Source organism: Linepithema humile, chromosome 2 (genome assembly GCF_040581485.1).
Source record: "Linepithema humile isolate Giens D197 chromosome 2, Lhum_UNIL_v1.0, whole genome shotgun sequence".
NCBI classification, from domain to species: Eukaryota; Metazoa; Arthropoda; class Insecta; order Hymenoptera; family Formicidae; genus Linepithema; species Linepithema humile.
In genome coordinates this window covers 14,616,279-14,677,226 of record NC_090129.1, presented here as the reverse complement: position 1 = coordinate 14,677,226, position 60,948 = coordinate 14,616,279, and the positions used below count along the sequence as shown (strand labels likewise).

General features: G+C 35.7%; 3 protein-coding genes across 4 annotated transcripts; 1 reads left to right on the top strand and 2 right to left on the bottom strand.

The window, feature by feature from the left end:
• Positions 1-8,289: 8,289 nt before the first annotated feature.
• Positions 8,290-11,710, bottom strand: LOC136997696 (uncharacterized). Of its 2 annotated transcripts, XM_067348751.1 has the most exons (4): positions 10,344-11,710; positions 9,881-10,277; positions 9,571-9,697; positions 8,290-9,496 (listed from the first exon to the last, which is right to left on the bottom strand). In XM_067348751.1, the coding sequence occupies exons 1-4, from the start codon at positions 10,413-10,415 to the stop codon at positions 9,487-9,489; spliced, it is 606 nt and encodes a 201-aa protein (XP_067204852.1). In that variant the 5' UTR covers positions 10,416-11,710; the 3' UTR covers positions 8,290-9,486. The 2 variants fall into 2 exon arrangements, with proteins under 2 accessions (XP_067204852.1, XP_067204851.1); XM_067348750.1 differs by having other exon boundaries at positions 9,881-11,710.
• Positions 11,711-16,750: 5,040 nt separating this feature from the next.
• LOC136997874 (uncharacterized) lies at positions 16,751-22,072 on the top strand. Its single transcript, XM_067349272.1, has one exon. It carries the CDS (start codon positions 16,751-16,753, stop codon positions 22,070-22,072), a length of 5,322 nt encoding a protein of 1,773 aa, XP_067205373.1.
• Positions 22,073-34,691: 12,619 nt separating this feature from the next.
• LOC136997873 (uncharacterized) lies at positions 34,692-35,973 on the bottom strand. Its single transcript, XM_067349271.1, has 2 exons — positions 35,716-35,973; positions 34,692-35,609 (listed from the first exon to the last, which is right to left on the bottom strand). Exons 1-2 carry the CDS (start codon positions 35,971-35,973, stop codon positions 34,692-34,694), a joined length of 1,176 nt encoding a protein of 391 aa, XP_067205372.1.
• Between the last annotated feature and the right edge of the window lie 24,975 nt (positions 35,974-60,948).

Genomic DNA, 60,948 nt, shown 5'->3' with positions numbered 1-60,948 from the left:
TATTCTTTCACATCGCATGTACACACATAGTCATCAAACATACTTAATTAAATAAACACGTCTTCTGATTTATCATTAACCAAACGCATATTTTCTTTGACACACCCTCAACCGTCCGAACCTGGATTCCGACGAGCTATACCGCGCTCGAAAAGCTCACACGGTTTCAGAGATATGACATATTTTGATGTAAAATCTAAAATTTTTAAAAATATTTAGTTATCGATAATCTTACCGTAATATTTTTATGCGCAGAATAATAAAACGAATCAATACGTGTAAAAAAACCCATTGTTATTTTGAAGAAAAAGTATGTAATTTACAATGTACTTTTTTTAACAATTATGCGTTTTCTTTACTACTTCTCATTATTCTAATCATAAAAGTATTACGGTAAGATTATCCATAACTTAATATTTTCAGAGATATTTTAATTTAAATTTTATATCGAAATATGTCAGATTAAGATATAAAATAACTCGAGGAGTATTAAAAAGAACTTCTGCAAAGTATGAAAAAGAAAATTATTATATCCTTTAATCTTGTTAATATTTTATTAACAAATAAACTGCCATGTAATAGAATTTTATTAGTATTAATGAACGAAGAACATCTCATCGACGTCGACATCGATCCAGTCGCAAAACTTATAATGTAAAATAAATTAGTTAATATGTTATTAAGTTAATATAAATGTTACATTCGAAATGTAGAAAAATAATTTAAAAATAATTTAAATTTTGTCACATAATTAATTTTGTACATTTCTGTACATTTTTATGTTAACTTAATTACATATTAACTAAAATATTTCACATTATAACACAAGTATTTTGTTTATATCACACTTATGTTCTGTTAAACAGATGTTTTATTGGTAATATTACAAAATAACTAATAATAACATAAGTATTGCGTTTGATATCACAGTTACGCTAGATGAAACATAATAAGTGTCATTTCGAATGTTTTAACTAAATTATTTTATGTTTAACATGTCTTTGATTTGATATTATAGTTTTATTTCGTATATTTTGTAAAAATTTTAACAAAACTGTGATATCAAACCAAAGATATTTTATATCAGCTATCCATGGCTTTATATCAATGGGGCAGTCAAACCGAAGACATGTTACAACAAAAAATAGTTTAGTTTGAATATTCGAAATAAAACATTTGTTTCACAGAATGTAAGTGTGATACAAAATACTTGTGTTAGAATGTAAGATAATTTAGTTAATATACAACTGACTTAATATAATCTTGGTTACATCCGAAATGTGCAAAAATAATTGAAAAATAATCTCAATTCTGTCACATAATTAATTTTGTACATTTATAAAAAAGTAGGTGATATAGCACAAAAATTCATAAATGATAAGGTCTGGCCAAGTTCCAAAAAAGACACTCCAATATGTTTATATTTTAATAATTATCTAAATTTTTAATATATCACCAACATGAAAAGTAACTGATATGTTATTCAAGGTGCAAATTCAAAATAAACATACATAAAATATTTATAAAATGTATAAAATGTATAAATGTATAAATAAAACTGATCAAAATTTGATTTAAAAAAAATTTAATTAAAATAACAAAATATTTATTAAAAAATACAAAAAAACTTGGCGCTGCCAACGGGCTTCACCCATCCCCTCCCCCCTTAGCGCAACCCTTTCACGCCATTTCCCCCTTTCCTCCCCCCCCCCCGTCAAAAGGCTCCACCACTCCTCCAACCCTTTACATCTTTACACCTATAGTATTATGAAACAACGAAAATGAGTAATAATGTAATAATAGCATGATCAATTGACATCATGTAATTAATTGACATTATGTAAGTTAACATGTTGTTCGGTGTGACAGCGCCAAGTGTTTTTGTATTTTTTAATAAATATTTTGTTATTTTAATAAAATTTTTTTTAAATCAAATTTTGATCAGTTTTATTTATACATTTATACATTTTATACATTTTATAAATATTTTATGTATGTTTATTTTGAATTTGCACCTTGAATAACATATCAGTTACTTTTCATGTTGGTGATATATTAAAAATTTAGATAATTATTAAAATATAAACATATTGAAGTGTCTTTTTTGGAACTTGGCCATAAGAGTATACACAAATCGCATTATCGACAGTCAATTCCTGAAATAGACATTCCAAGATTCTCTCGACTTCTAAATGTAGCTATTTTTAATGAGGAGAATGATAATGAAGATGATAATGATGATAAAGAAATTGAGCAAAATCTTATTTCTGAGAATTTAGTTGACTCATCTGAGTCCTCTCATTCCAAAGATATTGAAATTAATAATAATATACCATTGTCAAAAACACCAAAGAGAAAACGCCGAAGCAGTAAGCATATATATTATTAAATAATTTTTTGTATTATACAACAATAATTTTTATTTTTCTGTTATATTTATAATATATTTGTAATAGCTATAAAAATAAACAATAGCTTATAATAGCTGTAAAAATAGTAATCATAACAATTATTAAAATAATGACGTTTTTTTTAATATTTATTTTAACTAATATGACTCTAACATTATTTCAAATATACAGGATGTCCCAAACCAAATGTACCAAATGTTTTTGACACATTCTTGAGATTATTTTGAGATGAAAATCGTACAGTCATATTATCTCAAGTTTGCGTATTTAGGCATTGTATATCGCATAATAGTAAAGATTGATTTCAAATGCTTCTTATTTAAAAACTATTTTAGTCTCGAGATTTTTATATTATAGGATATTATAGGATTTTGATATTATAGGAAATTATTTCAGGAATATATCAATAGCATTTGCTTTCATCTTGCATATTAAGGAAACATTATATCTTATACTATTAATATTTTATTTTATAAGCTACACACATATGTTTTTATATGTAAATAATTAATTGTACTAATTTTTTTAACGTTTTTAATAACATATTACTTTTAGCATCACCATTTGGGTCAACAAAAAGAAAGCGATGGACACAAAAGGAAATTCAATTAATATTAACAGATTTTTGTCAAGAAATAGAAAAATCACGTTTACCATCTGGAAGAGATATTGAGATTTTAAGACAAAAACATGCATGTCTACAGAATCGCACGGTGCCGCAGATAAAGACGTGGCTTCATAACATTATAAGTGGTAAAACAAAAATGCCAAAGGTTTAATTAATTTGATTAATATATTACTCCAAAATATTTTTAAATATAAACAATATTTTTTTAAAAGATTATCAATAACTGATGATAAAATTATTTAACTAAAAAATATCTAATAATAAGTAAAAATGGAAAGTTGTATAAGTAAAAACTTCCAATTTTTACTTTATTTTTAAATATTAACGTGTTCAATAAAAGAGTTCTTTTGCACAAATTTCATACATTAAAATGATAAAATTAAGTTTCTTATTTTTTTTAATTAAAAAACAATTATTAGTTATTAGTTCAAAAAGATAATAGAAGTTAAGTACATTTATTTGCAAATTCTGTGTTGAGTTATAATATATGCTATTAAACTTCTAATCTTTTTATATTAGTATGTTAAGAAATAATTCAGTTTTTTGAGAAAAGAATTCTCTGTAGCATCCGTGAAACTGTAAAGAAGCTTATAATATTAAGAAGAGATTTTTTTCTTGTCATAAGTATAAAATTGCAAAATGTATTGTATTATAGTTAGTTAATAGATTCAGAAAAATACCGGATAAGGTTTATACTTTTTTTATTAGTATGTTAAATACTATCATACAATATTATCTCTTTTCTGTCAAATCTGTGAACTAACTACTGTATGAAATAAATAATAAAATTGAAAAAAGTCTTTTTGTGATACATATTATATAAACCTATGATACAATGAGACTGTGCGCTAGCAACTAGTGAAAAAGCATCGTGTATTTTAAAATGCAGGTAAATTAACATGTTTCTTTCTCTCTCTAACTTTCTGACTAGCATGCTAATCAAGTTAAAATATTTCAATTTTATTAGCTGCTAGTGCACTATTATACTAATAGTTAGTAAAAAAAGCACCGTGTAAACCATGCTTTAAGTATGATACAATAAGACTTGTGCAAAGTACTATAAGTTGATAGATTCAGAAAAAATATCTGTGCAAAGTAAGTGTTAAGTTTTCTTAATTATAAGTTGCACAAGATTATATGAGTAAAGTATATTTTATGCAATATCTGTAACAGAGTAACACAACTAGTTATTTATAGTTTAATAAAGAATATATGTATCGTAAATGTATTAGTTAAATAAAAAATATATGTATCGTAAAAAAGCTTTAAAACTTCAAGTTATTATGTTTCAAGTTATTATGTAAACACATTTTAATATAAATAAAATACATTTTTATGTAATGTATGTGATAAATAAACTTGATGTGATATAAAGTATTGATCTACATAAATATTTTTTAACAAAATCTTTTTGTTATTCGTTACGCACACAATATGTAAACTTGGCACGAGACAGGACAATGCCTCTAGATTAAAACAAATTAAAGTATGAACAACAAATAGTATAAAAGTTATTGCTCAAACAGTTTTTAGATTTATATACCGAGTGTCCCAAAAGTTCCGCAAGAGGCAAATATCTTGACAGTAAAGAATTTTTGAGAAAAATATTTCAAAAAGTTAAATAAAAGTAGGATTTTAAGTAGCATAGTTTAGTGTGACTTTAAACAGTATTGTTAAAGTCACGTAAAAATCACTTTGGAGTTTTGAAATAAAAACCTCCATTTTTGATTGCATATTCTTGTAGCTTATTTCAAGAGCTTTCCAAAACATAATAAAGTAGAATGAGAAAGAAAGAAAATGAGGCAACTCACGCACTCAACGTGCTTCTTTCACTCTTAAACTCTGTAACTTTTAAACTTAATAACTCGGAAAATACTTATGGAAAGGAACATTATTATAGTGTTTTGAAACTCTCTCGAAGTCAGCTACAAGAATATGCAATCAAACATGGGGGTTTAATTAAAAAATTTTAAAGTAATTTTTACGTGACCTTAATAATGCTATTTAACGTCACTAACATTGCTACTTAATGCATCACTTAAAACCCTACCACTTTTATTTCATAGACAAGAAAAATTTACGGCAGCTGCATTTTGTTTTAGAAAATATTACGAAAATCATATATTGTTTAAGATGATTTGTATCAAGATGATAATTTAAAAAACATTAATAATTTTGGTTTTTTCTTGTCGAAAACTAAACTATCTGAAAGTTATGTTGCGCCTACTATGGTAGCGGTAGGCGCTGCGTATAGATTCGGGATTCGCCGTGCTGGTCAAGGGGGCTTTGGCTCGGAGAGTTTAGAATAATTAAGCACTTCTGAATATATATAGAATAGCTTTTATTTGGTATCTTCTTATTACACTTGTCACCTCACTTATTCGGCGACCGTACTACCGTGGTTACGCGTGTACGCGACGTGTCGTGCTTCGTCCGGAACTTTGCTGATAAAAACCCGCGGCGCCTTGTGTGCCGCCTTAATTTATACGGATTAGTATTCGGAACACAATGAGACTTGAACTATATCGATCCATTGTGTTACCAAAATGCTGATCTGTTTAACCTACTTTAGACGCAAGTGACACTCGGGCTTCTAAGAACGAGTGCTCGCGTCAGCGCCTAATTGTTTAATAATTAAATAACTTTTGTCACAGGATTCTCGAGAAGTGGCCTCGATTAATGGCCTTCTAAATGTTTATTATTGTTATTGCCTAATTAACCTATAATTATTACGTTGTGGTCTTTCGACACACAACAGTTATCATTTTGCTGTTATACCTAATGTTTCAAAAGTCCCGCAACGGACAGACATTTTGAAAATAAAGCATTTTTGAGAAAAATGTTTGAAATAAAAGTTATTGATGTATTTTAAATTATCACCTTGAAATCATTTTAAACAAAAAATAATTTTTGTAATATTTTCTAAAACAAAATTCAGCTGCCGTAAATTTTTCTTGTCGATTTAGACAACTGATTTTATTATTTTAGATTGAAAAAAATTAATAGGCAAAGATAAAGTCATAGATTATGTTAAACCAATAGTTGCTTTAGTTAAAAATATGATTGACCTGATAGCTGCCAATACATACAAATTTCAAAATATTTCCAAAAATACTGGTTTTTGTTGACGGAAAAGTATTCCAAAAAGATTTTACTACACTATTATTCACAAAAATCATATTTTTAGAAAACGTCCCGAAAACTGCCCTTCTATTAAGTATCAGGAGACGCGGTAGTGTCTCCGGCCAAGTTCAAAAAACGACACTACTAAGTCAGGAAAAGAATCTCTGGCAAAGTTCGGAAAATGACACTACTAAGTCTCTTATCCTGCGCGCACAAAGTCGACTTTTCGGGGGTTTGTAGCAACTAAAATATAAAAAATTTTATAAAAACACATAGTATATCCTTAAAGGCGGCATCGCCACGACTAATTTAAGCCAAAAAAAATTTAAATTGGTCCAGCCGTTTCAGAGATACAAGCGGTCAAAAAGTGATGTTGGTAATGCAAAAAATTAAGAAACGTCGTCTCCTTATTCTTCTCCTCTGTCCGCAGGGACGAATGAAGAATTTACGGGGCCCAGAGTATTATCATTATCATTAAAATTTACGGGAATTTCTCGCACCAGGTGCCAAGAGTCGACGATTTCGACTTCCCCGAGTTGCGCTACGGGAATTTCTCGCACCAGGTGTCAAGGGTCGACGAATTCGACTTTCGCGAGTTGCGCTACAGGAATTTTTCGCACTAGGTGCAAAGGGTCGACGAATTCGATTTCCCCGAGTTGCGCTACGGGAATTCCTTGCACCAGGTGTCAAGGTTCGACGAATTCGACTTTTGCGAGTTGCGCTACGAGAATTTTTCGCACCTGGTGCCAAGGGTCGTCGAATTCAATTTCCCCGAGTTGCGCTACGAAAATTCCTCGCACCAGGTGTCAAGGGTCGACGAATTCGACTTTCGCGAGTTGCGCTACAGGAATTTTTCGCACTAGGTGCAAAGGGTCGACGAATTCGATTTCCCCGAGTTGCGCTACGGGAATTCCTTGCACCAGGTGTCAAGGTTCGACGAATTCGACTTTTGCGAGTTGCGCTACGAGAATTTTTCGCACCTGGTGCCAAGGGTCGTCGAATTCAATTTCCCCGAGTTGCGCTACGAAAATTCCTCGCACCAGGTGTCAAGGGTCGACGAATTCGACTTTCGCGAGTTGCGCTACAGGAATTTTTCGCACTAGGTGCAAAGGGTCGACGAATTCGACTTCCCCGAGTTGCGCTACGGGAATTCCTTGCACCAGGTGTCAAGGTTCGACGAATTTGACTTTTGCGAGTTGCGCTACGAGAATTTTTCGCACCTGGTGCCAAGGGTCGTCGAATTCAATTTCCCCGAGTTGCGCTACGAAAATTCCTCGCACCAGGTGTCAAGGGTCGACGAATTCGACTTTTGCGAGTTGCGCTACAGGAATTTTTCGCACTAGGTGCAAAGGGTCGACGAATTCGACTTCCCCGAGTTGCGCTACGGGAATTCCTTGCACCAGGTGTCAAGGGTCGACGAATTCGACTTTTGCGAGTTGCGCTACGAGAATTTTTCGCACCTGGTGCCAAAGGTCGTCGAATTCAATTTCCCCGAGTTGCGCTACGAAAATTCCTCGCACCAGGTATCAAGGGTCGACGAATTTGACTTTCGTGAGTTGCGCTACAGGAATTTTTCGCACTAGGTGCAAAGAGTCGACGAATTCGACTTCCCCGAGTTGCGCTACGGGAATTCCTTGCACCAGGTATCAAGGTTCAACAAATTCGACTTCCCCAAGTTGCACTACGAAAATTTCGCAAACACGAAAGAGAGAGAGAGAGAGAGAGAGAGAAATATGACATATTTTGATATAAAATCTAAAATCTCTTAAAATATTTAGTTATCGATAATCTTACCGTAATATTTTTATGCACAGAATAATAAAACAAATTAATACGTGTAAAAAACCCATTATTTGAAGAAAAAGTATGCAATTTACAATGTACTTTTTTAACAATTATGCGTTTTCTTTATACCACTTGATTCTCATTATTCTAATCATAAAAGTATTACGGTAAGATTATCCAGAACTTAATATTTTTAGAGATATTTTAATTTAAATTTTATATTAAAATATGTCAGATTAAGATATAAAATAACTCGAAAAGTATTAAAAAAAACTTCTGAAAAGTATGAAAAAAAAATTATATTCTTTAATCTTGTTAATAATATTTTATTAACAAATAAACTGCCATATAATAGAATTTTATTAGTATTAATGAACGAAGAACATCTCATCGACGTTGACATCGATCCAGTCGCAAAACTTATAATTTAAATAATTTAATTAATATGTTATTAAGTTAATATAAATGTTACATTCAAAATGTAGAAAAATAATTTAAATTTTGTCACATAATTAATTTTGTACATTTCTGTACATTTTTATATTAACTTAATTACATATTAACTAAACTATTTTACATTATAACACGTCTTGTGTTTTATATAGCATTTAAGTCATGTGAAACAGATGTTTCATTGATAATATTAAAAAATAACTAATAATATAAGTATTGCGTTTGATATATCACAATTACGCTAGATGAAACATAATTAGTGTCATTTGAATGTTCTAACTACATTATTTTATGTTTAACATGTCTTTGATATCATATCATAGTTTTTTTCGCATATTTTGTAAAAATTTTAACATAACCGTGATATGAAGCCAAAGATATATTTCATATCAGCTATCCATAACTTTATATGAATGGGGCAGTTAAATCAAAGACATGTTACAACTAAAAATAGTTTAATTTGAATATTTGAAATAAAACATAAGTATTGCGTTTGATATCACAATTACGCTAAATGAAACATAAGAAGTGTCGTTTCGAATGTTTTAACTAAATTATTTTATGTTTAACATGTCTTTGATTTGATATTATAGTTTTATTTCGTATATTTTGTAAAAATTTTAACAAAACTGTAATATCAAACCAAAGATATTTTATATCAGCTATCCACGGCTTTATATCAATGGGGCAGTCAAACCGAAGACATGTTACAACAAAAAATAGTTTAGTTTGAATATTCGAAATAAAACATCTGTTTCACAAAATGTAAGTGTGATACAAAATACTTGTGTTAGAATGTAAGATAATTTAGTTAATATACAACTGACTTAATATAAATGTTACATCTAAAATGTGCAAAAATAATTGAAAAATAATCTCAATTTTGTCACATAATTAATTTTGTGCATTAATATTAACTTAATTACATAGTAACTAAATTATTTCGCATTCTAACACAAGTATTTTGTCACATCACACTTACATTCTGTGAAACAGATGTTTTATTGGTAATATTAGAAAATAACTAAAAAAAATTTTTTCTTGAGCGATGCGACGAGCCGCTTGAACACCATGACTTGATAATACTTAATTGTTTCTGTAAAATAAATGTAATAACTATACATGTAACTATAACTTGTAATTTTTAGAAATTTTTTAATGCTTTCTTACCTTCTTCCTCTGCCTCTTCCCCTGTGTCTGCCCCAGTGATGTGGTGCCATGGATAGCTGATATAAAAATTTCATAAATCGTTCCTGCTGTCGGCGAGCTCCTGCGGCTCTACCTCTCGGTCTATAATCTGTAATTATTAAAATTAATTTAATTACATATGTGTTTTTATAATAGTACAAAGAAAAATATATTCTACGTAATTACTAAAAAATAGTGCGTAGGAAAATATGCAGTACGTAAGTACTAATAATTATACACTATGTAAGTACTAATATATGGTACAATCTTTAATAGATTAAAATTATGTTACCTTGTCTGTTTTGTTTCGACATTGAACCAGCGGCGACGGGACCGGCGGCGACGGAACCGGCGGCGACGGAACCAGCGGCGACGGAATCAGCGGCAACGGGACCGGCGGCGACGAGACCGGCGGCCACGTCCCGGACGGCAACGGAACGGGCGGCGACGGAACGGGCGGCGACGGAACCGGCGGCGACGGGACCGGCGGCGACGGGACCGGCGGCGACGGGACCGGCGGCGACGGGACCGGCGGCGACGGGACCGGCGGCGACGGAACCAGCAGCCACGTCCCGGACGGCAACGGAACGGGCGGCAACGGAACGGGCGGCGACGGAATGGGCGGTGATTAAATCGACGTCGACGTCGACATCGCCGTTGAGGAGCGATTCTTCGTTCATCATTAGTATCTGCAATTTTATTGTATTAATTTTATTTGTTAATAAAATATTAACAATATTAAAGGAGTTACTTACATCGTCCTCCATCCTCATGCGTTCACAAATGTCGAAGCGGTCCGCCATAGGTCCCCACAGGGCAGAGATCATTGAAGATCATTGAATCGATAATTAGTACAGATTTGAAACTTTCACAATAATATTGTCATCACTTCGACAGCTGGTAATGTAGTTTGGAGTAAGTTCGTGTAAATGTACATTATGGATTTAGTTATCATCGAGATTATCGATATAAGTAGATCTATATGTCGCGACTATGAATTCGGGATGTCAATGTTCAGTACTTCATTGATCAGTGAGTGTAAATATTGACGACAGAGTGTACCAGGTTAACTGCTTAAGTAGTGTTTGGTATAAAGAAGTGGCTACATAAGTAAGTAATGCATAGTTATTATTGTTACATTACATTTCCATTTATTTTATGTATTATCTTGTAATTATTGTATATGTTTTCCTAACTTTTACAGGTATTTGTCGATATGATTTTCTTGCGCTTACGTTTCCATTTAATATTATACATTAGACAAACGAAATCGTTGTAATATAATGGTCTATTGCCTTCTTACATAAATACAGTTCGTCGAGTCAATTCAATTGTCTTAGGAAATAAATTAGTTCTGCGATTTATTTATCATTGATGAAAACATATTTCTTTAAAAATTCAACAAACCGTTGCTTGACCAATAAATAAAGTTAGATTTATTTATAGATATACAGACACATGTGCAACAATTTTTGATATTCTGTTTTTCTATCCATTAGAATTTGTTCTGTGGGAGTTACATAGAAGAAGCCTGAGCTATAAAATAAAATAAATCTGCGGCTTTATTTTACTTTGAAGATTTTTACGCAAATAACTGTAATAGTACAGACTTTCTGAAGCTTACTTATATATTATCTATACTTTCTGGAGTTTAAAATCAGGTAAGAAATAATTACTATTATTAACATTTCTATTTATTCTATTTATGTATTATCTTGTATAATTATTGTATACATATGCTTTCTTAGCTATCACAGGTATTTATTGAGTAGATATGATTTTCTCGCGCTTACGTTACCATGTAATATATTATGCATTAGACCAGTGCTCGGAATTAGTTGAACATTTGAGCCGATTTCCGCGGGATACGCCTCCTTTCCTCTTCTTACCGCGCGCGCCGCAGCCGCTAGGGCCAGCGCCGCCGAGCGTTAGGAGCAGCACTATCTGATTATAAGTGGGTTCTTCTCCCTATTTATTAAAATTAAAAAAAATGTATTAAAATTTATTAAAAATTAATTTTTTATTTTTAAATTTATTAAGTGGAAATATTTCAATAGATTTCCATGTCACCTATGAGGTACTAATGCTGACGCTTTTTTTTTTAAGTGGTTTCCCCCGTAGGCCTATTCCACTAAAGATAAAAATAACAAATTCTTAATTTAAAAAAAATATATAAAAGAGATTTTCTTAATTAGATTTTCTTGGCCTTTTATGAGAATGAACAATTGATGCAATAATGTAGATAGAAACCACTTTTAAAAAAACGCGTCAGCATTAGTACCTCATGAGTGACGTAGAAATCTATTGAAATATTTCCACTTATTAAATTTAAAAATAAAAAATTTATTTTTAAATTTATATTTAAATTTTAATACATTTTTTAAAATTTTAATAAATAGGGAGAAGAACCCACTCATAATCAGATAGTGCCGCTCCTAACGCTCGGCGGTGCTGGCCCTAGCGGCTGCGGCGCGCGCGGTAAGGAGAGGAAAGGAGGCGTTTACCGCGGAAATCGGCTCAAATGTTCAACCAATTTCGAGCACTGCATTAGACAAACGAGATCGTTGTAATATAACGGTCTACTGCCTTCTTACATATTTCTTGGAACATATTTCTTGGAACATATTTCTATTATTCATTTGTTGAATTTATTATTGAACAATTATTGCAGTTGTTTAGTTAATAAAATTTTATTTATTATTAATATATATACATATATAGGGTGCGGCATTTTAATTCAGACTCCAAAATATACAAGGTGTTTCTGAAAGGTCTTCTCAAACTTCAAAGGCGTATTCTAGCGGTCATAAGGATGAAAAAAGTTCTTATGAACGTGTCCTACAACGCTTTCTTTTCGAGATACCTTTTTTTCTCGACAATACTGTTCTTGGGCGCTGAATTGCGGCTGGCGAACATTTCGAACATTTACTTTGATTGTTTTTTGGATTTAATACTGCACTTTCCAATAAAATTAAAAATTTCATTAAAAATTAAAAAATGATTGTATCTTGAAAAGGAAACATTGCAGGACATATGTTTATAGGAATTGTTTTCATCAGGACCGCTAGAATACGCCGTTGAAGTTTGAGGAAACCTTTCAGAATCATGTATAAAAAATAAAAATGAAAAGAAATGTTTTAAACAAAAGTTGTTTGCTTCATAAAAGAAAAAGAGATAGAGATATTAGTTACACCTTGGGTGGAGATGCTTCAAAGATTTAAAGATCAATCAAGTTTTCTTAAATGGAACTCTTCTAATTTTTTTATAAATCGATTCTTCACCATATTCGACGTAAGAAGTTGTAATGATAGGATGGCCAAAAATTGAATAGTTTAGGAGAATTTTTATACTTTAATTTGACATAATTTTACATAAAGTATGAAATATTTCGTAATATAATCATTTTTCAATTATCTTATCTATATACTCTTCTGCACAAAATAATGAGAGGAATCAATTGGTATATAAAAAACACAGTTATTTTTAAGAAAAAGTATGATAATTTGCAACAAGCAGTAACATATTTTTTTTAAACATTGATTCCTCTCATCATTTTGTGCATAAAAGTATTGAGATAAGATAATCGAAAAATGAATATTTAACGAGATTCTATCGTTATAACTTTTTACATCGAATATCGCGAGGAATCGATTTATTTAAAAAAATTAGGGTGGCATTTAGACGTTTCAATTTAAATGCCGCACCCTGTAGGTTGTATATACAGTGTGTCCCAAAAGTTCAAAAACTGTTAAATATCTCGAAAATAAAACATTTTTTTATTTATAGGAAAATGTTTTAGAAAAAACTTGTTCGCTTTGAAGAGGAAGCAAGGAAAAGGATATTAGTTTGACTATGAGTGAAGGCGCTTCGACGATTTGAAGGTAAACCTCATTTTTTTAAATGGAAGCGCTCTAATTTTTTTATATAAATAGATTCCTTGCAATATACGCTGTTAAAAGTTATAAGGGTAGGATGGTCAAAAATGGAATAGTTTTCAAGATATATTATATGCATATGTTTATTTTCATTTGACATAATATTTCTACCTGAATATTTATAAGCACAAAATAATGAGAGGAACAAATTGGTGTAAAGGAAACATATAGTTGTTTTTAAGAAAAAGCATGAATTTGCAACAAGCAGGTACATATTTTTTTTCTAAACAACTATTTATTTCTTTACACTAATTGATTCTTTTCATTATTTTGTGCATACAAGTATGCAGATAAGGTAATGGAAAAATGACTATTTTATGAGATATTTTATTGTTTTAGTAAAATTATGTCAACGTATAAAATATCTCATAAACTATTTAATTTGTGGCCATTCTACCTATATAACTTTTAACACCGAATATTGCGAGGAATCGATTTATAAAAAAATTAAGATAGAGTTCCATTTAAAAAAACTAGATTGACTTTCAAATCTCCGAAGCGCTTTCATCCAAATTAATATGTCCATCTTTTTTCCTTTTTCGAACCAAACATCTTTTGTCTAACACATTTTCCTATAAAATGTTTTATTTTCGAGATATTTAATATAAGTGTAGAATTTATGGAATAATTTTTTTTTATAAGCAAGGTTTATAAACAGGATTTATTTATATAGAATAGAAAGCAGCAAAAATTTTTAGGAGATTGCATTGATGATTTAGTGATAATAAATAAATACTATTTTTAAATGTTAATGTGATTACTTGATTTTCAACTATTCAGAAATACTATACAGAAGATAAATGTAGCTTCACTTCTTTATAAGCAAATTTTCTGCAATATTTTATTTAGTATAATAATTTTAAATCTCTGCATATGTTTATTAAAATTATTTTAAACTGTTCGCTTGCTTATTGCAAAAAAACTTGTACAAAGTTTACAATTATTAATCTAAAATTTATAACTTGTTTGTTTTATGTATTAATACACTTTTTTTATTTTTCAGATCCAGAAAAAAATTAGAAAAAATAATCGGCTGCTCTGGCGCTGTATAACGGCTGCCGTAAGCGCTGAATTAAAATATCGGCTGCAATAGCGCTGAGTTTTGGCCCTGGCTGGCTTGTCCTAGGCGCCAAATTAAAAAATCTGATATAGAATTCTGTAACTTTAATTATTCGTTTAAGGTGATTGTGACACTTGCATGACTAAAAGACTGCCCTAAGCGCCATATATCTGTATAAGGCTGCCCCGAGCGCCAGCTCAAAATGCATCATCAGTGTCACAAGTTCTATTATGGCAATAAGGAAAAAGACATTTTGATTTCCAAAGAATGGTTGACAGAAACGATGATAGATAGTTTCCATGCGTTACTCGAAAGAAATTCTGAATATGCACCTCGACCTGTATGGTTGACGATATTTCCTGATCAGATTGTTCCACTCGAAAATCTAAAAAAGAAGCATTTGCAAATACTGCACAGTAATTTCGCGGGCGGACATTGGGTTACTTGTCATTACGACGCAAAGTCTGTTATTATATATGATTCTCATGAAGGCAGTCGTAATGCTAATAAGCAAAATTTGAATGGAGAAATTCGAATTTTTGTGGAGAGATTATTTCCTTTTCATGATTTTCAAAACAATCCGATAGTCTTTCCTACAGTCCAGTCGCAAGTCGACGGTTGTAATTGTGGTCCTATGGCGATTGCGTTTGCTACATCGATTCTGTTTGGCATAAATCCTTGTATTGTGACGTACGATCGATCTTTGCTAAGACCTCATTTGTCTGCAATGTTTGCAGGACAAACAATCACTCATTTTCCGTACCTCTGTAATTCAACTGCTCCATTAATGTTATTACCGTTGGAGACATTGAAAATACGAGAGGCGGATGCACTGAGAAAAAGGCTTGCACGTAGCAAGGAAACTGAAGAACAGCGTTCAAAACGACTCGAGAAAGATGCTTTTTCTCACAAACAACAATATGCCAAAAACGCTGATTTTTTATGCACTCAAAAGCGCAATAAATATAAACAGGACCCTAAAATAAAATGTTATAAAATGTGTGAGGTATATAAAAAAAACCCCAAACCGAAACGCCAGATAATGTGTGATCAGTACATACAAGATCCCGAAACACAACGTCAGAGAGTGCGTAATCAGTACAAAAAAAATCCTGAGGAACAATGTAAAAGAAAACGCGACGAGTACCAAAAAGATTTAGAAAATAAACGAGCTCAAAAACGCCATAATTACTCACACCAATTGCTGTACAATCGGCAAATCAAAAGAAAAAATTATTTTAAAAATGCTGCACGTGAAAGAGATCGCCGAAGAAAATTTAAACACAAACATTCTGACTCAAAAAAACTGTACAACAAAAAGTATTATGCAAAACGTGGTAACAAGTCTATCGTACAAAGATCAAAGACGATCGAGAGAGTAAAAGAAAAATTCAGTACTGTCCGATCTTGGCAAAAGTGTTTTAACTTTCCAAAATGGTCAGAGTTCTATATTCGACGGATATCGAGGAAAATTAATAAACCGGCGATATGTGCTCGATTGGAAGCCGAATATATATTCAAGTGGTGCATGATAGCAAAAAAATCGTACGTCAATGCAGCAAGAAAAGTGTTTTTGTATTTGAAAAATGCTGCTGAAACTGCACTATTGCGATTCAATGAATGTAAGACTTTGAAATATCCAAAAAGCGATCGAATTAGAGCTCTTTGTGGCTCATCCAAACATACTTCGTCTTCCGAAGCATACTTTTTTGAAACTGCTTACGAGCAAAGGAAAAAGTTTGAGCAACCACTTATAATAGGACAGTCCTCTTCTCATGGAGTGATAAATGTTTTACCGTTAATGGATAACAATGATAAAAAGTCAAAAATATGGCACTGTGACGAGAAACGATGCCGCATAAGTGATATTTCCTTGGAAAAGTATGTGAAATTGTTGGAAGAGTTTGAAGGAGCTACTATAAAGAAGATAATGAATGCTAAATTCATGGCGCGGCTCAAAAATTGTTCTGTTTCACATATGAGTAGCAGATTGGGACATCCTCCGGACTGTTATGCGAATCCAAATATTTGCGAATCATACATTGCAACGATAAGCACTTTATCGCCTCATTTTCCTCTCGTGAGAAATATTCGAATAAATGTCTACAAATTGATAGGCAATTATAAAAAATTTCATCATTTGTTTTCAGCTTTGAGATTTGTCAATATGGATAAATTGCTGGAAATTTCCAATGATGCAAAGGTTAAAGCAAGATTTTACAAAAACAATTTGACCGTTAGTTTGGACGAGGAAAAAATTTTGTCGCAAAATTACGAAGCGTTTACAGTTATGAAAAAGAGATTGTTGGATACACCACGTTTCCCTTGTGTCTCTTGCGAAAAACTATGTGTGAATAGTGACGTTTCTGAGCTAAAAAAGCTGAAAAAACCAGTAGAGGGACCTTTTTGGAAAAACTTGATGACTTACGTAACAGAACACAATAGCGATACTGGATTAATTTGTAAGTTTTGTTTGGGCAAATTTCGGAAAGGCATGTTGCCTTCTACTTGCGTTTTGAATAATCTTGCCGTAAAACCATTACCGGATGTTTTGTCGGATTTCAATGATTACGAAAAAATGTTAATCAAGAGAATGAGCAGCTTCCAAGTAGTGCAAACAATGGGCGCTGTTTCGAACAAACATTTGCCGCACAGACAAATGATCCGTAAAGTAAAAGGTAGAACATTTCATTTGCCACTTCCTTTACAAGAAACATTGGATAAGATATGTCCTCCGGAAAATCCTATAAATTTGAAACACGAGTTGCACATTCTCGTTCGAGGTATGCCTAAAAAATCAAAAGTTGTTTGGGAAAATTTGGTGGATATTAATAAAGTGTTTAAGGCTTTGCAATGGTTAAAAGAAAATAATCCGCACTATTCGGAAATTCGTCTTCCAGCGTCATCTGATGATTTATTAAATGAGAAGTTGCAAGAAACAGAATATCAGATCGTCGATGATGGGGGCGAGGAGAGCAATAATGACGAAATAGATGAGGTGGTTGAGGACACCGTACAGCAGATTAAAGATAATGACCAAATCGTTTTGAAACGTAAGGCTTTCCTGACGCAAATTACCAAAGACTCGGGTATTAATGATCAGTATACGATATACCCAATGCGCGTGAAAAGGATTGATAACGAATCTGCACTCAAACTTTATCAAATGTTAAAAATCGAAGATGTTCCAATGGATAATCGTTATAAATATCTGGATGTCATGTGTTTCCCCGATTTATATCCAGAGGGTATCAATGGACAACGAGAAGATAGAAATTTTGCATTACCGGAATATTTATTCATCAGAACGCGATTGATGTCGAAACACAATAGATTCAGATTGAATCCGCAGTACTTGTTTTTCCTTCTTCATGATACTAACAACCGACAATTGAAAAACGGTATATATTATACGATGATGGTTGCTAACGCACGAGAGAGATATACTGCTGATAGATACTTGAACGAATTGAAAGACGAACAATTGGAATCGAATTTAATGAGTATTTTCGGAAAACTGAGAAATACGGATCAATTTTGGCGACAACCATCCAATAATGTGAAATGCATGACTCTGCATTACGGCCCAGCAACGTGGTTTTTGACTTTGAGTCCTAGTGAATGGAAATGGTCCGATTTGGGTGAATATTTACGAGACATGAATCCCGATAAAGAGAAGTTAAGCATTAACGAACTAATCGCATATGACCCTGTTAGCACGTCTAGATTCATGTGCATAAAATTCAAAGCCATGATTGATTTTATTCGTTCAGTTGATAACCCAATAGGGGAAGTAATCCACTACTTCTGGCGATTAGAATATCAAACTAGAGGTATCCAGCACATGCATTGCTTGATTTGGATAAGAGATGCTCCTGTGCTAGGAAAATCGCCGGATGAAGAAGTTGTTTCGTTTATTCAAAAATACGTGACGTGCGAAATTCCAGATAAAAACGTTTCGCCAACATTGTACGAAACGGTTACAAGTGATCAGAATCATAAACATAACTCGTATTGCATGCGTACAAAGAAAACCGAAACAAATATTTACAGAAAGTGTCGGTTTGATTTTCCGCGATCAGTTACGACAAATTTCGTTTTAAGAGACGTTGTCACTTCAATAGTGGGTAGAAAAAATTTACGCAGTAGAAGCAGGTTGTACGATCTTCCTCGCAAGAAGTCGGAGAGGTTTATTAATGATTATAATCCGGCTATCAAATTGGCTTGGGAGGGAAATATGGACATACAATTTGTTGGAGAAAAATCAGAGTTTTTAAACTCGTATTTAACAAAATACACGACAAAGTCGGAAAAATGTAACATAGACTTTGAAATGATAGATTCCAATAAGCCTTTGGCATCGAAATTGTGGAATTTTGCGATGCGTCGTTTGAATAACAGAGAATGCGGTGCTTTAGAAGCTGCGGATACACTATTAGGGCATCCCTTGTATGGTACGGATTGTGATACCATTATCAAATGGATCGACGTCAATGAAGTGAGAAACAGAAAAGTTAAAACATTCAATGAAATTACAGCTCTCGATAAAAATTCTACGAATATCTATTGTCCGTCGCTCATCGATGATCATTATCCAAACAGACCTAAAGAACTAGAATCATTGAATTTGTACGATTTTACTAGATTCTGGGACATTGTAAAACAGATGCCAAAAAGTGACGAGGTCGAATATTACGAACTGGTATCGCGTTTATTTGTAAAGAAACGAAAAAAGGGTAGTTTAATAAACCATTACCGATTCAATGTAAAAACTGAACCCGAAAAGTACTTTTACTCGCTGCTTCTTCTGTTCAAACCATGGAGAGATTCGAGTGAACTCAAAGGTGCGTACGAAACTTACACGGATGCCTTTAAGAATTCAGAGACTGGATTGACGAAGGCAATGAAATATCACGAAAGGCTCGAAGAAATACAGAAAGCTTTTGAGGATGTTACTGAATTGATCGAGAAGCGTGAAAATGATTTAAAAATAGCAGACGGAGACAAATCTGATGACGATGAACTGGATTGCAATCCAGTACAAGCTGACGACGCGATGAAAAATCTGGAAGATTTTGGTAAGATTGACGCCCCGATTAATTTATCGCAAATGATGTCGCAATTGAACAAAGATCAGAAAAGAGTCTTCGACAGGGTATGCCAAGTTTTACAAAATAAAAATCATATTCTACGATTGTACGTAAGCGGTGAGGGTGGTACAGGAAAAAGTTTTCTTATTGAAACGATCAAACATTGGATCAAAATAAATTTGAAAAAAACGACTGCGATATCTGCTCCCACGGGTATTGCAGCATTCAATATCGATGGCCTGACAATCCATAGAATGTTTCAGCTACCCGTCACTCATGAATCTACGCCTAAGTACGTGCAATTGTCAGACGTAATCTTGAAAATTTTGAGAGACAAATTGAAGAATGTCGAACTATTCATAATCGATGAAGTATCCATGATTTCGAATGTGACACTTATGTTTATCAATCTACGATTATGTGAAATTTTTGATACGACAGATACAAATGATGGTTTCTTTGGTAGAAAACACATTCTCTTGTTTGGAGACTTGTTGCAGCTTCCTCCTGTAAAAGGACATCCTCCGTTCGTTAAAATGTCTCGATCAGATGTTCAGAAGTATTTAGGTACCATGGGTGGATTTGACTTGTGGAGATTGTTTGATTACGACGAACTCTTGATAAATATGCGACAAAGAGGCGACAACAGATATCGCGATATACTTTCTAGAATACGAATAGGTCTCATAACGGATTCTGACATCAATGTACTTGAATCAAGAAAAATCATTTTCAAAGAAAATAGTTGCGACGAAAGATTGAATGAACTTTACACTTATATGAATCAATTACCGACCGATACAATATGTTTATTACCTACGTGTTATTTGTGCAAGGTTTTGAACACGGCAATGCTTAATAAAATCGACGGCGAGGAAATTCTACTAATAGCAGAAGATGATGTCGACTGTGCTCCAGCAATGAGAAAAAAAGTGCAAAAAACCTTGGAAGATAAAGATGACAAAGTTTCAGAAACGGCAGGCATTGAAAGAGTAATAATGATTAAAATTGGTGCTAAAGTGATGATTCGACGAAACATTGACGTAACTCTGGGACTTGTCAACGGAACAATAGGCAATGTAGTTGCGGTTAATCGTGCTGCTGATGGAAATATTTATTCCGTCACATTAGTTACTTCGGATAACAAAGAATTCGCAATAACGAGAGTAGACATTAAATTCGAGATATTTCACAAAATAGTGGTACATCGCAAACAATTTCCATTGTCCCTCAGTTATGGAATAACTATACACAAAAGTCAAGGCGTTACGTGTAAAAATGCAATGATGGATCTGGGAACGACTGTATTCAGTGATGGTCAAGCCTATGTAGGTTTGTCTCGAGTGAGTACATTGGAAGGCCTACATTTGATAAACTTCAATCCGGCATCAGTTCAAGCACACTCAGGAGCCATTTCGGAATATAATCGACTAAGATCTTTGTTCAAATCTCAGCTGCCACAAATCGATTTATCCAAGAAAAAGGCTATAAAAGTTTACGATCGTCGATGGACCATACCTAGTATCATTGATAATGTACAGAATCATGGTTGCGAGGAATCAAAAAGTGTAATTACGTGGAAAATATACGGCCTTCTTAATGACGATAATGTTTCGTGTTACGCTAATGTAATATTGCAGTGTGTATTTCATTGCGTGCGTATCAGGCAACAAATACTAAAATATAAAGCATCGAACGCATTGACTGATGCTATATGCGCGTATACTGAGCGTAAATATTGCAACGTTCAAGCGGTTAGAAGATCTGTCGGAGAATGCTTCGAAGAACGAATACAACAAGATGCTTCGCAATTTTTCATGGCTCTAATGTCGACGTATTCTGAAATCAATGATATATTGGAACACGAATTGAAGCACGTAACATGTTGCTCAAATGCCAAATGTAATTACACGGTAACTACGTTGGAAAAAAGTTGTTTGCTAATATTACCTATACAATCGACATTAAAAAGGAAAAGAGGTGTCACGCTACAAACTTTGATTGATTCGGAATTTTCCAAATGGGAAACGATAGACGGCAGTTGTAACGCATGTAAAGGTTCCGTTCTGAAAAAGAAAACCGTAATCGAATCGACTTTATCCATCTTAGTGATACAGCTCAATTTATACACTTTTGTGAACGGTGTTTGCAAAAAAATTATCAACAATCGGATTAACGCCGTACCGACGAATAATATCACGATAGATAAAAAAAAGTACAAGGTAATAAGCGCTATATTTCACGAAGGCGAAGAAATGAATCGTGGTCACTACACGTGTATGTTGAGAGCAGAAAAAAAATCAGAATGGTATTGCTCTAATGACATGAAAGTCATTAAGAAAAACTGGCCCAAAGGAGCACAAGGGGCGTACATATTGTTCTTGGAGCAGATTAAGTGATTTTGGAAATAACTGCATTTAATGACACTTTCCTCGAATGTAAGTGTCGGAATTTCTTTGTAGTAAATTTACGTGAATTTTTTAGATCCGGAAAATTATAACAATTAATCGGCTGCTCTGGCGCTTCATAAAAGCTGCCGTAGGCGCTGAACTAAAACATCGGCTGCCATAGCGCTGAGTTTAGACTTGTCCTAGGTGCCAAATTAAAAAAATTATTTTTGGGCCCCAAACAAAAATTATTTTCGCAATTATAGCGTTTACGGCTGCAATAGCGTTGAATTCAGGCTTGCCCTAGGCGGTCAATTAGAAAAATCTGGGATAGAATTCTGTGCACAAAATGTAAAAAAGTAGGTGATATAGCACAAAAATTCATAAATGATAAGATCAGGCCAAGTTCCAAAAAAGACACTCCAATATGTTTATATTTTAATAATAATCTGAATTTTTAATATATTACCAACATGAAAAGTAACTGATATATTGTTCAAGGTGCAAATTCAAAATAAACATACATAAAATATACATAAAATGTATAAATAAAACTGATCATAATTTGATTCTAGAAAGTAAGTGATATATTATTCTTAGTGCACATACAAAATTTTTTAAAATTTAATTAAAATAACAAAATATTTATTAAAAAATACAAAAACACTTGGCGCTGCCACACCGAACAACATGTTAACTTACATAATGTCAATTAATTACATGATGTCAGTTAATCATGCTATTATTACATTATTACTCATTTTCGTTGTTTCATAATACTATAGGTGTAAAGATGTAAAGGGGTGGAGGGGTGGTGGAGCCTCTTGACGGGGGGGGGGGGAGGGGAGGAAAGGGGGAAATGGCGTAAAGGGGTTGCGCTAGGGGGAGGGGGGATGGTGAAGCCCGTTGGCAGCGCCAAGTGTTTTTGTATTTTTTAATAAATATTTTGTTATTTTAATTAAATTTTAAAAAATTTTGTATGTGCACTAAGAATAATATATCACTTACTTTCTAGAATCAAATTATGATCAGTTTTATTTATACATTTTATGTATATTTTATGTATGTTTATTTTGAATTTGCACCTTGAACAATATATCAGTTACTTTTCATGTTGGTAATATATTAAAAATTCAGATTATTATTAAAATATAAACATATTGGAGTGTCTTTTTTGGAACTTGGCCTGATCTTATCATTTATGAATTTTTGTGCTATATATATATATTTATATATTTGCAAACATGTCCAACGGCAGCTATGAGAACTTAAAAAATATAATGTACTAGGTGACTATATATTTAGTTTATATAAGATTTACTAAATAGTTAGTATTGTAATTAAACTGTTTAAAAACATATGCAACATATATAAAGTTTATTTTGTAAATAATAACAATTATACACTTTTGGTATAAAAATTTTGTATTTATTGGTAGTTTTAAGGACTTTATATATAAAAAAATGAAAGAACGGCAGTTTTAAGGGCAGTCTTTAAAACTGCCGATAAACATATATAGCTTTCAGAACCGACCTGAAAACTACCAAAAGTCCTCGAAACTGCCGATTCATGCAAAAAATCGTCCCGAAAGCTGCCTCTGTACATACATATATATATATATATATATATATATATATATATGTATATATGTATAATTAATGAATACATTATTAATGTGAATGCTTCGTATTATTAATTTGCGGCATCTGTAAAAATATTTAGAAGATGCAAAAATTAGATGCCTCTTGTACAATATATTACATATGCATATACTATCAATGGAAAACCGTCTAACAATAAGTGTTGTCAATGCAAGATTATTCCGTATTTTACATTACGCGGCTGTATGCGGAAATTTTGCGTTGTGTAAGTAGTGCAGTGTGAGCGTCGTTGCAAATGTCAATTATATGTAATTATACATGTCTCTTGACACACACACACACACACACGCGCGCGACGCGTGTGTGTATGTATGTATGTATATGTATATCAAAAGACACGGTTGTGTTTCGCGTCAAATCACGCGCAACGCACAAAAGTGCGATCATATGTTCACACGCGACATCGCGAGCTGAAAAAAGCCGAGATTATCCGATATGAATGACGACAGGCTCGATCGATTGTTTATATTCAAATTATTATTTAATACTTATTTTTATTCTACGTGCTCTATTATATGTACATATATGCAAAGTCAAATTAATGATCTAAAAACGATAATAAAATGATTCAAGAAAAGAAGATATATTTATAATATGATACATTTATTTCATATATTTCACAAGAAGGCATATTATTTTAGACTTCTTGTTTACTCTTATTGAAACATAGAAAATTTTTAGCTAAACATAGCGTCTCAGTAATGGGGAACCTTGTGGAGCTAGGCACATACCTGAATTAAAAAACAGCTGATAACAGAGTGTAAAGAACTGTTGTGATTCTTATACTGTTTGACAGTGAATATAACCTTTTATACTCAGTGAGTTTAAATATTAAATAAAAGTGTTATATAATAAAAGAATTACGTAATACTATATTATTATATTATTATAATAATATATTATTATATAAAAAAATTAATACAATTTTAAATAATTTAAAATTAATTAAAATATCTGTGTGTATATATAGTGAGTGTTTATATGATCTGTGTTCACACACAATCATATATTTCTTACTAATAATAAAACGTTGCTTGTTGTATTATTACTGTTTCTGTAATCTGTGAAACATGGGAAAGAAGTACAGCAGCAAGCAATTGCCTCTTACTCGCAGAAGATTTTCAATGAAAGGTGGATGGATAAAAAGGTTTGTTCTATTCTTTATCATTCTTTTACATTGCATGATCTTATTCCTAACATTGATTATAAAGTGATATAATAGTATTAATAATTTGATATGTACATGTAGCATTTTGTCATGATATACGTCAAATAATAAATATTGTGTTAAAGTTAACACTTTCTTATTTTATGTTATTGCACGCAGAATAATAAAAAAAAATTGAAAAAATGTTAGTTTTAAAATATGTTGAAGAATGAAGCACATTTAAAGATAAGAAATCTACCAACTTGATAATGTTTTTACATCAGCTATAAGATCATGCAGTGCATAATAAGTTGTTTATATTTTAAAAATTTAATATAAAATAATGTAACATTATAGTAATAGTGACATATGAGCCACGTTTTTCAAAATGGTATGTTTCTTTACAAAATGACATGAAGGTAAGGAAACATAAATATTCTCCTGTTATTATTTTATTAAAAAATCATTACACAATCTTTATGAAGTACTCAATGAAAAGAAAACGGCAATTAAATGAAATTGCCGTTTTTTTGAAAAGTGATTACTGCATTTATCAACAAACAATTTTTTTACTAAGAAACTAACAATAATATAATAAAATTAAAGTACAACTTTTTCAATAATATAAAATACATTTCTTACCATGTGTACATGTTTTAAAACAATAAATGTGCAAAACATTGAATCTCTTGTAACAACATATGTACTGATACTATTTTTAAAAAATGGCTTATATGTACAACTTATATTTTCAGGATGTATATTTTGCGTTGCTATTACAAGCTAAACATACCAAAAAAAACTGTAAGAGTACGTTTTTCATATTCTTATGTATTATCTACCATTATAATTAACACCGTTTTGAATTTGAATTAGACATCGTCAATTTTTATAAGAATTGCAATTTGTAATACATTTTTTTGCAAATAATATTTTCTGAAATAACAAGTCTTATAATAGCAATGCAATATAATAATTTAATAATGTAAAACAAGCAGCCTAGCTGGATTGTAGTGCTATAAATGTATGAATAAAAAAATTAGTTTATAGTTAACTCTCCACTAATATTTTGGCAATATTTTTTTTGTGCATAACTTGATAATTACTCAAACTGTTCTTCAAAAGTAACCCTTTTTAAATGGGAAGAAATTTCTTTCCACAACACATCATTTGTAAGTGTACTTCAAGATATTTTATAAATAAACACATTTTTTTTAAAAACATAAAGAACGATTCTGATAATTTTAACATTGGAACCATCACAAACTAATTGAGAGATATTTTTATTCACGAACAAATTATTGCATTGTTAGATTTGTGTTACAATAAATAAAGAATTTGTGTTGTATTTTTAATATTGATGCATTTAATTTCATTCTTTTCATTATTGAGTATCAAGTAATACAAAGGGCTGAAGAGAGCCAAGAATATAATCAAAATATCAGTGGAAAGAAAAATTAATTAATATTTTTACATTTATAAATTCGGAGCACTACAATGTAACTTTCACTTTATTAGCTTTGTATTTTTGAATTATTATTCTAATTATAGAAGAGTCAAAAATCAAAATAGTGTTAAAGTTATTCAATGCAATACAATTTCTTTTCTTATTTCTTATTTTTTTAATATGTAAAAGATTTAAAAAGTTTTTTTAGATATATTTCATTAAGAAGCAATATAAATAATACAATAAAAGAAATGAAATATGAGAGATTAAAGCAATCCTTTGTTTATTTGTATTAGATATTAGAGTATAATATATTAATAGTATTAGAATGGCATTGTAGCATTAGAAAAGCCAGAGACGGTCTATCGTGGGCTGGCATTGTAGCATTAGAAAAGCCAGAGGCGGTCTGTCGTGGGCTGGCAATTTTCAAGAAAATAAGCCAGAGGCGAACTATCGTGGGCTGGCAATTTTCAAGAAAATAAGGCAGAGGCGGAATATCGTGGGCTGGCAATTTTCAAGAAAATAAGGCAGAGGCGGAATATCGTGGGCTGGCAATTTTCAAGAAAATAAGTCAGAGGCGAACTATCGTGAACTATCAAGTGAAAACAATACTTTAACAACGTTTTACAGATTGTGTGCCTATCCACGAAAGTATATGTATAGATAGTTTATTATACGTAAGAAGCTAATAAGCAAAGGATTGTTATATTTATCTCATGCAGTAAAACAAATAGAGTTAATAAATTATATATAAGATATACAAATAATTAATAGTTAGATGTAATAAATAAGAAGAAAGAAATTGTAACATTTTGTACACATTTTTGTATTTCTTTATTACAGTAGTGAATATTTCAAAGTTATTAATGTTATAAATATTTAAAAATGTAATTAATATTGATATAATGAATTAAATTAAAACTTATATCTTTTTTTACAGGCGTTTGTTGCAGAGGATGCAGGAGCAAACATCACTATTAGTGAATCAGGTAACGAAAAGTAAAAGTAATGATATTGATAACGAATCGTCATGTCGACAATATGACATGAAAAATTCACAAATCAATACCAAAGTAAAGCAGTGTCTCGAACAGCAAAAAGATATGTACAAAGAGGCAATTACAAATGGTATTGATAATGAATCGTCATGTAGACTGCATGATATGCATTCAGATAAAGATTCAGAAATCAGTACCAATGTAATGCAATGCCTCAAACAGCTGCAAAAAGCTATGTACAATGAAATAATTACAAATGGTATTGATCAGGAATCTTCATGTCGACAGCACGAAATGAAAGATTCAGAAATCAGTACCAATGTTATGCAGTGCCTCGAACAGTTGCAAAAAGCTATATATGAAGAGGTAATTGCTAATGGTATTGATAACGAATCTTCATGTAGACTGCACGATATGAAAGATTCAGAAATCAGTACCACTGTAATGCAATGCCTGGAACAACAGCAAAAAGCTATGTGCAATGAAAATGAATTATGTGAAGATAATGATAGTTTTATTATCGAAACCATTGACAAGGACCTTTTAGATACAGATAGTATCCAAGAAAGTTTGCCCGAAGGTCGTTGCATCGTCGATATTTCTTTCATGTGGAATGAGATACACAGAACGTTTGATAATCATCACCGAGGAGTACAGTGCCTATTTAAAGATTGGAAAATCATAAATTCTCGTCGCCGTGGATTATTGACACAGTTGTTCTTCAAATGCCAAATGTGCAAATATGAAGACAATATCTGGTCAGAACCCACTGAACTCAAAACCTTGGACATTAATACAGCTGCTGTAGCAGGAACTGTTACAACGGGAATTGGTTATGCCCAGTTCGAAGAATTGTATGCAGCCATGAATGTTGCTTGTATGTCCGAGCCAACTTATATCAAATATAGAGAAAATTAAGTTGATGATTTTCAAAAAACAGCCATGGAAAATATGAAAATGGCTGGCGAAGTTGAAAAGCAACTTGCTGTTGAAAGAAACGATGTTATAAACGGTATTCCGTACATCACTGTTGTAGCAGATGGTAGCTGGATGAAGAGATCGTACGGCACTGCTTATAACTCTCTTTCAGGTATTGGAGCCATAATTGGTTACCATACCAAAAAAGTTCTCTTTGTTGGTATTCGCAATAAATTTTGCGCAATATGTGATATGGCAGAACGAAAAGGTGTCAAACCGAAAGTTCACAAATGCTATAAAAACTTTGATCGCAACGCAAGCTCCACAAGGATGGAAAGTGATGCTATCGTAGAAGGTTTTAAATGCAGCTTCGAAATGCATGGTTTGATCTACAAAACAGTTATCGCCGATGGTGACAGTAGTGTATATCAGACCATTCGTGATAATAATCCATACAGTGAACAGATGGTAACTGTAAAAAAAAATAGAATGCAGCAATCATTTGCTTCGAAATTTGTGCAAAAAGCTGAAAAGTGTGGCAGAGATGACTCAGTTAAAAACACAAAAACAACGTGGCTTTGTACAGTTGCGAAATATTGTAAAAAATAACATTTTGAATATTCGAAAAGAGGTAGAAAAGATAGCCGAGCTACGAAGAAAAGAGCAAGAAACACCTCAACATTATAAGGCTGTAGAATTACAACAAGATATATTGAATATTCCTAGCCATATTTTTGGCGAACATAAGCGATGTGAAACACACGGTCATATATGCGAAGAGAACGAAAATAAAACAACAAAAAATTATGTACCATATCTGAAAGCACACGGTCTGTATCACGGAATAGAAAAAGCTTTCTCATATCTAAGCTGTTATTCCGACAGCTTGTTACTGAATTTTACCAATAATCCTGCAGAATCGTTTATCTTAATAATCTGCAAAGAAATTGGTGGAAAACGCATTCATTTTGGTAAGCGAGGCTCTTATAATGCTAGAGTTGCGGGAGCAATAGTGCAATACAATACGCAACAAGTCCTAACGCAATTGCATCAAAGTATGAGCAAGATTGTTGCATCTATTGTCGAGAATCTTGAAAAGCAACGACAAATTAAAGTTGCAAAAACTAGAGAATCTCGAGAGGCACAGGGAAGACAAAAGAAATGCAAAGGAGAGTCAGGAACAGATCGTCATTACGGTCCGCAGTCGCAAAAACCGGATCTTCCGTCCCACGTATATGAACAACTTCGACAAAACCACTTAGAAAAGTTATTAGAAAATGCGAAAAACTGGCAGAATATCGAAATAGATACAAGAAACCAAAGTGAATCCGAATTATGGTTTTCATTGAGACGAGAAATGTTGACGGCATCTAATTTTGGAACTATATGTCGCATGAGACCGACAACGTCTTGCGCAGCAACGGTAAAAGCTATTTTATATCCTCCATTTATTGATAACGCAGCCATAAAATATGGTCGCGAAAATGAAGAAGTAGCAAAGAAAGAATTGGTTTTGAAATTAAACAAAGAAGTGAAATCTTGTGGATTATTCATCGATACTGATAATCCATGCTTGGGTGCTTCTCCAGACGGACTTATTGATGAAGATGGTCTAGTAGAAATCAAATGTCCTCTATCTGCTGAAAATTTAGCAGCTGAAAAAGCCATAGAGACATTGCCTTCCTTAAAAGGCATCTTTGATAAAAAAGATCAGAACAAAATGAATCAGAATCACCGATATTATTATCAAATTCAAGGTCAGTTAAATATAACACGGCGAGAATATTGTATCTTTGCTATTTGGACTCCAAAAAGCATGAAAATATTGCGCATTGATGCAGATAAAATGTTTTGGACAAATCAAATGCTGCTTTTCTTGACACGCTTCTATAACGAATGTATGCTTCCAGAAATCTTGGACAGTCGTCATAATAGACATATGCCTATCAGAAATCCAAACTATATTATAGAAGCTAAAAAAGAAGCAGCGAAAAAAATACTCTGTCAAACAAGTAGACGAAGAGTAACGGAAAATGAAAATGATATAGAAGAAAGCAAACGATTCAAACTGAACGTTTCACCAATGGAAGCAGCAAAAACCGATGCAACTGTTCTTGTTCTGCAAGATGAGCAGGAGCAAAATGATGACTGTATGATCGTAAGTTACTCACAGAAACGATATATAAGTGAGGATGATATGGTAAGACATAAAAAACTATTGGATGAAACCTTTATTCCTATCACTTTGATAAAGAAGAATGTCTTGCCTGTAAAAAGTCAACTAAATAGTGAATCGTTGGATCAATTTTTGCGAATTATAAAAAATACGTCTTCTTTCGAAACACAAAGTGTACTGTATTTACAATACCCTCACATAATTGAAGCTAGTCATAGTGACAAAAGCTTACAAATAATTGGAGGGAATTGTAGTAATCATTGGAGATGTATTTTCTTTGACGACACTAAACTTCGGGTGTACGATAGTCTACCTGGCTGTACATACAATAAATTGGTAGCTGAAGAAAAAAATTATATACATCTTCGTTATCCTACAGTAAGTTCAAGTAACATAATTTTTGAAAAGGTTCAAAGACAACCTGATGGAATGAGTTGTGGACTTTATGCTGCAGTTTTGCTACAACTATAGCTTTAGGAGGCAATCCTTGTGAAGTAAAATATTCCAAGGATGTAAAATGCATGAGAGAGCATTTTTATAAAATTATAAAAAACAATAAGCTGTTGCCTTTTCCAACATTATAAAATAATTACACACACACATATGTAATATATATATATATATATGTATATAGATATATAATAAAGTTATATATATCTATGTATATAATATTCAATAAACTGTTACTTACTGCATTGTAACTTATAGAAAATTACAATTCAAAAAATATATGTATCATATACACACATATGTTTCTATTTATTTTTCTTATATACTATGCATGCACATATATACATAAATAATGAAATATTATTTTTTTTTGAAAGATGTATAAAAAGTATATTTCATAATGTGAGCAGTGCTGAAATTGTGTTCAAACTGTGCAATAAAGACAGACACACTTTTTATTGCCATCGACACGCATTACATACGCTTAGATACACGTGCGAGACGACAGAGCAATAAAAATACGCAAAAGTGTCTGATTTCAATATATTGAACACAATGCTTTCTCTGAAATATACATTTAGATTCCAGTTGATAATGGCAAAACTAGAAATTATCGACATTATCGATATTTGTAGTTACTCGATAGAAATTATCGACATTATCGACATTCATAAATAAATGTTATCGACATTTTTAGTTCTATCTAGATGAGGGCACAAACCCGTCGGAGTTTGATCTCCGCTTTAGGATCCCCTTAAACCGTTTTCGCTAAACCCGCCAATAGTCTGAGCGACAAAAGAAATATCATTAAATGAAGTTTCTCTATTAATATCACGTAAAGCTGTGTCCGGTTCGAAAATTTTTAATTTTGATAAAAATTTGTCATTTATTGGTAATCTTTTACAAATTTCTTGGGCAGCAGTTATGTAAAATTGCAAACAGTTCTTTCGAACTATTGCAACTACGTTTGCGTGTCCCTCTGTTATCAACTCGTCAAGATATTTTTCACATTCATCTTCTAAATATAATAATAATAATAATAAATAATATTATAACGGGGGGGCGTTCCTCTTTCGAAGCACCGCCCGCGGCACCCAGACATTGTCCATTGTGCCGCCTCTCATAAACATACTCATGAGAGACCTGTTTTTCTCCAAAAGAGAATCAGATCCCTCACCGGCAGCTTCCTGATCTGCTCGGGCCCAAGTAGTGCTGAGCCCAGCATCTTGTGTCTCAACCCTGCCTGTGCAGGACAGTCGCTGAGCACATGAAGGCTTGTTTCCTCGTCGTCTCCACATGCCCTGCACTTGGATGTATCGCTACGCCCAAGCTTGTACATGTGGTAATTTAAGGTGCCATGACCCGTCAGTATGTGTACCGCTGTCCTGGCATCTCTCCTACTCAGAGCCCTTATGCTCCAAGCCAGTTCCCTATTAGGAGTATCTCCCATCAGAGCTCTAGCCTGTCTGCATTTGGACTCAAATTCCACTCTCTAGTGTCTTAGATGTTCTCTGCGGAGCCATTCTTTGATCCTCCCCCTTCCTAAACAAAAGGGGATTCCCAGAGCCGGCCCCGGTCCTACCATCGTTAATTCTGAACCCGCTTTTGCCAGCTGGTCCGCACATTCATTACCCTGGATGCCCGAGTGACCCGGCACCCAGGTAACGGTGACTTCTCTCTCTCTCGCCAGTTCGTTCAGAACGCACCTGTACTCCCGAACCAACCGCGACGTTATTGTCGGAGCCCCAGCGCCTTGATGGCTGCCTGGCTGTCCGTACAAATCCTGATGTGCCCCCCCGCCTCTACTCTACTTCGCACGGTCTGAGCACAGCTTAGGATAGCCACAATCTCCGCTTGAAATACCGTGGCATAACTGTCGAGAGAAATGCACTCCTTCCATCCCTCTCGACTGCCAAAGAAGCCGGCCCCGGAGCCCGTGTCCGTCTTGGAGCCGTCCGTACACCAGACATCTCCTCCATGCACTCGAGCCCCTAAGTTTCCACCTTCCTTTTCCCACTCCTCTGGCCTCGGTATATGCACTTTGAAGCGCCTATCAGAAGCCCGAATAATAGGTATTTTGTCATGTCGCATCTCGAATATCGGACCCAGCAGAACGTCTTCCGGCAGCCTCGTATGCCGGGCTCCCTTCTTCCATTTTAGTTCGCATCTCAGACAGTATGCCGCCATTGCTGCAGCAGCCACCACCACCTGATGAAATGGTTCGATGCCGAACATTACGCCCATCGCCGCCACTGGTGTCGTAACAATAGCACCCAAGGCCCCTCTCAAAATCAGAGCCCTGACATGCTCCAGCGCAACTTTGGCTGTTTTCTTTTGCACCTTAGTCCACCATACTACGGCTGCGTATGTGAGTTTGGGGCGAAGTATGGCTGTGTAGATCCAGTGTATCATACTCGGTTTCAAGCCCCAAGTCCGGCCAAAGGTCCTTCTACACATCCAAAAATACTGGCACAAGCTTTTGCACCGATTACGAAGGTGCTCCTCCCAAAGCAGTTTCTTATTCAGGATAACTCCCAAATATTTCACCGATTCGGTCGGAACTAACCTTACTTTTCCAAGAGTGGGTCCCACAATGGTGCCCACCTTGTATTTGCAAGTGAAGACAGTAAGACCGGTTTTCAGTGGATTCACCGCTAAACCTGTCCCCTGATACCACTCTTCTACAACTTCCAGTGCCCCCTGCATGAGCTCTAGAAGCGTCTCTAGAAAAGGGCCTCGCACAAGTATTGCAACGTCGTCCGCGTAGTCTTGTGCAGTGAAGCCTCTATCGTCCAGTGTCCTTAATAAACCGTCTGCTACCAGGCACCATAAAAGTGGGGAAAGTACTCCGCCCTGCAGGCAGCCTCTTCCCACCCACCCACAGACTTTTGCAGTTCCCAGCGAAGTCATCACACGCCTCCCTAGCATGCCCCGGATCCACTCGACGAGCTTCATCGGGACACCCCATCTGGCGGCTTCCTCACACACTACCTCGTGCGGTGTGTTGTTAAAGGCGCCCTCTATGTCCAAGAAAGCACCCACTGCGTAGCCCTTCCTTTCCAGCTGCTCCTCAATAAACGCTACCGTCTGATGTAGAGCAGTCTCGGTGGAATAGCCCGAACGATACGCGTGCTGATTTTTGTGGAGAGGGTGACTCCACAGAGTTGTCTCCCTCAGATACGCGTCCATCAGCTTCTCCAATGTCTTAAGGAGAAACGATGTTAGGCTAATTGGCCTGAAATCCTTTGCCTTGGTGTAGCTCGTTCTTCCCGCCTTCGGGATGAAAACTACCCTGGCCAGTTTCCATGCGCTGGGTGTGTAGCCCATTGCGATACAAGCCCTTAAGGTTTGGGTCAGTGGGCCCACAATCTGTTCCAATCTCTCTTGTAGAAGAGCCGGAAAGACACCATCCGGTCCCGCTGACTTGTAGGGCTTAAAGGTGTTAATTGCCCACTTGACCTTCTCGGGCATGACAATCTTGGCCGCCAATCGCCAGTCCGCTTGTCGGGCTCTTCTGAGTGAGCCCGACTCCTTATATGCAAATAGCTCTCCCGGCTCCCTATGGAAGCCCGGAAAGCTCACTTCCAGTAGATGCTCCAGACATTGCTCTTTAGTCACCACCGTCCCATCAGGGAGTGCGATGGCTTCCAGAATCGCATCCGGGTTCCTAGCGAGGATCCTGTAGATTCTTGCCGTTTCAGGCATTCCCTCTACTTCCTCGCAAAACTTCCTCCAGCTTTCCAGTTTCGCCCTAACCTCAGAGTCTCTATATTTCTTCTGTGCCCTCCTAGAGAGCTCCCAGTCGGATTGGCGGCCCGTGTTCCTGGCTCTGTTTCAGGCCCTACAAGCCGCCACTCTGAAACCCTGCAGTCCAGGGGTCCACCAAAAAGTTCCTCTACTATTTGTAACCGCCCTTCCAGGGCAGTTACTTTCGTAGCAGTTTACCAAAGACCTCTGCAAGTAGTCCACACAGGTCTCCAGTTTGTCCTCTGTCCCGTGCCTCTTAGGGAAGCCTTTGAGACTGTTGGTCAGGTCTTCCCTATAGGAGTCCCACTTGGTTTTCCTCGGGTTCCTGAATTCGACCTCCTTCCCCCTAGCCTTAGCTATCCTGAAGGTGATCTGCCTATGGTCAGAGAGCGAGGGCTCCGTCGAGACCCTCCACTCTACTACCTCCTGTATCAACTGCCTGGAACAGACAGTGATGTCGAGCACTTCTCTTCTCGCTATAGTGCAGAAGGTGGGCTCGTCTCCTGTGTTGAGGATCTCCAGATCCGTAGATGCTAGAAACTCCAACACTTTTCTCCTTCTTTCGTTGGTGTCCGAGCTTCCCCACACGGTGTGATGCGCGTTAGCGTCACATCCCATGATCAGGGGAAGCCGTTTCTCCTGGCAGTATTCTGCCAGTTTTATCACCGGTGCAGGCAGCACCGCCTCCCCCTCGTCATGAGAGAAGTAGGCCGAGCAAATAACCATTTTTTTCCTGTCACCGGAGTCATCAGTGAAATTCACTTCTACAGCCGCAACGTCCCTGGAACACAGGTGAGGTATCAGCTGGGCTTCCATACCCTTGACGGTCACGCAGGCCCTGGGCCGGTCCACTGATGGGGCCCTAAAGAGCCTACCGCAGGCCGCCAAACCCCTGATGCAACCTCGGATTACCCAGGGTTCTTGCATCAGTGATATGCATGTTTGTCTCCCAGCTTGTTGCCTGGCCAAAACAGCCGAGGCCCCTTTGCTGTGATGCAGATTAATCTGGGTGAAGGCCACCCCTCTCGATCCCGCCATTTAGCTACGAGACCGTTTTAGGGGGTTCCTCCTTACTTCCCTTTATCCCCCCCCCCCTTTGGGCTCCACTTACCCGAAAGGCAACCCTGTCGAGCCCAAAGAATGGTCTGAAGTCCAGTGTCTTCAATTTGAGGACACTGGACCCCGGGACACCGAGGACTAGGTTTCCACCTTCCCTGGTGGCCCCTACCCCCTCCGCGAACACTTTCCAGCTCCCGGTGACGAGACCTGGATTCTGCTTCTCCAGCCGCTTCAGGACCGTGGCCGCGCCCTCGGGAGGTCCCGGGACCCAAACCGCCCTGTGCTGCTTTTGAAGCGCGTCCAAGCCCATCACCTTGAGCCTGGCGCCCTCGGAATGATGCCGCCGATCCGCCCCACGAGCCAACCCAGTGCCGCCTCATCGGCGCATCTTACCACCGCCGCACCACTCCTTAGAGAGGTGCCGTGGAATCTGCTCACCGGACCCTCCTGGATCCCGTCGATCTCCTTCGAGACCGCACCCCTCAACAGAGTCAACTGCGCAGCAGTGATCTCTGTCTCGGGGTAGCCCTCCGCCACAATCACCCTCGCCAGAGGGTCAGCAGCGTCCGAGTAGGCATGGTGCCCGTTGTGAGTTTTTTGCCTCTTCAGCGGACGGCCGCCCGATGGAGGGGTATCCTTGGAACCCTTCCGATGTTTACCGTCGGCGATCCCCTTCCACCGGCGTACAAGGGGGAGCCACGGGAAGAGAGCGAGCCCCTTCCAGAGCCGCTGCTCTCATCCGCTTCGCCCTCCTTTTTTTGGCCCCGCACCGATTCTTCTTCGTTGGAGGTGAAACCTCCTGCCGCGCAGCCGGGCCGGCCTCACTTCCGAAGCCTTTAAGGGTCCCGTCCCAGCTCCTTCCCTCGGAGACCCGTCACGCGAGCCCTCCCGATTTCCCACTTCGTTCTCTACGTTTAATTTTAAGTCTAAATCCATAGTGGTCCCACGAGTAGCTAGGGAACTACACGGTCCGCCCACGCAGAGCCCAGCATGCGTGGGTAAGGCTGGATACTCTTGGGTTTCGCCCGGTTTCCCAGAGGCATCGTTCGCGACACTGCTCCCCCAGTGACATGCAGCCATCGGCACGATGGCTTACAACTTGGCTTGGGGAGCTGGTCCGCGGCAACGGTCTTTCCTCACCCTCCACAGGGTTTTACTTTCGTGGGGCCAGGTTATAACCGCCACTACCCAGCAGCACTGAGTCCCCTCAGAGAACTCACACCTACTGGGCGTCCTTCTATCCGCCACCTTGGAGACGCGCCCGGTGGGTAGCTCAACCCCCGGGATCTCCTAAATACACTTCGTTAAAAAATTTTTGATTTTTTTTGTTGAAAATTCAAAATTATTACTTATATTTTGTAAAAGTTCTGACTTTAAGAAATGTTTACAAATAATGGTTAGGAACTGAAATGATTTCGGCTGCAATAACTGTATTCTTGTTTCTAGAGCTTGGAAAAATGCATTAAAAGCATTTAAAAAAATGTAAAATATGTTTTAAAAATAATAAATATGCTTTTATATCAAGTTTTTGCATTATAGATAATAAATTTTGTCCAGACTTTGTTCTTTCACTCATTACCATTTCTTTTAAAAAGTGCTCGACAGTATCCCATTACTCTAGAAGTCTTTCAATACATGAATGCCGAGAAAGCTATCGTGTGTCGGACAACTTTAAAATTTTTCGGTTTGCTTTCTGAAAACATTCACAAAATTCTTCAAAAATAGCTGATCGTTTTGGACTACTGTTAATATAACTTGCTATTTTTTTTACGAATTCCTCGCAATAGTTTTACTACATGCAGTATGTGCAACAAGTGCAGCGGAATGACATGGGCATGAAAATGTTAACAAAATTTTACATTTTTTTTTCAAGTTTTGTTTTAAATGATGAATATTTACCCGTCATGACGGGCGCATTGTCGCATGACAAGGCAACAATATTTAAAAATGGAATTTGCAGTCTATACATTTCTCGTTTAAAAGCATCAAATAATTTTTCCGCACTGCTATTCCTTGCATCAATATCTATTAATTTGACTAATTGCGAGCGAATGTCTAATGTTGCAGGATCAACATACCGAACATGAAACGTCATCCATTTTTGATTAGAAATGTCAGACGTTTCATCTATAAAAATAGTAAATTTAGTATTTTGAATAATATCGACTACACGATCCGTTTCAACCGGACACAACACGTTCGAAATAATCTTTTGACATTTAATCCGACTCATTTTCATGTTTTGCAATACGTCAGAATCTTTTCCTATTTGTTGGAAAAAAGTGAGAATGTCTGTCGCAGTTTGATGCAAAATGTTTTTCTCAGCGATGAAAGCAGCGTATCGAATTTCTGCAGCTTTCTTTCGCTTATCAAACGACAAAATTGATTCGTCCGGCATATTGACATCTTCGTCTGTATTTTTCGTTTCCATATTAACATTTTTGGTAATTGTTAAATGTGCTACTGATTGTGCATGACGAGAAATACATGACATTTTAGCAGTTATATATATTTCACAAAACGAACAAAAACATAATGTTTTATCGTGTGATACTTCGCGTAACCATGGTTGAAAGTACTCTATTTCTAACCATTGTGATTGAAATTTTAATGTCTTAGAAATATTTTTTTCTACAGTAATATAATTATTATTTAATAACAAAGATGTGTCTTCTTTAATATTATTTTTGTGATACGTAGAATTTGCATGTCTAGAAATGCTCGTGTTGCAAGAAATATTTTTATCACATATAATGCAATGAAACAAACTGTCATCTAATGGTACTTTTTGTATCCAATATTTATATCTATCATTGCAAAGCCAAGCTTCTGAAAAGCTTCGCTTGCATTTCTTTTCTAATAAATCACACATTTTTATAGTGAATATAAAGCAAAACTATAGAAAAAAAACGAAGATTCAAAGAAGAAAAAAAATAAGGAAAGAGAAGAAAAATTACGTAAATATACAGAAATGTTTGAAAAACTTACAGTCGAGACTGCCTAAGCTTTTTCAACGGAAAGAAATGAGCGGCATATAAAATATTATTATTAAAATTTGCCGTGCTCTTATATATACCACGCAATGCAGACGCGGTTTACGCGCAGAAACAATTGAGAATCGCAAAAATGCTGCGCATTTAGTTTTCCTTAGTTTCTTAGTTTTCCACGAATTGTGAAAAAAGCGGCGTTTGAAGAACGTAAACGCGACTTCGATGCGCAGAACGCTATGCGCATCAAAGTCGCGTCCACGTTCTTTAAACGCCGCTATTTTCACACTTCGTGGAAAACTAAGCGCAGATTGCCATGGAGAACGCTTCGTCCGGTAAGTAATTAATATTATATATTGTATTTTTGCTAAAATTAACGTTTTACGTTTTAAAAGTAACTACGTAAAGTTATTATTATAATTGTACACATAATATCTTTGAAAAAAAGAATATATATAATAATTTTTTTTTTTTACAGAAAACGTTATGCAAGTAAAAGCTCCACATTTGCAGCAATTGCTGCTGCAAATGCAGCTGCAACATGAGGAGGTTGTAAGGCTGCGCCTCCAAGTGAAGCAGCAGCAGCAGCAGCAACAACAACTGCAGCTGGAGCGGATGCCGGAGCAACTGCAACAAAAAAAATATAGTATGTAATAAATTTTGAATTATTACATTATTAAACCCATATACAATTATTTTATTTTATTGATTATTTATATCAATATTTATTTTGTAGGAAAAAAAAGAAGAGGAGCCGGCCGTGCACGAGTCCGCTGGTACGTCCAGCGGGCTATTCGCGGGGCCGGAAGAGGCACTTCAGTTAGAAAAATCGGAGGCGGGAGGGGCGGCCGTGGCGGGAGAGGTGGCCGCGGCGGAAAACTTTATATTCAAAATATTTTTATTAATTATTAATTTTTATATATATATATATATGTTTAAAAATAAAAAAAATGTTAAAAAAACAAAAATTTTATGAATATTTTTATTTGTAGTTTTTTGAATGCTGTAATCGTAGCTAAATTCGAATAATAGATGTGTGTGTGGGTATCTGTGCGTGTGTGTGCGCGCGTACCATACATCTATTATTTATACGTGAATATGATACTAATATATGATACTAATATATATGTATATGTTTATAATATACATATAGTTTTTATATTGTAATATACATAATATTTACATAGTAATATATTTTTTGTGGTATTTTGCAATAATATGTGGTATAATAGGGCTACAGGCGAAGATCCACTTTTAAAAAATCTAGCGCGCTATTAGTGGCACCTCATGGGTGGCGTGGAAGGCCACTATTAACTACTAATAAATTATTAATATATCTTTCTTTTAAGTTTAAAGAGGAAAATGTCAAGTAGTAAGCGTGGCTAAACGGGTAAAGCGATTAGTTAAAATGTTGAAGATATTGTGTTTGAAAATTGCTTTTCGCAACTTTTTTTGCACATGAGTTTCTAACAGTAATCAATCAAATTATTAAATAATGTTTTCGACAAAAAAGTATTATTTTATATTTATTAATAATCTTGGCATATGTTAAAGTTGCATTTTGTTGAAAAATTGTAAAATTATATTTTATTTTTCTATTGACAAGTCATAGCAAATCAATATCTTTTTCAACAGTTAATAATTTAACTTATGCGTATATTTTTAATGAATATAAAATAATACTGTTTAGAAAAAAAATTTATTTAATTATTTACTCGATTGTGCATTAGATTGTGCGTTAAAAAGAAATGCGAAAAAAGAAAAAAAACAAGTTGCAAGATACAGGTCTAGAAGACGGAATCTTTATTATTCAAGCGATTCGCCTTACTCGATTAAAAACGCTTGGCTTCTTAGCATTTTTCGCGGGCTGGGAAAGTGACAAAATATAGCATGCTACGTTGACGCGTGCACACACGGACGCGTGACGTGCGGTTCTCGCTTGTGTAGTGCCCGCATGGTGGGGGCCGTTCCCCTCATGTTGCTCTGTTGCAGGATGCTCGATCTTGCAGCACTGGTTTGGAATCGTAAAATACCGGGGGAGTGACGAACTCCGAAGTCTTTGTCTTTGACTGTGTGACACACATAATATTTAAAAAATATGCGGTTTCAAAGTTTACAGTATTCTAAAAAAAAGAAAAAAATATATTCGATAATGTTTTTTATTATTTAAATCCCGCAAAAACAAAAAAAAACAGTATACTCTGGCGCAATAATTTTGTCTGCAAAACAAAAAACAAAATAAGGCAGTTCCATTCTTAGCGGCAATTATCAAAAATTTGCCGCACGAAAGACGCATATTCCGTTTTTTGTTTTTTTTGGTTTTTTTTTTTGGTTTTTTGTTTTTTGTTTCTGTTTTTTGTTGCAAATACGTAAAATTTGTTGCACAAATTAATAAAATGTTTGTAATGAGTATTTCGTAGCATTGGTTCCCGTACTGAATCCAATACACTGTTATTTATACTATAATAATTTATATTACTTGAATTCGCAAATTTACACAAAATGTTTTTGGCATTTTGTACAGTCTGAGGGACTAGGTTCAGTATAAAATTTGTTGCGTCACGGAATAACGCGAAGTAATATGTTATAAGTTTATTTATAATAAAAAAATAAAAGTTGGAACATAAGTTAGTTTATAATTTTTAAAGGCCATAGGGGGTTAATAAATAAAGAAAGTGTATCTTGACAAATATAAGAACACAATAATACCATATAACAACCCAATAAACATTAGGACATTCTATGTACGTCTTATGTATATACATATATGTATATTGTATATTCTATGTATATACAGAGAATGTGAAAAGTATATAAAGCGCATATTCTATGTACCACATGTGAAATAATTACCACCATGTATGTACATAGGATGTCCATAATACATACATAGGTATATTCCAAAGATATGCAGTGTACATTCGTGGTACATACATGGGGTATATGCCGAGGGTGTGCAGTGCACGTTCGCAGTATGTACATAGGATATATTCCAAGGATGTGCAATACACATTCGTGGCATGTACACGTACCGGCACGAATGGTGTCCCTCGCCAGCAACGGTATACGTGTGTGAAACAACCGAAGGCGTCACACGCATTCACACAAACGCGTATTTGACGTGTCGCTTGAAGCGAGGAGCACAGCGAGCAGCAAGGGGAAAAGTAGTGGGGGATATTTTCATCTTGCATCCTTAGCGCAAATCGGACGATCGAGAAAGAAAGCATTACAAGACGTGATGTCAAGTTAGTGGTGTCCCCAGGCCCTACCACAGAGGGGGCTAGCAGGGCCATTGGGCACGGGCCTCGCATTTACGGGGGCCTCAAATTTGCAAAATGTTTGTAAATTTTAATCTCAACAAATCAACAATTATATTATTAAAATGTGTACTGTTCGAAACAAACGAGTTTTCGTCTGATCCGGACTCGTTTGTTTCGGATAAGTCTCCGTTCAGAAAGCCGCCTTCTCCCTTCCACCGAGCGCCGTATTTACAAATGCGATATTGATGTTAATAGCTAATAGCGCGCCATACGACACATTGTTCTCACTTTATCTGCCTATGCGTGATTTTGTTTTCTATATTCTATTGTTTCTATTTTCTATACTGTCAGTCAGCAGTCAGCACATAGTTTCAGGTCTTTCAAGCTGTATGCTGTAAGCTGTAAAATACATTTTTTCTTAGTTTCCTAATAAGGTTTTAATATTTTGCATTTCTATGCTTGATATTTGATTTTGTGATTAAAAAAATTTAGTTCTTATTCCATATTTTAATTATAAGCTTGGAATTTCAAATTTAAAATTCCCATTCACTATAAAGAGAAGTTTTGAAAGTGGCGCAAGTAAAAGACGACGTAAACAAGCAAGTGAAGCAGTCGTTAAAGCGACACTACCAATAACATCATTTCTGAAACCATCTTGCAATTCTTTTCCGATAAACATTGCTACAGACAATGAAAACACTGAAATTACAGATGTGCTGATTCATGAACAAACTGATGTTTTAAAAATTGCTAAACTAGCTAAAATTCCGAAAAATGTAACAGAAATAACTCCAGAAAAATCAGAAAATTCCACTTGCAATGAAATCATTCGTCAACAGCAGGAAAATATGCATCTTGTACACGATGTATCATCAATTAATGCTTCAGCTTTGCCTGTGAACGACATTGGAATTATCGACAAGAACAATGTTACTCAAATGCAGTCTTTTTTACAAATTAATGTTTTTGAAATTCCAAATAATATACCACCTGATGCTGAAAATCATGCTTTTCCTAGACGATTGATAAGGAAAATATTACCAAATGGTGAAACTTGCATCAGGGATTGGTTGTGTTGGAGTATAGAAAAGCAATCACTATTCTGTGTGCCATGCTTCATATTCAACAAAGGTACCAAAAATGCGTCATTTCTCTCTAGTGAAACGGGATGGAGTATCGATAGAGGCTGGAGGAAATTAAAAGACAGAATATCATCACATGAGAATTCAATAATTCACAAAGAAAACTATGTGGCATGGAAATCAGCTAAAAGGGCAGCATCAACTGATAAGACAATTGATAATTTACTTTTGTCTGAACTCACTACAGAGATTACCTCGTGGAAGAAAATTCTTGAGCGCATCTTGAATGTCATTTTTTCTTGCTGAACGGGGACTATCTTTCTTTGGTTCTAGTCAACGCATAGGTGATCGTAATAATGGAAACTTTCTAGGAATAATTGAACTGCTAAGTAAATATGACCCACTTTTGTTCAAACATGTGAGAAAAGTTCGAGAGTCGCAAGAAAAGCAACAACGCATGCAAGTACATTATCTCTCTACACGCATAGAAAATGAATTCATTGAACTTTGCGGTTCATTTTTCCAAAAATCTATTATTGAAGATATTCATAATGCTAAATATTTTGCGATAATTGTCGATGCTACGCCAGATTGTTCTCACAAGGAACAAACGACTCTTGTAATTCGACATGTAAAAATTGCCAATGACAGCAAAACATTTTTAATTGAAGAACGGTTTATTGGATTTGATCATTTTTCTAAAAAAAACAGGGAGGGAAATTGCTGCTCGTATTTTAAAAGTTCTAGAGAAACTTGGGTTAAAATTTGAACTCTGTGTTGGTCAAGCCTACGATAATAGGGCTAATATGGCTGGTAAATATAACGGCGTACAGGCAATTCTTCTTGAACATAACTCCAATTGCATATTTTCTAGTTGTGGAAACCACACTTTAAATCTTGTAGGTATTGACTGTGCGGAATCGTGCAAAGAGGCAATCACTTACTTTGGAACTGTGCAACAAATGTACAACTTATTCAGTAGCAGCTCACAAAGATGGGAAATTTTAAAACAACATCTCCCCGTTTCACTGCATGGGACATCCAAAACTAGATGGTCTGCACGGATTGATTGTGTTCGACCAGTTGCACTTCATTTGGATAAAGTAAGAAAAGTCTTAACTGAACTTGAATCGCTTAATCTTACAGCACAAGCTCGAACTGAACTTCATACGATCCAGAAATACGTATGCAAATTTGAATTTCTTCTAATGTCATCTTTGTGGATCAAAGTACTTACAATGATTCATCAAACTAATTTACTGATTGAAGCACGCAATGCTACACTTGATATTGAGATAAATAACATCAAAAGCCTCACTAACGACATTAAGCTAATTCGTGAAAAATGGGATGCAATCTTGAGTGAAACTAAATTAATTGCACAGAATATTGGTATTTCACCTGAATTTACATGCCCTAAAAATATTCGTATTAATGCTGAATTTAATGCTGAACAACATTATATAGTTAATGTGTTCTATGTTATAATTGACTGCATTATATCAGAACTTAATAAACGGTTTACATCTCTTCATGATATTTGTAATCTATTTGGATTTCTCTGGCAGTTTAATAGCTTAAGCGATAAAGATCTACATACATCTGCTGAAAAATTTCAACGAAATTACGCCACAAAAATAGCAACAGAGCTGTGTGACGAGATGATTTTTCTGAAACAAATATATTTGGTTAATTTTAAATTAGATTGCAAGCCGAAAGAATTGCTTCAAGAAATACTCCAACTTGATTTTGCTGGTGTATTTCCTAATGTCACTGTCGCATTGAGAATTTTTCTTAGCCTACCTGCATCAGTAGCTTCGGGTGAACGCTATTTCAATGTGTTAAAGCAAGTTAAGAATTATCACCGTTCAACTATGGGATAAGATCGTTTAAATGGCCTTGCTACTCTAAACATTAAGGGGATCCTAAAGCGGAGATCGAACTCCGACGGGTTAGCGCCCTCATCTAAACGTAACTAAAAATGTCGATAATATCGACATTTCTAGTTCCGCCATTACCGACATATATGTAACACACATCTATTTAATAAATGTGTATTTTAGAGAAAGCATCGTGTTTAGTGCTGCAAGATCGAGTATCCTGCAACAGTGCAATGTGAGGAGTACGGTCCCCAGTGAGGATGCGATATTTCCTACCGGGCTCGAGAGCCGGTAGCCCGGTAGGAAACATCGCATCACTGTCCCCACCATGCGCACTACACAAGCGAGAACCGTACGTTACACGATCGTGTGCGCACGCGTCTATGTCGTAGCATACTATATTTTGTGTCGTCTCAATCAGCGTGCGACAAATGCTAAGAAGCAAGCGTTTTCGAGTAAGGCAAGTCGCTAAAATATTAGAAATTCCGTGTTCGAGATCTGCTTCTTGAAACTTTTTTTTTCCGCAAAGAACAGTGCATTATCAAGTAAAGAATTAGATTATATTCTTCCTAAAAAAATTTTATTTGTTAAAAATATTCGCATATAACTATAAAAAATACTAATTTATTACGATTTGTTAATAGAAAAATAAAAAATAGTTTCACAATTTTGCAACAAAATATAAGTTTAAGACATGCCAAAAATATAAAATATAAAATAATACTTTTTTGTTGAAAACATTTAATAATTTGATTAATTACTAATAAAAATTAATATACAAAAAAAGTTGCAAGAAGCAATTTTCAAACACGATTTCTTCAATATTCCAGTTACTCACCTTATCCGTTTTGTCACGCTTGCATTTATTTCTTTTAATTGGAAAAAAAGATTTAATTAATTAGTAATTAGTAATTATTAATAAATCTTTTTTTTAGTTAAAAGAAATAAATGCAAGCGTGACAAAACGGGTAAGGTGAGTAGCTGGAATATTGAAAACATCGTGTTTGAAAATTGCTTCTTGCAACTTTTTTTGCATATTAATTTTTAACAGTAATTAATCAAATTATTAAATGTTTTCGACAAAAAAGTATTATTTTATATTTATTAATATTTTTGGCATGTCTTAAACTTATATTTTGTTGCAAAATTGTAAAACTATTTTTTATTTTTCTATTAACAAATCGTAATAAATTAGTATTTTTTATAGTTATATGCGAATATTTTTAACAAATAAAATTTTTTTAGGAAGAATATAATCTAATTCTTTACTTGATAATGCACTGTTCTTTGTGGAAAAAAAGAAAAAAAAGTTTCAAGAAGCAGATCTCGAACACGGAATTTCTAATATTTTAGCGACTCGCCTTACTCTATAAAAACGCCTGCTTCTTAGCATTTGTCGCATGCTGGTAGAAATGACACAAAATATGCTACGCACACAGACGCATACGCACACGGACGCGTGACGTGCGGTTCTTGCTTGTGTAGTGCCCGCATGCTGGGGAGCTGTATCTCTTACATTGCTCTGTTGCTCGATTTTGCACTGATTGTGTTCAATATATTGAAATCAGAAAACTTTGCTTATTTTTACTGCTCTATCGTCTCGCACATATATCTAAGTGTGCATGTGTCGATGACAGTAAAACATAGATGTGTCTGCCTTTATTGCACAGTTTGAACACAATTTCAACAATGCTCACATTAAAATGTTATATCTTTCAAGAAGATACATATTTATATATTTACACATTTCTGTAAATATATTATATATATACAGAGTGTCCCAAAAATTTTGACACAGCGGCCGTATGCCGGTAGAGCAGACCAAACTGAACCGAAAAGTTCTCTACCATTTTACAATTTTCACAAGGGTTAAAGAGATATTAATTATTAAAGATTACCGAATGCGAACGCACGGCTGAGATACGACCGCCTACAGACTACGGTCGCTCGCCGCTTACCGCACGCCGCGCGCCTAGCGACCGTAGTCTGTAGGCGGTCGTATCTCAGCCGTGCGTTCGCATTCGGTAATCTTTAATAATTAATATCTCTTTAACCCTTGTGAAAATTGTAAAATGGTAGAGAACTTTTCGGTTCAGTTTGGTCTGCTCTACCGGCATACGGCCGCTGTGTCAAAATTTTTGGGACACTCTGTATATATATATATTTTTTATTCGTATATGTGTAAATGTTTCTATAATTGTTATATAAATTTACAAACATTTACAATATATTACGTATTTACCTCAATAGTAACAGAATAATGAAAATATTCTGAATATTGAAAATAAAAAATGGGCCCCTACATCGCCCATTCCCGTGAGACGCAACCAAAATGTTTTATTTATTTATTTTGTCTCTCCGATTATAATTTGTAAGCGATATTGAGGCATTTTTTTTCCTGATCAATATTCTGACGAGTATCAGGATAAATATTTTGATCACTTTGGAAAAGGCAATAGTTTATTGCTTTCTATTATTTTACAGAAATGTTCTCTCATGCGCTTTACATCCTTGGAGTATTTTTCCTCGCAAGGATTGCCTCCTAAGGCTATAGTCGTGGCGAAAGCGGCAGCATAAATTCCACAACTTATGCCATCAGGTTGTATTTGAACCCTTTCAAAAATTATGTCATTAGAGTTTACTGCTGGATAACGAAGATGTATGTAATTTTTCTCTTTAGCTACCAATTTATCGTATGTACAGCCGGGTAAACTATCGTACATATGAAGTTTAGTGCCATCAAAGAAAATACATCTCCAATGATTACTACAATTGCCTCCAATTATTTGTAAGCTTTTGTCACTATGATACTGGCTACAATCATGTGAGGGTATTCTAAATATAACACACTTTGTGTTTCGAAACAAGAAGTTTCTCTTATAATGCGCAAAAATAGATCCAACGATTTGTCATTCAGTTGACTTGTTACAGGTAAGACGTTTTTTTTATAAAAGAGACAGAAGTAAACGTTTCATCTAAAAGTTTTTTATGTCTAACCATATCGTCTTTAGATATATCTCTTTTACTTGAGTAACTTATAATAACGCAATCATCATCTTGTTCTTTATTTAGAATAGTGGTAGCAGGAGCAGTCATTGCTACTTTCATTGATGAAATGTTCGGTTTGAATCGTTTGTTTTCTTCCATGCCATTTTCGCTTTCTGTTATATTTCGTCCAGTATTTGTTCGATCACGTATTTTTTTTGCTGCTTCTTCTTGAGCTTCTGTAATGTATCTTGGATTTCTAATTGGCATATGCCTATTATGTCGACTATCCAAGATTTCTGGAAGCATGCATTTATTATAGAAGCGTATTAAGAAAGGCAGCATTTGATTTCTCCAAAACATTTTGTCAATATCAATGCGCAATATTTTCATGCTTTTTGGAGTCCAAATAGCAAAAATACAAGATTCTCGCCCTGTTATATTTAATTGACCCTGAACTTGATAATAATATCGGTGATTCCGATTCATTTTGTTCGGATCTTTTTTATCAAAAATGCCTTTTAAAGAAGATGTCTCAATGGCTTTTTCCATTGTTAAATTTTCAGCCGAGGACATTTGATTTCTACCAGACCATTTTCGTCAATGAGTCCGTCAGGGGAAGCACCTAAGCATGGATTTTCAATGTCGATGAATAATCCGCAACGTTTTATTTCTTTTTCTAATTTTATGGCCAATTCTTTTCTTGCTACATCTTCTTTTTTGCGACCATACGTCATCGCTCCGGTATCAATAAATGGAGGATGTAAAATGGCTTTTACTGTTGCTACGCAAGACATAGTCGGTCTCATACGACATACGATTCCAAAATTGGATGCCGTCAACATTTCTCGTCTCAATGATAACCATTATTCCGATTCACTTTCATTTCTCGTCTCGAGTTCAATTTTCTGCCAGTTTTTCGCATTCTCGGACAACTTTTCTGAATGGTATTGCCAAAGTTGCTCGAATATTTCGGATGGAAGATCCGGTTTTTGCGATTTCGGACCGTAATAACGATCTGTTCCTAGCTCTTGTTTAAATATTTTTTGTCTTCCCTGTGCTTTACGAGATTCTCTGGTTTTCGCAACTTTTATTTGTCGTCGCTTTTCCAGATTTTCGATAATAGGCGGAACAGTCTTACACATGTTTTCATGCAATTGTGTAAGAACTTGTTGCGTATTGTATTGTACAACTGCTCTTGCTACTCTAGCGTTGTAAGAGCCTCGTTTACCAAAATTAATGCGTTTCCCGCCAATTTCTTTGCAGATTATTGAGTTGAACGATTCTGCAGGATTATTTGTAAAATTCAGTAACAAGCTGTCGGAATAACCGCTCAAATATATTATAGCACTATCTACTCTTTGATATAGACCGTATAATTTCAGAGATGGTACTGTAAAACTCTCAATGTGTTTAATGAGAGCTAGTTCGTCAGGAAATGATTGTGATTCGTCAGGAAAAGTAGATTGGGAGAGCAATAGGATACGTTCACTTTTAACTAAAAGTCTTTATTCACCGGCTATGCTGGCCACTGATTCTTCCATCAGCTCGTGTTACAGTCTTCTAATACTATGGTGTCTCGAAGCTTCTCTGTGCCTCGACGACGTCATGTGTCCCTGTGCACCAATCAGAGGCATCGGCCAATCACAAGAGACAGGAAATACACTCGCGCTCTAAGACTAAGACTAAACTGCCATCTAGGCGCGACTTAACCTAAATAAGCGCAATTTCTAATAGGCGCTTACAGCTCGGCCATTCTGAACGAACATTCGACTCGAATGATCAGCTGTAGAACAAAACAGAACGTTTACAGTATTAAACAGTTGTAATTGATAAATAAAACTTAAAGTAACAATTCGTGTGTAATTTAAATGTAAAATATCAGACTAGGCATGGTTCGCAGACAGATATTGCCTATCACAAACATTTGTACGTTGGTTGCACATAATATCACAGTAATTTTAATACTGATTATGCCTTAGGCTAATGATTGTTCCAAATAATTCTTAATATTAATAATAAACAAAGTGATAATTTTAACTTTGGTAGGCTATATTTAAATCTAAATAAAGTAGGGTGTTTACGCACTAATAAAAGAAATATATCTATGACCGCAAATATTAATAATAATCGTAGGAAATATTAATATATTAAACATAAGTCAAGGCTTAACTGGCTTCATCCAAGGTTTTAAACGATCTGGAGATAAAATCGTATTGTATGGACGTGACGAAATATTGAAGCCAGGTATGTCCTGAATTACATATCTGTTTTTATCTAACGCTTTGGACACCATATAGGGTCCTTTATAAGATATTTAAGCTTTCGATCTTCGCCGGGTTTAACGGTAATGTCTCGCACTAGTACATATTCGCCTGATTTATATCGAGAAGAAGTTTTATGACGCTTGTCATAGTACAATTTATTATAACTCCTAATTTTATCCGATGCTTCTATTGCTAGTCTATGGGTAACCTCTCGTTCCTCGTCGCGATTAAGATCAGTCTTTGCAAGATTATTTAAAAATTCGACAAGTTCATGATCGGAGTGATTCCGACCTTCATACCCTAGCAACATTTTAGAGGGAGAAGCTTTTATGGATGAATGATAAGAATTATTTATGACTTACTGTACGATGTCGAGTTTGTCGGCCCATGAAGACTGATTATCAATGACCTTTCTTAATGATGATTTTAGGAATTTATTAACTCTCTCGACTATACCATTTGCCCAAGAAGCAGCGACAGCTACCTGCCTGTATTGCACGTTTGAGTGCTCTAAAAATTCTGCGAACTCTCTAGAAGTGAAGGCTATCCCTATCTGTGACTATGATTTTAGGACTTTTAAAAAGAGCGAATAGAGATCAGAATTGTTGGATTGTTTCATATGAGCTAGTTGATTTGACGGCGTATAGCCAAGTAAATCGAGTGAAAGCGTTAATAATCAGGAGGATATATTTAAAGCTTTCATCGGACTCGATTATTGGTCCGAAATGATCCGCGTGTAATATTTCGAGTGGCGAAATAGGATGGTCTGTGTTTTGTAATTCTCCTTCTTTGGAATGTGTCGATGAGTTGGCTAAAAGACAAATCAAGCAATTATCCAGATGATCCTGGATTTTTCTTTTCATGGCCGGGAACCAATAAGTTGTGCGTATGCCCTCAAGGGTTTTATCTATGCCGCAGTGAGCCATGTCGTCATGGTAGACGCGTATTATGTTTTCTACCATGGACTCAGGAACCACAAAGCGAGGCTTATCGGGACTTTTTCTAAATAGCAAGCCATCTATTAAAGTATATTTTTCGTGATCAGCAGTCTCAAGTAGCTGAGAAATAGACTTAAGATTCAGATCAGATTGTTGACGGAACTCTAATTCTCTTTCAAGAGGCATTGCGCTGACGGCGGCGGAAATTCTACTTGTAAGTGCGTCGACATGTGTCATCCGAGTACCGGCACGATGTGTCACTTTAAACGTATAACTTTGTAAACGTAGTGTTCACCTCGCGATTTGAGGATTGAGATGAGCCTTGTTGAGAGCGTAGACTAAAGCATTACAGTCGGTGACGACCGTAAATGCGAGTCCATATAAGTAGAGGTGGAACTTTTCCACTGCCTTAACGACAGCCAACATCTCTAACTCGAAGCTGTGGTATTTGGCCTCAGCTGAATTCGTCGATTGACTATAATAAGCCACTGGAGCCCAAAAGCCTGACTTTTGTTTTTGTAAATAGATTGCCGCGAGTGCGATCGAACTAGCGTCCGTATGTAATTCTGATTCCAATCTGGGATTAAACAGTCGTAACATTGGATAAGCCATTAAGTCGTTTTTGAGATTCAGAAACGCATGGTTACACTGACTGTTGAAATTAAACTCTGCATTTTTGCGCAGAAGGTTATTTAAAGGCTTAGCCTTGCTGGCGTAATTGGAAATAAACTTTCTAAAATAATTCGTGAGTCCGAGGAATCATTGGACTTCCACGACTTTCTTCAGAGCTGGAAATCTTGCAACCGCCTCTACATGACGTTTACTAAGAATAATTCCATTTGCGAAAATAATATATCCTAGATATTCAATTTTAATTTTTAGGAAACAACATTTGTGAATGTTGAGTACGAAATTATATCGTTTAAGTGTCAACAGTGCTCGCTCAAGGGTGGCTAAATTTTCTTCTACTGATTTGGACGGAATTAAGATATCGTCCATGTAAACTAGGACCTGGTCTTCTTTTATGAGAGGCTGAAGAATTTGTACTAGCCTGCGCTGAAATTCAGCTAGTGCCTCACAAAAACCAAAAGGCAATCTAGTATATTTATATTGTCCGTCTGGAGTGGCGAACGAAAAGTATTTAGTGTGCTCCGGATGGAGCTTGATCTGGTGGAAACCGTCCTTAAGGTCGAGCAATGTGAACACTGTTTTATCCGCTAATCGCGACAGGCAATCTTCAATAAAAGGGAAAGGGTATTTTTGTTTGACGACGCGGTCGTTTAAAGGACGCAAATCTACACAAAGCCGTAACTGTCCATTCTTTTTACGGACTGGTACGACACGTGCGCAATAGGGCGACGTACTATGTTTGACAATGCCGCGATCGAGAAGATCGTCTACTATTTGACGGATTTGAATTCGTCCCGACCATGCAAAACGTCTAGGGGCATACGCACGTATACGTTGATTCATCCTTCAATGCCACCTTTACGAGGTAGTCCTCCTCATTGGCTGGCTCGACTGGCGTATCTTTTATCCTTTTGAAGACTTGTGCTAGAGCTGTTTTATGATTAGGCTCAAAATCGATGTCGATTTCAGCTAGGGAGATTTCAGAATCTTTTGTAAATGTTTCGACCACTTCTGTAGAAGCAACATTTAATAAAAGACGTAATTTAGGTTTTTGGGTGAGTTCACGATTGACTACACGATTGCTAGAATAGTTGAGAAGTAATAAAAGTTTATTTTGTTCAATAAAATCCCAACCTAGAATTAGATCTGTAAGCCACGAGTCGTTATCTAAAATTCGCAGTCTGGCGTCTACCACGAGATCGGGAAGAGTGCTTAATCTTAGCGAATTGCTTAGCGAAGTGCTTAATTGAACCGACAACAGCGATGGACACACCATTAACGCCTTTGGATAATTCTGATGGGAGATTGGGCACCATGGAGTTTTGATTGAAAAATTTGCTAAACACTGAGAATTTAATGAACGAAATCGGGCTACCCGTGTCTATCAACGCGCAAAGCTTGCATTCGTTAGTGTGTATTTTATCAACGCGTAGGATTTTTTCGTTTGTTTCTAACTTACGATCAAAAGCATTGACGACAAGCGCTACTGATAAAGACCCTTCCGTGTTCGGCGATGTCGTCTCCTCCGTGGCTCCCACTGGTGTGGATGCTTTGGCTGTTGGCTGCAATTCCTTTTCCTTTCTCTTGAGTTTGAAACACTCGTTTCTGGAATGGCTCTTCTTCTTGCAATAGACGCAGAAAATGTCTTTAACTTTTTTTGGCAAACCTGAATCAGATGCTGAGCTGTGCAATCCCTTGGATTTATCTGATCTCTTTACTGGAGAATGGGGCTTCTGATGTAAATCTCTTCCCGCTGTTGTAATACGATTCATTTCTTGTAGAAAGTCATTCTGAATCGATTTTTAAGGCAGCTGCTAGATGGCGAAGGCCCGTTTTGGGTATTCCATCTATGAGAAGCAAAATCTCATCTTGTTTAAGCTTAAGGCGGTGCAACAAGGCGAGCTTGTCGTTTGCATAATCGGCGAAAGTTTCTTTGGCCGGGTTCCATTTTCTTAATTCCACTCGTTGCATCTGGATATGGAATGGTATAGAATTCCGGAAACGCTTGGATATTCCCGTCTTGAATTCTTGCCACGATTCATTTGCGGTGCCGACAGTTAAGTCGTACCACTTGCGCGCCGCTTTTGTCAGTTTACTTGATGCTGCCAAAAGGGTCGCGTCTTGAGAAACACTGTATCCTTGATACTTTCTCTATTTTCTGGATCCATAGATCGACCTCCTCGTCCTCGGATCCGCGGAATTCTGGAATCTGAGAAGCGAGAAGTTGTACCGCTTGTGCTGGCGGCAACGAGTTCCTGGCTGATTGGTTTTGAATGGACGTAACACCATGACGGTCTTCCTCGCCGATGGAGAATCCATTCCGAGCGCCAGACCCGTTAGCGATAGACATGGACATAAACTGAGCGAACAGTTGTTGATTCTGTTGTATTTGTTGCGCTAACAGTGTAACAACAGAGCGTAAACTTGGTTCTTCGGCGTCCGATGGAGGCACGTCACTAGATCGCGAGTTATTTGTCACGCGAGCACTAGAACCAATAATTTCAGCAGCTTTGTTGGCTTGCGAGAGCTGCAAATCGATCGCGTCCTCATCATCGCCGGAAACCTGTATCTTGTTTCTTTCGTAATACTGCATGATAGCGTCGATGCATTTTGGACGAGTGCGCGGCGGTTCGATCCCTAAACCGATGGCTCGTTCGCACAATTCTTTGTAAGATAGGTTTTCTAACTGTAATCGATCCATAATGAATAGCGGGTATGTCAAACCGCACTTCAATGGCTTCACCACACTGTGTTGACTATTAGTGAGAAAGTTTCTTAATGTCTTAAGTGTCCCCACGATGGCGTCACAGGCGCGACAGACGTAAAAACAATGGCAGCGCCAAGACTACTTTTGAGACAAAATGGCGTTACCACGTGGTCCCGGCTACCGGCGATAATGCCCACGGAGAAAAGCGATACCTTTACGGTATAATGCTGACCGTGAAGCGACCACTAAAGGAAACACACGCGTAATAATCACGAACGTAACATTTACGCGCACTGACAATGATGAACTGTATCGTTTGATAAGACTTAGTCACTAAAATATCGACCGTTGAGTCTTGATCCTTGAGTCTCGATCCCACTTCTGAACTGTAAAACTCTCAATGTGTTTAATGAGAGCTAGTTCGTCAGGAAATGATTGTGATTCGTCAAGAAAAGCAGATTGGGAGAGCAATAGGATACGTTCACTTTTAACTAAAAGTCTTTATTCACCGGCTATGCCGGCCACTGATTCTTCCATCAGCTCGTGTTACAGTCTTCTAATACTATGGCGACTCGAAGCTTCTCTGTGCCTCGACGACGTTACGTGTTTCCGTGCACCAATCAGAGGCATCGGCCAATCACAAGAGACAGGAAATACACTTGCGCTTTAAGACTAAGGGTGCGGTCGAGTTGCCGCTTCTGAATGCTTCGAACGCTTTCGTTTTCAACGCTTTCATGGAATGGTCAAGTAGCGCTACAGATGTTCTCAACGTTGGTAAAATTGACCGGTCTGAAAGTGTCTGAAGCGTTTGAAGTGTAAAATTAAAAAAAAAATATAAATTAACATATAAAACATAACGAAGTTTAAAAATTTTTTAAAAATGAATAAAGATATAGCTGCAATATGTATTGTAAAGAATTATTTAGATATATATTCTTATCTTTGTGATAATGAAGAAATTGACATAATAATAACCTCTCAAAATATCACAAATGAAAACCGTATTAAGAATATTGAAAATTATGTTGAACATATACTTTGATTTCTTTCATCAAATAGCGTAATATTTGGCATTTTTAACAATAATGTAGCTCAATGTTTTTTATTATACACAGAATCTTCAGATGAGCACGTAGAACCACGTTACACATGTATGTTGTTCAGTCGACAGTCGACACAATTTCCCGCAATTTACGAAAATTCAAAAAACGCTTCAGCCGTACTACCTCTCCGGCTGCAACATTGGAAGCGAAATGGTAGAGAATATTTATGACGTTTCAGTGACGTCATTTATATCATTGAAATGTTTCGAAGTGCTAAATTGACCGCAGTCGAAACGCTTCAAAGCATTTGTAGCAGTAACTCGACCGCACCCTAAGACTAAACTGCCATCTAGGCGCGACTTAACCTAAATAAGCGCAATTTCTAATAGGCGCTTACAGTACATAATTTCTTTTCGTTTCATTACCATTTTCTTTGCACATACGACTGCGTGCTTCGCATCGCTTATGTTGGCCAAAAACATGGCTAGGAATGTTCAATATATCATTTCGTAATTCCATAGCCTTACAATGTTGAGGTGTTTGTTCTTTTTCTCTTTGCAGAGCGGCTACCTTTTCTATTTCTTTTCGAATATTTAAAATGTTGTTTTTCACAACATTTCGCAACTCTACAAAGCCACGCTGTCTATTTGTTTTTGGCTGAGTCGTCTTTGCTACAGCTTTCAGCTTTTTGCACAGATTGCGAAGCAAGTGATTTTGCATTCTATTTTTTTTACTGTCACCTTTTGTTCACAGTATGGTCTGTTATCAAGAATAGACACGCTGATACACGCTACTGTCACCATCGGCAATAACCGTTTTATAAATCAGTCCATGCATTTCGAGGCTACATTTAAAACCTTCTACGATGATATCGCTCTCCATGCTTGTGGAGCTTGTGTTCTGATTAAAATTTTTATAGCATTTATGAGCTTTTGATTTGACACCATTTCGCTCTGCTATATCACATACTGCGCAAAATTTATTACGGACACCGACAAAGAGAATCTTTCTTGTATGGTAACCAATTATGGCTCCAATACCCGAAAGAGAATTGTAAGCATTGCCATACGATCTCTTCATCCAACTACCATCTGCTACAACGGTTATGTATGGAATGCCATTTATAACATTGTTTCTCTCGAGAGCGAGTTGCTTTTCAACTTCGCCAGCCATTTTCATATTTTTCATGGCTGTTTGGTTGAAATCATCAACTAAATTCTCCCTGTATTTGATATAAGTAGGCTCAGACATACAATGAACATTTATGGCTGCACATAGCTCTTCGAGCTGCGCATAACCAATTCCCGTTGTAACAGTTCCTGCTACAACAGCTGTATTAATGTCCAATGTTTCTGGTTCTGTGGGTTCTGACCAGATACTGGCTTTATAATTGCACATTTGACATTGGAAAAACAACTGTGTCATTAATCCATTGCGACGAGAATTTATGAGTTTCCAATCTCTAAACTGGCACTCTATTCCTCGCGCATGATTATCAAATGTTCTGTGGATTTCATTCCACATAAAAGCAATGTCGACAATGCGACGGCCCTCAGGCAAACTTTCTTGTATACAAGAAGTGTCTAGAGGGGCATTTTTTTCGATAACAAGAGTATCGTTATCATTAATACTTAAATAAGACATACCTGTATGAGACGTTGATTCCAGGCATTGCATTACTTGAGTACTAGCTTCCGAATCCATCGTGTCGGGTAGGGATACCACAGATTTCTCGACGGATTCGTCGCTAGTACTTGTGGTAAACTTTATGTTCTCGGAATCAACTATCTCTTGGGTTTGAAGCATCTTTAATTTTAATTGTCGCCTGCAAATAAAATAAATGGATTATTATTTTGTAAAGTCTTGTTATAAATGAATTTATTAAATTATTTTACATAATCTTGAAAAAAGTAAAACCTTTAAAAATATGTAGTCCTTTGTTTATAAATTTTTATCACTAGAAATTAAGTATTTGGTAAAAGAAAATTAATGTTTTAACAACATAAATGCCTCGAAATATTAATTACCTACTCAAAGCGCATGTGGTTACAAATTTTAAAAAAACTAGCACACGAATAGATCGCCTCTGGTATAAAATATTCAGCCAGCACACGAATAAACCGCCTCTGGCACTAACTACTATTTTGTAAAAAGTTAGTACGTATTGTAAATTTTTGAAAAAAAACAGCGCTAATTACTATTAAGAAAGTACGTAAATGAACAATTTTAAATTATAAAAAGATAAGCAAAGAACTACTTTCTTACATTATATAGGTTTTACTTTTTTCAAGAATATATAAATAAATTAATAAATTTTATATACTACATTCATTTTGCCCCATTTTCACTTATTTTAGTTATTTATTTATAATAAATAATAATATATAATAAATAATATATAATAAAATTTTTTATTAACACATTCAACACGTTGTAACGGTCAATTCTTTTCACTGTTTTTCTGTTTTGCTGTACAGCACCGCGCGACTCTGCGTCAACGATGCCTGATTCTAGACTTTTTAGACTAGAAAAAAGAAGCACGAACGGAGGGGTATCCATATACATGCTCGTGCATAGTGCGGTTACCCCTCCGTTCGTGCTTCTTGTGTCTAGAATCTGGCATCACTGTCTCTGCTCCGCGCAGCAAAGCTATTTTAAAAATTATCCGATTTATATATCATGTTTCATGTCATTTTATAATTGTAAAAATCTTATTAAACCATTACAATTATTTTCTAATCGATAAAATTGAGGGCCCGGATCAAAGAACTCTCCCAGCGCTCGAAATCCTGTAAAAGTATTGTCCAAATTTCAGAGCATGAAATTTGTCATTTCGATATTTCGTGGTGAGTGGGCAATTGTTCAAATGTATAACCATTAAAAAATTATTATAAAATCAAGTTCTGGAAAGCCGAACAGCGAGTACGCTGCCTGATGGTGTTCAGCGCTCACGGAGCTATTATTAGCGGCGTCACATGTTTTCTTATAAAATGCATATTTTCGCAAATTTTAAATGAATCGATCTGAAAATTTCCAAAAATCTTCCTTCAATAGTGAGGAACAAATGTCTCACTGGAAGTTGTTTCAAATTTCAAGTTTCAATTTCCCTCGATACTTTTTGTCGGCGAAGCTAAAAAAACGTGGTACCGACTGGCCTCAATTTGCAATTAATTATTATTAAACAATAGGCGATTTTCAGCTTCTTTATGGTTTTGTAGGCATCGCTAGACTATACTGCATGCGTATACCAAATTTCAAACAATTTCAACAAAATTTGGCTAAGTTACGACGATTTATATCTTAAAATCTTATTGAATTTGGGGATAACAATTTTTCAGTTTTTAATTTTTATTATTAAAAATAAGCATCGAACAAAAAAACTGCTAATAGAAAAAAGTTCCGTCTCGTCATTCTCTATAAGCCTATATTTAAAAATAATTAATTTTGCGACTTTCAAAATTTTCATGCTCTGAAAGGAGACATCACGTACTGTGGGTCACCGATTTTAATAAAAAAATTTGGACGACCAATAGTTTTCGACCAATAAAGTTTGTGTGCAAAGCCATTCGACGCACTTCTCAGAATTTGCAGAAAAAAAATTCTTAAAGTTAAACACAAATGTATGCGCAGTGTAAATGCTCCTACTGCTGAAATTAATTTTAGTTCGTAATAGCTCAACGGGAAACGTCTGGATTATCACGCTGGAGACTCGGATTCGGGTATCTCACTGATTTTTTTTTCCTTTTTTTGTATGAATTGTAGTGTTAAATACATTTTGTAAATACAAACGATATTTTGTTACTTATTGCTTTTATTTTTTCATAATATGTGAAAATCCGAATTATTATTGAAGGAAGACGAAAGAAATAATTTTATAATTTAATTAATTATTAATTACTAGTTTGATTAATTATTTAAACATACTTCATTAACATTTTGAAAAATAGTTCTACTTTCTTTTAAACGCGATGCAAACTATGCATATTATATCATATCATTGAATATAAATTAATTAAATTATAAAATTATTTCTTTCGTCTTCCTTCTATAATAATTCGGATTTACACATATGAAAAAATAATAGCAATAAATAAAAAAATATCGTTTGTATTTACAAAATGTATTTAACACTACAATTCATATAAAAAAAGGAAAAAAAAATCCGTGAGGTACTCAAACCCGAGTCTCCAGCGTGATAATTCAGGCGTTTCCCGTTGAGCTGCTACAAATTACTAGAATTAATTTTAACAGTAGGAGTATTTACAGTGCGTGTTTATTTGCGTTCAACTTTATAAATTTTTTCTCTGCAAATTCCGAGAAATGCGTCAAATGGTTTTGCACAGAAAATTTATTGGACGAAAACTACTCGTCAAAATTTTTTTATTAAAATTGGTGACCCAGAGTACGTGTTGTAAGACGTTTGGACAATACTTTTACAGGATTTCGAGCGCTGGGCGAGTTTTTTGATCCGGGCTCTCAATTGATAATGTGAAATATAAAAATTTTATTTTTTATAGTAAGATATATACGTAAGATAGATAAAGAAATCCTCGCGCGAAAAAACTTCGGAAGTCTTCAATATATCATCTCGCTTGCTCTTGACTCATTCTCGTTTGACACTGATACATAGAGTGTCGAGTGATGTTTATTATTTACAAACAAAATTAGTGAGCACGGTAACAGCACACGGCCTCAGATTTGGTCTGAAAGTTCTCATTTGTCTTTCGACCAAGCAGCGAGCAGCGAGCAGCGAGCAACTAAAAACTAAAAAGAAGCGGAAGGCAACAATGCCGAGATGTAAGTACTTTGACTTTTTTAGTGCGAAATAACATTTTTAGAAATATATTATTATAAAATAATATATAATTTTTATTGCAGCACGAAGCGAAGGCAGTTTGCCATTGAAAACGGCGACGAGGGTGACAACGAGGGCGACGACGACGACAAGGCCGCCGACACCGACGACGATGAGGTCGCCGATACCGACGACGACGTCGACATCGACATCGACATCTACGCCGACACCGACACCGACACCGACACCGATGCCGCCGTCGACATTGATGTTGCCGTCGACGAAGACCGCGGCGACGTCGCCGCTAGCGATGGGACAAAGGAACGTGGCAGAACAAAATGTGAAAAAAGTTAGTATATTATAAAAAATTTAATATGTTGCATGTGCGTGCGTGCGTGAGTGAGTGAGTGAGTGAGTGAGTGAGTGAGTGAGTGAGCGAGCGAGCGAGAGAGAGAGAGAGAGTAAATCACGCCCGGCAGGCCCAGGATCTTTTTCTTGCGAACCTGTGCGGGCGTGATGCAGGATTGGGCGTGGTAGCGGAGCCATACAGTGCGCCCGACTCAAATTCTAATTGGGTCGCGGCCGCTGATGGCTCCGCTGTTATTATAAGAAGGCACTCCCCGCGCTCCCCCCCCCCGTATCCTTACTGGAGAAGGGGAGGGGATACGTCATCGCGCGGTGGGGTGCCTTACGGGTGGTGGGGGTCTATGG

What these genes read in the sequence shown, in the direction of transcription:
- LOC136997696 (XM_067348750.1), bottom strand. Translation starts at nt 10,415, where the DNA reads ATGATCTCTGCCCTGTGGGGACCTATGGCGGACCGCTTCGACATTTGT. An exon ending in GTCGAAACAAAACAGACAAG is followed by an intron (nt 9,698 to 9,880) that starts GTAACATAATTT and finishes TAATAATTACAG; the next exon opens with ATTATAGACCGAGAGGTAGA.
- LOC136997874 (XM_067349272.1), top strand. Translation starts at nt 16,751, where the DNA reads ATGGATAAATTGCTGGAAATTTCCAATGATGCAAAGGTTAAAGCAAGA.
- LOC136997873 (XM_067349271.1), bottom strand. Translation starts at nt 35,973, where the DNA reads ATGGGCTTGGACGCGCTTCAAAAGCAGCACAGGGCGGTTTGGGTCCCG. An exon ending in TCGACAGGGTTGCCTTTCGG is followed by an intron (nt 35,610 to 35,715) that starts GTAAGTGGAGCC and finishes GCCTTCACCCAG; the next exon opens with ATTAATCTGCATCACAGCAA.